The 71358-nt window shown below is 38.2% G+C and overlaps 7 protein-coding genes across 8 annotated transcripts in view; all 7 read left to right on the top strand.

Moving 5' to 3' along the window:
• Window positions 1–11929: 11929 nt before the first annotated feature.
• Window positions 11930–12670, top strand: LOC107796743 (uncharacterized). The gene has a single exon (XM_016619546.2). It carries the CDS (start codon window positions 11930–11932, stop codon window positions 12668–12670), a length of 741 nt encoding a protein of 246 aa, XP_016475032.2.
• A 25427-nt stretch (window positions 12671–38097) lies between these two features.
• On the top strand, window positions 38098–40201 carry LOC107796746 (CCG-binding protein 1-like). The gene is made up of 3 exons (XM_016619549.2): window positions 38098–38446; window positions 38841–38914; window positions 39645–40201. Exons 1-3 carry the CDS (start codon window positions 38206–38208, stop codon window positions 39948–39950), a joined length of 621 nt encoding a protein of 206 aa, XP_016475035.1. The 5' UTR covers window positions 38098–38205; the 3' UTR covers window positions 39951–40201.
• Window positions 40202–41668: 1467 nt separating this feature from the next.
• Window positions 41669–44059, top strand: LOC107796742 (leucine-rich repeat extensin-like protein 7). Its single transcript, XM_016619545.2, has one exon. It carries the CDS (start codon window positions 41872–41874, stop codon window positions 43750–43752), a length of 1881 nt encoding a protein of 626 aa, XP_016475031.2. The 5' UTR covers window positions 41669–41871; the 3' UTR covers window positions 43753–44059.
• Window positions 44060–44825: 766 nt separating this feature from the next.
• Window positions 44826–50112, top strand: LOC107796745 (uncharacterized). Its single transcript, XM_016619548.2, has 9 exons — window positions 44826–45169; window positions 45939–46130; window positions 46333–46430; window positions 47062–47152; window positions 47243–47446; window positions 47529–47785; window positions 48040–48130; window positions 48248–48464; window positions 49613–50112. Exons 1-9 carry the CDS (start codon window positions 44984–44986, stop codon window positions 49819–49821), a joined length of 1545 nt encoding a protein of 514 aa, XP_016475034.2. The 5' UTR covers window positions 44826–44983; the 3' UTR covers window positions 49822–50112.
• Window positions 50113–52996: 2884 nt separating this feature from the next.
• LOC107796747 (protein LATERAL BRANCHING OXIDOREDUCTASE 1-like) lies at window positions 52997–54833 on the top strand. Its single transcript, XM_016619550.2, has 3 exons — window positions 52997–53610; window positions 54043–54370; window positions 54456–54833. Exons 1-3 carry the CDS (start codon window positions 53132–53134, stop codon window positions 54708–54710), a joined length of 1062 nt encoding a protein of 353 aa, XP_016475036.1. The 5' UTR covers window positions 52997–53131; the 3' UTR covers window positions 54711–54833.
• A 13969-nt stretch (window positions 54834–68802) lies between these two features.
• LOC107822429 (methyl jasmonate esterase 1-like) lies at window positions 68803–70146 on the top strand. The gene is made up of 3 exons (XM_016648974.2): window positions 68803–69304; window positions 69403–69534; window positions 69710–70146. The coding sequence occupies exons 1-3, from the start codon at window positions 68813–68815 to the stop codon at window positions 69986–69988; spliced, it is 903 nt and encodes a 300-aa protein (XP_016504460.1). The 5' UTR covers window positions 68803–68812; the 3' UTR covers window positions 69989–70146.
• A 129-nt stretch (window positions 70147–70275) lies between these two features.
• The window catches only part of LOC107822430 (methyl jasmonate esterase 1-like), a 2014-nt gene continuing 931 nt past the window's right edge, over window positions 70276–71358 (top strand). For both annotated transcript variants that reach the window (XM_016648976.2, XM_016648975.2), the window contains exon 1: window positions 70276–71358. This exon is cut by the window's right edge and continues 1 nt beyond it. In XM_016648976.2, coding sequence (XP_016504462.1) covers window positions 70913–71358 — 446 coding nt within the window. In that variant the 5' untranslated portion in view covers window positions 70276–70912.

Genomic DNA, 71358 nt, shown 5'->3' with positions numbered 1-71358 from the left:
AAATAGCCCACTCGTACGGATTGTTTGATCATTTTGCATTCTTGTTGGGACTTTGTCCTTCTTGTGGTGGTGACTTTGTCACTCATCTTGGCATGCCTCTTGATTTGGATCTTTTGCCATCTTACTTTGGATTTGTAGTTCGTCTTAAATTATGGAACTTGTCCGTGTTAAGTATGAATTAGGAAGCCATTTTTAATATGGTTCTTGATTCTCTTGATTATTGAGTTTTAACCCTACTTGATTTGGGGCTTCGGTCTATACTGATATCTGATTTTGCTTAATGTGATGGCATGACGCACACATTGGGTGAAAAATGGATATTTGACAAGCTTTCTTGGATTGATAGTATACGCTTTCTCAACTCTTGAATCTTGAACATTGTTATTGATATTTGGAAACACTTCAAGGGTTGATATTTGATACTTTTGATATATTTGTTCACTTGTTTTAAATTATATTTCATGTGAGCTAACTATGACTGAAAATGAGAATTGGAGAAGTTAATGGCTCCAAGCCCAAAATTTATACGCCACTAAGCTTTATGCTTAGTGATATATGGGATGAAATTTGAAGACGGCCTTATGAAGTAGTCTTTTTGGGAGCACTTATGGAGATCACATTTTCATATGCACCATGGTTTTGTATAATTTTGGAACTTGTACATGATATATATGTCACACTTATGTATGTTATTTGGAGGCTTGGATATTAAGACCAAAATCTTGTAACTTGAATATGGTAACTTTTTTTGCTATTTTAAGGTATGTTAATAACTCATGTCTTGTAATATGTAGAATTTACACTTTGTCTTATATATATGTACAAAGGAGAAAATTAGTTTTCCTTTTTATACCCGATAGTTTAAAATTTATGTACAATACAAACATGCAGTGATGTTGATTATTCAAGAAGGGTTATATCACCTTATGTTGATATTTTGACATTGTATTTTATTTTTTAAAAAATAAAATAAAATTATGAAAAGAATTTTCAAAAATAAAATAAAAAGAAATATTGCACTTTGGACCTCATCGCATGGGCCTATTTCCGCTACTAAATTATTCTGAATATTTTTTTAATTAATGTCTTCTTAATGTTATAAGTAGTAAATTAGATTTGTTTCGTAAGTAGCACCCTCCCAAAGGGGTTGCTACAAGTTTTGATATCAGAGTCTACGTTTCTGATTCTAGAATTTTTGTTGTGATCGTACCTAATATTTTTGTAATTTTCTTTCTTGAAAATGACTTGGAGATTATAAATTTTTGCATACTTGTTTAATGTAATTTGATGTATTACTTGCGCATATGCATCATGTACATGTCCCTAATGCAGTGTGATCTTATCTTTTATAGGAATTTAATATGGTCTCTTCTTCGAATAGAGCTATTGAATCCGTTGATAAAAGTCAGGCCCATTATAATGCTCCACCTCACTTCCAAGAAGGAGATGAGGTACCCTTGCCTAACCTAAATCATCAATGTGTTAGTGAAAATGAAGTGGACAATAATCCAAGAGCAATGGGTCATAGTACTTCTATTATGACTCCTTCATTTCAGCAGATGGCTGAGTTCTTTCGTCACTTGGCTGGGACAATGTTAGAACCCAGTGAAATAAATTTTGAGAAGATGAGGAAAATGGGTGGAGTTGAATTTGAAGGTAATACTGATCCCACGGTAGCTGAACAATGGCTCGAGCGCATGGAGATGGAGAGGGTCTTTGAACAACTAGAGTGTACTAATGATGCCAAATTTAAGTATGTTATCTCTCTTTTATAAATAAATGCTTATGATTGGTGGGTAAGTGTGCCAAATGCAAAAGCAAAACCTCCGGTGCTGACTTGGGATGACTTTGTGAAAGCATTTCGTGTGAAATATGTCCCCCTGTCTATTGTGATGCAAAGAAAAAAGAGTTTCTGAATTTAAGATAAGGGAGTATGTCTATTGCAGAGTATCAATAAAAATTTCTCAGGCTTTCTCACTATGCTGGTGGTATTATTGATGGTGAAAGAGACAAGTGCAGAAGATTTGAAGAAGGTTTGAATGGTTACATTCGAAAATCTGTGACAATCTTGCAACTTGAGGATTTTTCCAAGCTAATTTCAGCTGCTCTTACTTGGGAAAGAATTGACAAGGAAGAAGCTAGTAGGAGAAAAAACATGTTTAGGAAGGGTAATTCAGATTATGGCGGTCCATCCAAGAAGGGAAAGTTTGACTATTCCAAGACTGAAAGTACACAGAAGTCATCATATCATAAGCAGAATAAGCCAAATTTCTCTACTGCTAGTACTCCAAGTTATGCAAGGCAAAACTTATATACCTACTTCTGCATAATGCAGAAAGAATCACTATGGTGCCTGCAGAAGAGTTTCTGGTACTTGTTTTAATTGTGGAAGTATGGATCATAAAGTGAAGGATTTTCCTAATCCTAATCCTCTTTCTTATACACATATAGAGGGCTCAGTTCAAAAGCCTATCATTACTCATTTCTCAAGCTAATAGTGGTGTAAGACCTAGAAATATGCAAGCGGCGGGTTCAGGTGGAGCTAATCAGGCTAGTGGGTCGAGATCTACTGCATGAGTCTATGCTATGAGACAAAAGAATGACCAAGATGGACCGGGCATGGTTGTTGGTAAATTTCACTTATTTGGCATACCTGTTGTTACATTATTTGATCATGGATCTTCGCACTCTTATATTTGCTCATCACTTACATTTCCTGATACTGTTAAATCTGTGAGACTTGACTTTGATGTGCTGGTCACGAGTCCTTTAGGTCATCAGGCTGTTGTTAACAGGATTTATCGAGATTGTCCATTCATGATTCAAAATCTGGTCTTCCCTGCAGACTAGCTTGAAATGCCCTTCCAAGACTATGATGTTATTGTTGGTATGGATTGGCTCCATAGGCACCATGCATTGGTTGATTGTAGGTTGAAGCAAGTGACTTTTAGAACTCCGGCATACTCACACATAGTAGTTCAAGGAGAAAGATCATTGACAACTAATATTATTTCTGCGGTCTTGGCAAGGAAGATGATTTGTCAAGGTTGTGATACCTATCTTGCTCATATAGTCGATACATGATTGGGGAGTCCAAGTCTTGAGGACATACCAATCGTGCGCGACTTTCCTGTTGTATTTCCTAATGATCTTCCTGGGTTGCCTCCAGAAAAGGGAGATTGAATTTCCTATAGAGCTTGTCCCTGGAACTACTCCTATTTCTATCGCTCCTTATAGAATGGCTCCAGCTGAATTAAAAAAGTTGAAGGCTCAATTGCAAGAACTTCTTGAGAAAGGTTTTATCCGTCCTTAGTATTTCGCCTTGGGGAGCTCCTGTTTTATTTGTGAAAAAGAAAGATGGCACTCTTAGGCTTTGCATTGATTACCGACAGCTGAACAAGGTAACAATCAAGAACAAATACCCACTGCCTAGAATCGATGACTTGTTTGACCAACTGAAGGGTGCCAGCTTATTCTCAAAAATTGACTTGAGGTCTGGATATTATCAGTTACATGTGAGGGAGCAAGATGTTCCTAAAACTGCTTTTAGGACCAGGTATGGCCATTATGAAATTTTGGTAATGCCATTTGTTTTGACAAATGTTCCTACTGCATTTATGGATCTAATGAACCGTGTATTCAAGCCATATCTTGATCAATTTGTGGTTGTGTTTATTGATGACATTTTAGTCTATTCCAAAAATAGAGAAGATCATGATAATCATCTCCAGATTGTCATACAAATTCTGAAAGAGAGGCAACTCTACGCGAAGCTTTCCAAATGTGAATTTTGGCTGAGTGAAGTGGCATTTTTGGGGCATATTGTATCAATTGAAGGTGTGCAGGTTGATCCTAGTAAGATTCAAGCTATTGTTGATTGAAAACCTCCTAAAAATCCAACTGAGATCAGAAGTTTCTTGGGTTTAGCAGGATACTATAAGAGGTTCGTGAAGGGCTTCTCTATTATAGATTCTTCTTTGACCAAACTTTTGGGGAAAGACGCCAAATTTATGAGGGAAGACAAGTGTCAAGAGAGCTTTGAAAAGCTCAAATCCTTGTTGATACAAGCTCCAATACTTTCTTTACCAGTTGAAGGGAAAGATTATGTGGTATTTAGTGATGCATCTCACTGTGGCTTGGGTTATGTTTTGATACAAGAAGGGAAAGTAATTTCTTATGCGTCTCGAAAGTTGAAATCGCATGAGTTGAATTATCCCACTCACGATCTTGAACTTGCTGCCAATGCTTTTGCCTTAAAAATTTGGAGGCATTACTTGTACGGGGAGAAATGTAACATATTTACTGATCATAAGAGTTTGAGGTACTTGGGTACACAAAAAGAGTTAAACTTGAGACAATGTAAATGGATTGAACTCATCAAAGATTATGATTGCACGATTGATTATCATCCTGGTAAAGCAAATGTGGTTGCAGATGCGTTGAGTCGTAATTCCTTTGCAAGTTTAACTCTAAGTCCTTTTGCCCTTGCTTCTTGAATTAAGAGCCATGAATGTTTGTCATTTATTTAATTCTAATGGTTCTATCATTGCTAATTTGCAAGTCAAGCCAGTCTTACTTGAGCAGGTCTAAGAAGCACAGAAGTTAGATGAGAAGCTTGTGAAACGGGTTGAAGAAGTCCAAAATGAAAGAGAATCAGATTTTCCATTGAAGAAAGATGATACCTTATTTTATAAAAATAGATTGTGTGTTCCTAATGATGATGAATTGAGGAAGCAGATCTTGATTGAAGCACATAGTTCGCCTTATGCAATGTATCCTGGAGGTACTAAAATGTACCGGACCATCAAGGAGCACTACTGGTGGAGTGGTATGAAGAAAGACATTGCAGAGTTCATTTCTAAATGCTTGGTATGTCAACAAATAAAAGCCGAACATCAAGTCCCAGCTGGTCTACTGCAACCTTTGTCAATACCTGAGTGGAAATGGGAAAGGATAACGATGGACTTTGTTTCTAGACTTCCACACACTCAAAGGAATTGTGATGCAATTTGGGTCATTGTAGATAGACTAACTAAGAGTGCTCATTTCTTGGCAATCAGAATGGACTACTCACTAGAACGTTTGGCAGAATTATACATTAATGAGATTGCGAGGCTGCATGGAATCCCTGTTTCTATTGTGTCTGATAGAGATCCAAGTTTACATCCAGATTTTGGTCTAGCTTGCAAGAAGCTTTGGGTTGTAGGTTAAATTTTAATACCGCTTTCCATCCACAAACAGACGGCCAGTCTGAGAGGGTAATACAAATCTTGGAGGATATGCTTCGAGCATGCATTATTGAGTTTGAGGGTAGTTGGGATAAACACTTAGCCCTGATAGAATTTGCTTAAAATAATAGCTACCAATCAATTATAGGTATGCCTCCTTATGAAGATTTGTATGGGAGAAAATGCAGAACGCCTCTTTGTTGGAACGAGGTTGGTGAAAGAAAATTGGTGAGTCCTAAGATTGTTCAACAAACTGAAGATAAGGTAAAAATCATCAAGGATCGCTTAAAAATTGCCTCAGACAGACAAGAGTCTTATGCTGATCTTAAGAGGCATGAAATTAAGTATAAAGCGGGTGATAAGCTATTTTTATGGTTTCTCCATGGAAGAACATTATGAGATTTGGCGAAAAAGGTAAACTTAGTCCACGATTTATTGGACCTTATGAAGTGCTTGATAGAGTTGGCCCAGTTGCTTATAAATTAGCTCTTCCACCAGAGTTAGACAAGATCCACAATGTCTTCCATGTTTATATGCTTAGAAGATACCGCTCAGATCCATCTCATGTTCTTCCTATTAAATCTACTTAGGTCAATCCTGATTTGACATATGGAGAAGAACCAATCCAAATCTTAGCGCGTGAGTTAAAGGAGCTTAGAAATAAGAGCATCCCCTTAGTGAAAGTTCTTTGGAAAAATTATTCTGGCGAAGAATCTACCTGGGAGCGAGAAGAGGATATGCGAGTTCAATATCCACATTTGTTTAGGGACTAGTACCAGGTAAATTTCGGGACGAAATTTATTTAAGGGGGAGAGAGTTGTAACACCCCAAATTATTACTAATATTTGCATTTTCGATTGAGCATCTTTATAATGAGGAGATAATTTTACTTCGCACTTCCTAAACATGAAATTGACAATACATGAAAATTTCTTACTCTAGGTTGTGTTAATATTGACAAAGAAATTTCATGGTGTTGCTATGTGTAATACTTAATATTATTTTGATAAATTATTGTTAAATATATTATAATCAAGTTTTTGGGCTGCCACCCTTTTGTATTTATCTAAGGATACTTAGTAGTTAGGCAGCCATTTTTATTTTATATTTATCCAAAATTCTTAAAGATAATTTTGATTGACTTAGTCTTCCATAAACTCCCCATTTTCATTCTTTCAAGAAAAAAAGAAAACCCCTACCCTCTCTCCTTATTATCACCTGAAAACTTCATGAAAACCACCATAAATTTCCACTAAACCAACCAGCAAAATTCGTTCTTGGTGAAGCTAAAGTTGCTCCTCTCTTTTGTGGTAAGTTACTAAACCCGTTTTTACACTAGACAGCTATTAGTGTTTTTTTCATATCATTTTGTATAGAGCTCCGTTTTAAGTTATCTAAGACTTTCTGGAAATCTATTTCATAGATCTATAACTCTTACGAAGGAACCAAAACTTGGTTTATCTTTTATTTACCAAAAAATAGGTGATGAAATACAAAGCAGGTGCTGCCCAGATTTTCTGTTTTACAAACCCTCCATGTACTACTGTTAGTAAGTTTAGCATAACCTTTTTGTACAAAATTGATATGGGGGTGATTCAAGATGTTCTGAAACGCTAATACACATATCTACAACTGTAAATAAGACCACACTGTCTAGTTTGTCCTTTTTTATCTTCAAATCTGAGTCACAACACGAGACTGTGATACTGTACAGAATTTCTGTTTCAAACACTTTGGGTAATTTTCACCAATATCATGTTTAGTTAGACATGTTAAATCATTGAACTTATATAGATATTTTATTATGTATTTAAGGTATATATATCCTTATAAAAGCTAATGGGAAGTGTTTAAGGATGTGGACGGATTTGGTTTGTCTAGGGCGTAGACGATTCGAACGTCCTCAAGTTGTGGTTAAACTATTTTGTGGTAAAACACCAAGGTTTGTGTATAAACTTTGTACTATTTTTACTTGCTGGAATATTTTGAAATAGCCTGATATTTTGTTTTTTTCTTGTCTTCAATTAATAGCATTGTATTCGTGTTATATCAAGTATTGTAAGATATTTGCTAAATCGCCCACTCGTACGGATTGTTTGATCATTTTGCATTCTTGTTGGGACTTTGTCCTTCTTGTGGTAGTGACTTTGTCACTCATCTTGGCATGCCTCTTGATTTGGATCTTTTGTCTTAAATTATGGAAATTGTCCGTGTTAAGTATGAACTAGGAAGCCATTTTTAATATGGTTCTTGATTCTGTTGACTATTGGGTTTTGACCCTACTTGATTTGGGGCTTCGGTCCATATTGATATCTGATTTTGCTTAGTGTGATGGCATGACGTACACATTGGGTGAAAAATGGATATTTGACAAGCTTTTTTGGATTGATAGTATGCGCTTTCTCAACTCTTGAATCTTGAACATTGTTATTGATATTTGAAAATACTTCAAGGGTTGATATTTGATACTTTTGATATATTTGTTCACTTGTTTTAAATTATATTTCATTTGAGCTACCTATGACTGAAAATAGGAATTTGAGAAGTTAATGGCTCCAAGCCCAAAGTTTATATGCCACTAAGCTTTATGCTTAGCGATAGTTGTTTTCTATCATAGGTAATGTACGGGATGAAATTTGAAGACGGCCTTATGAAGTAGTCTTTTTGGGAGCACTTATGGAGATCACATTTGCATATGCACCATGGTGTTGTACAGTTTTGGAACTTGTACATGATATATATGTCACACTTATGTATGTTATTTGGAGGCTTGGTGTTATATCTCGTGTTTTAGTACGTTAAAGTTTCATATTCAGTTAATCGACGTAGATTCGGGGATGAGATTATCTTGAGGTTATAAGCATTTATGCTATTTATAACAAGCGATAAGTAAGTGCCGTGAAGGGTAAAGGGTAAACGAATCAAAGAAAATGAGTTTCATCGAAGTTTGTCAATATGAGATAGAATACAGTCCGAGCTATAATACCCGGTATTTATGAACTAATGCCATACAAGGTACCCCATAACCACGATAGTAGGGTACATAAAGTGTGTTAAAAGTGAGTAGTATTTTAAGTAATTTGAGATAATTCTTAAATGTGTGGGTAATTGGTTAATTATTGGTAATGGGATATTACCTAATTAATTAAGGAATTATTGGATAAAGATTAAACCCCCCAACTAAGGAATTACGTGGCAGCACTCCATCCCATTTAAATGACTCATTAAGTCTTGCATAGATGTCATATTTTGAGGGATTAGGGTGGCTTAGTCATCCACCAAGTGGGCCACACCCACTAAAGGCTTTCTACAATTAGCAAGATACTACATGCCATCAAGTTACTTCACGTTTTTGCACTGTAAATTCATGAGTGTCTTACAAATCAAATTGAATCTCCTGTGTGAGTAGAGTGGGCTGGTCGTGAGTAAGTAATCAAAACAATTCCATACCAAATTCTAAGAGAATCGGTTGTTGGTTGTTCTGTAAAGCGTGAATTGCAAATTTTAAGAAAATCGGTTCAGATATATTAAGGCTATCCCTTCCTTATTTTTGGCATGATCCATACGACACAAACGAAACGAGCAAATGCACAACTTTCATAAATAACTCTATTCATAGAAGTATTAGAGGTACTTATATTCTTGAATTCCCATGTATCTTATTATTACATCTTCTATTCAGGGTCTCAGAAAAATATGTACTTGATAAAGTTTATCCGAAAGGTATATTGATCTTATTAACTTATTTTTATGCATTTCATTCATTTATATTTGTACATTGACCCATGACCAGATGGTATTATATACGCGTATATATATATATATATGGGATATGGAAAAAGGTTATGGCATTATATACGCACCACCACCTGATCTGCTGGTATACGTTGATGATTTTGCCCACAGTGGCCGAGATGATATGATGGGATACCCTCAAAGGCTTGATGATGTTATGAACATATATACTTATGCATGGTATGCCATTTATACGCATGTGCATGACATTATAATATTAAATGATTGACAGAGCTATTCAGACTTACATGTCGAGTCTTTTACTCCATGTTTCTCTCATGTCTATGATTTACTGATTTTCATTCCTTACATACTCGGTATATTATTTGTACTGACATCCCTTTTTCTTGGGAACACTGCATTTCATGTCCGCAGATCCCGATAGACAGGTTGAGAGTCCTCCAAGTAGGCTATCAGCTCAGCGAAAGATGTTGGTGCGCTCCATTTGCTCCGGAGTTGCTTGTTTGGTTAGTATGATTTGGACGTGTATTATTTGGTATGGCGGGGCTTTGTCCCAACCTTTATAATAAGTATTTACTCTTAGAGGCTTGTAGACAGATGTCATGTATACGGATACTTGTATGGCTTTGTCGGCATATGTTTTAAGTATATAATGGATCACATTGGCCTTATAGGCTTGTATGTCACATGTATGAGTTTCTATATCAAGTTGGGTCGTTCTATATCGGGGATTCCCTCATGTTTACTCTGTTTATCTTATAACACCGCTTCTAGCCCACTTACCTATGATGATGTAATAAGAAAGATACGTTATGTTGGTACTCGGTTAAGTAAGGCACCGGGTGCCCGTCGCGGTCTATCGGTTTGCGTCATGACAAAAGTGGTATCAGAGCAGTTCTGTCCTAGGGAGTCTATAAGTCGTGTCTAGTAGAGTCTTGTTTATGGGTGTGTTATGTACCACACTTATAAGAAGGAGGCTACAGGGCATTTAGGAGTGTCACTCTTTCTTCTTACTCTAGATCGTGTGGTAGAGCTCAATTGTAAGAACTCAATTTCCTAAGCTCTATCTTAGTCATAATACAATGATGCCTACATCCAGAAAAATAGTCGATAAGAAATTGAATGTAGCTGTGGAAGAATTGAGTCAGAGGAACTCGATGTCATCATTCTTATGATGGATAAATGTGAGGTCTTCAGCAGAACATGTGTGTACTAAGACGTGCAAGCTTCTTGATAAGGAACCTTAAGGCAATAATATCTATCCACCCCTATGGTGAAAGGCAATGAGAGATTCAGAACATAGATACAAATTTCAACAAGTAAAAGAATCAAGATGAAAAAGGGTATGAGGTACCCAGCTAATGAAGATTATTAGTATTTACAATTCAGGCAGAGAAATATAAGCCTTTTGAGTTACCTTCAACAATAACAGAGGTATGTACAATTGGCCACACCCATCTCATTTATGCCCTATGAGGCTAACACAAGTAGTATAAGAGAAGGCAGGATATCAGGATCTAGCTGGGGTTAGGGTAACCCAAAATGGTGGATGAATTGTTAGCGTTAGCTCACATTTCCGAAGGATATTGCAAATATTCTAATAGATCTCCTTGTGAGACACACAGATGGTGCACTCTAAAATAGTACAGCTAAATATGAGTACTATAAAGATAGGCACTGGAAGCCTTGAAGGGATAAATATTACCTTAGTATGGCTCCCGTCCCTAGTAGAGAGAGAATGTTAGGCAACCCGAAGAGCCAGTGGATGGAGCAAGGGGAGCTAAAAGCAAAAGAATGGCTTGTTGAAATTTTCAGAATAAAGTGATAGACAGAAATGTTAGCAGGGAAATAAGAAGAGAATTAATGAAGCATTATGAGTAAGATGTGATACATGGATGACAACGGTAGAAAAAATAATGACAGTATCACAGAGTCTATAGTCAAGTGAAGGAAAAGACGAGAGGTGACAGGCCTTGAGACAACAAAAGAGTATAGGCCATAAAGTCATATCCTCATTTCAAGAAATAAGTTTGTGACTCTAACGTGATTACCAAAAGGAAAAGTTATATCCCAGAGTAATACAAATCAGTATGGACTGGTGAACAAGATAAACTAAACATGAATTAGGGACTGAGTGATTTGATAATAGTCGGTATCATGAGAATTTCATATTGCATTCCAGCGATAATAGAATGGACAACAAAAGAATATTCATGAGAAATTCAAAGAAAGGTCATTCAGGAGGACGCTTCCCTAAATCAAGCAATATGAGCAAAGTTAAGCTTAATGGATTGTATGTGCTAGTTATACTAAGTGTCACCCTCGCGAGTAAGGAAATTTGTTATCCATGGTACAGAAGGATTATCGCAAGGCAAGTAAGGGTCATCGATGATGTGAGAAGACGCCAAATATGAATATATAAAACAACTATAAGTAGATCGTCGTAGCGCTAAATCTTAGTACTCCCATAAAGGGGGGAATATGGAGTGATGTGGCATTAAGTCAGAATTAAGTGGTTCTAGTAATTATGGATTGGTAAAGGAAGAATGCGATAAAAAATGAAAAAGGAATGAGCTTGCACTTATCCAAATCCTACAGATATGCTACGATTCCAGAACATTATGCAAGCATGATCTGAACTTGACAGAAACTAAAGGAGAAGGGGTGACAGTCATGTCTGATATGCAGAAGGCATAATTTCTAACACTTTGTCTAAAGTGTAATTTGTTTTCATTTATGTGTAAGTTGTAACAATATAATGTTGTTGATTGTAGGGTCTTCATATAGCAATAAATCAGTTATTGCCAAATGCTGAGATGAGGTGGTGTGCTAGACATATCTGGGCTAATTGGAAGCAAACTTGGCCTGGTGAGGAAAGAAGGAAAAAATATTGGTAGTGTGCAAGAGCTACATTTGAAGTTTACTTTAGCAAGAAGTTGGATGAAATGGACCAGTTGGGGGGAGATATTGCTCAAGACTTACTGAAATACAACAAGGAGACATGGTGTATGGCATACTTCAAAGAAAATAGTAAGTGTGATGTAGTGGAGAACAACATGTGTGAGACATTCAATAGTTGGATATTGGCAGCTAGGCACAAATCTATCATTACTATGCTAGAGGAAATTAGAATCAAGTGTATGGAGAGGATGAATAGCATGAGAGAGTTTTCTGAAAAATGGGTAGGTGATATATCACCCATGGCTATGGAAATACTTGGAGAGAATGCTCAAAGGGCAGCCAAATGTGAAGTCAAATTTAATGGTGAAATAGGGTATGAGATCCAGGGTGGGCCATATAAACATGTTGTTGACTTTAGGAGGTGTTCCTATACTTGTAGATCATGGCAACTCAAAGGAATTCCATGTGCACATGCAATTACAGCAATGCATTATAAGAACTATGAGGTTGAGCCATGTGTTGTCTATTGGTATAGGAAGGACACCTACCTTAAAGCATATAGTAGATTCATTCAACCTTTAACTAATATGAATTTGTGGCCAAAAAGCACAGTGCCAGCTATTGAGCCACCTGTTATAACTGCAATGCCAGGATGGCCAAAGAAAAAAAGGAGAAAATCTGCTGATGAACCAAAAAAGAAGTTTGGGAAGGGTACAAGGATAGGGAGACAAATGAGATGTTCTTTGTGCAAGAATCTTGGACATAACAAGAAAGGATGTCCATAAGCAGTAAGCATTAATGTTCTTTGTGCTCATTATCAGATGAATTCAATTACTAACGTTTTTTTTGTTATGTGTACGCAAAGAAAACAAGGGGGAAGGTCTATAACTAGTTCAGTTGGAGGTGAAACTGCTGAAAATGCTTCATCAACAACAGCAGGTGGAAGGGCTGGAACTAGGGGAAGTGCATCAACAGCAACAACAACTTCAACTATGGAAAGTGGCACCTTCACTCAACCAATCACTGGTCCAAGCACACAACAATCAACTAATGTTGTTGGAGGTCCAAAATGGAAGACCAATGAGCCTAGAAGAGGTGGTGCAAATGCAGAATCTAAGAGACCAAAGGCAGCAGGATATGGTGTGCTATTTGATTCAAGTGGCACTGTGATAAAGAGGGTAAATATTTTCACTTAATTACACAATCAACAGATATGGTTTACTAGATAATCCCTCACTCACAACCTTTTATCTTTGTGCAGTCTGGAACTACTGACAGAGTAGTACACAATCCTTCTACACTCATAAGTTCTGCCCCTACCAACATTGAACTTAGGTTCAAACCCCCTGGACTAAAGTGGAAGGTTCGAGCAGCAGTTACATAAAGGCAGGTGCAAGAACAGAGTTACAGAAGGGCAAACTCTCCTAAAACCACTCAAGCCACACCAAAGACACAATCAACACCAAGCAACCAAGCCACAACAGACATTAATTGAAGTGATCAACTAATAATTTGAAGACTTAATGATGGATGTTTTTGTTAACTGCCTATGGTAGACAATATTTTGTAAAGCTACTTCATTATGTACGTTTTTGTTGACTGCCTATCGTAGACAATATTTTGTAAAGCAACTTCCTTATTTTGGTTGTTTTATTAACTGCCTATATCAGGCTATGATATTAGTAGTTCCTGTACTTTTTGCTGTAATGGAACCTTTGTCAATATATTCCATGAACAAAATTTTACATCAACAAAAAATATATAGCCTAAACCCAGGAAATAAGAAAGTACGTTGTCAATCCTAAACACATAACATAAGAGCTAACATTATAACAACTACAACCGCAATTATAATAGCAGCAACTCTGAACTTCCACCTTCCTTGTCTTCTCTGACAATGGCATCGATCACTCTTCTTAATAAGACCCGCAAGAAGAGTCTTGTAGTGTTCTTCCTTAATCACTGGATTAACCCATCGAAAAAAGCCACAACCTTCACCAATCTCATATCTTCGGCAGCCTAGGAACCTTCTTCAAAGATTGGTGGGTGTTCGTGATATTTTAAGATCTGCAGCAAGTTCACAATAACACAAAGGCTCCTTATTCATTGTTGAAGGAGAAGACGCGGCAATAGCTTATTTCTTACCGGAGAAGAAGAAATAAATCGACTTTCACTGTTAAAGCTAACACGAGAAAGAAGAAGAGGCATCAGATTTGATAGAAATCAGCTTCTATAATGTTCAACAATGGAGAATAAGGTAGAAAGAAGAAGATGACTTTTAAATAGGCCACATTATTACCGTTAGGGCTTTTTCAACTTCACCCACGCCCCTTACAGGCGTGTGAATCACGCACTAAAGCCAAATATGACACATAGGATCAGCCTCGTGTCATAAGCATTTATTATACACTGTTTGAATGAGTGTAAGTGTTCAATTAGAAAATTGTTATGTTTGGGAACTGGTATGACAAAATGGTTATCTCCGAGAATTCTTGAGTGATCGAGCTAAGAATAATTACGATCGCAACAGAGACAACGCGGAATCCTCGAAACTAGGAGAGGAAACCCCACGCCAAATGATTAACATGATCTTTGGGGGGAACGAGATTAACGGGTTCACCTTTTCGGCGGCAAAGAAGACTAAACTATCGATAACTCACAGCAAAAGACTCCGGGAGGATGATATCACTTTCACAGAGGAAGACGCAGACGGATTGTTGTTACCACACAACGACGCACTGGTAATCTCTTTAAATGTGTTAGATTTTAAAATTAAGCGTGTTCTAGTGGATCTAGGAAGTTTGGCTAATATCATATAATGGAGAGTATTGGAACAAGCTAAACTTACTGGAAGCATTATTCCGGCGACAAAACTCCTCGCTGGATTCAACCTTGTGAGCGTGACGACCCGGGGGGAGATCTTGCTGCTCACAAATGCTGAATGAGTAATGAAATCAAATCTCTTCAAAGTAGTGGATGGTGATATGGGATCTAACATTATCTTAGGAAGGCCATAGTTACACGAGATGAAAATTGTACCTTCGACGTATCACCAACTGCAGAAGTTTCCAACGCCCGAAGGAATCAAGCAAATAAGAGGTGACCAACCGGCGTCAAGGGAGATGAATGCGATCTCAGTTTCCAGTAGCAAAGGGAATGAGTGCACGGCATAGCAATTACAAGAACCGGCGCCTGCTCCCGAGTTAGAAAAGGTTATTCCAGAGGCAGAATCGTTAGAACAATATTAGGTGCCGACATATTTCCATGTTCCGAAAGAAACGAATGCAACGAAATCCATGGCAGAGGAACTAGAGCAAGTGTCAGTATTCGAAGAATTTTTAGAAAGAAAATTTCACTTGGGAACAGGGCTGCACCCCGAGCTCAGGTATGGTTTTATTGAATTCCTTAAAATTAACGCTGATTATTTTGCATGGTCACACGAGGATATGACAGGTATCCCGACGGAAATAATCATGCACAAGCTAAGTCTGGATCCCAACATACCACCGGTACAACAAAAAAAGTGCCCTATTGCCGAGGCCAGGAATAAATTCATCAAAGAAGAGGTAACTCGCTTGCTTAAAATCGGTTCGGTCAGAGAGGTAAGATATCCAGACTGGCTAGACAATGTAGTAGTAGTTCCTAAGAAGAACAATAAATTTCGTATGTGTCTAGACTATAAAGATCTTAATAAGGCGTGCCCGAAAGATTTGTTTCCATTGCCAAATATCGATCAAATGATTGATGCCACGGCCGGGCACGAACTGATGAGTTTCCTTGATGCTTATTCCGGGTACAACCAAATTAAGATGAACCTAGAAGATCAGGAAAAGACTGTATTTATAACAAATTTCGGTACATATTGTTACAATGTAATGCCTTTCGGGTTGAAAAATGCCGGAGCCACTTATCAACGGCTCGTAAATAAGATGTTTGAAAAGCAAATAGGAAAAACCATGGAAGTTTATACAGACGATATGCTCGTTAAGTCTTTGAATGCAGGTGACCACCTTAAGCATTTTCAAGAAACATTCAATATCCTGACGAAGCATAACATGAAACTTAACCTCGAAAAGTGCGCGTGCGGTGTCAGCTCCGGTAAGTTCCTGGATTTCTGGTCTCATAAAGGGGAATTGAGGTAAACCCCAATAAAATCAAGGACATAGACGATATCCGGATCAATTATCAAACGTGAAAGAAGTCCAACGACTCATAGGAAGGTTAACAGCTTTGAGCGGGTTCATTTCCCGGTCGTCGAAAAAGTGTCATCGCTTCTTTGCATTGCTCAAAAAGAAGAACAATTTTGAATGGACGCTAGAGTGCCAGCAGGCTTTGAGGGACCTGAAGAAGTACTTATCAAGCCCTCCATTGCTCTCGAAACCAAAAGGAGGCGAAACATTGCTGGTCTACCTCGCGGTTTCAGAAGTTGCGGTAAGTGCGATTTTAGTAAGAGAGGACAAAGGTACGCAATTTCCTATTTATTATGTTAGCAAAATTTTAATGGGAGCAGAAACTCGCTACCCGCATTTAAAAAAACTGGCCTTAGCTCTCATAGTCAACGCTCGGAAGCAGAGGCCCTATTTCCAATGCCACCCAATATTTGTGGTGACTACTTTTCCTTTGTGGAACATACTTCATAAACCCGAACTCTCGGGCAGATTAGCCAAATGGGCCGTCGAAATGAATGAATTCGACATAGAATATAAACCGAGGACTGCAATTAAGTCACAAGTCTTGGCTAACTTTGTGGCTGATTTTAGTCCGGGACTGCTACCTTTGGCAACCAAGGAGGCAGTCATGGTGTCGAAATCGACATCAGGGGTTTGGACCTTATTTACGGATGGGGCCTCAAACGTAAAAAGGTTCAGGCTCGAAATAGTTTTAATCACGCCTTTGGGGGAAACCTTAAGGCAAGCTATCAGAACAATTCCTTTAACTATTAATGAAGCAGAGTATGAAGCTTTGATTACAGGGCTTGAATTGGCCCGGGGACTTGATTTCGAGGTTATCAAAATCAAATGCGACTCACAGCTAGTGGTAAATCAGGTTTACGGGATATTTGATACCAAAGAAGAACGTATGTAGCAATATGTGATAAAGGTCCAGGCTCTTTTGGCACGATTCCGTGAGTGGTCAACCACTCATATCCCGAGAGAGGATAATGTAGAAGCGAATGCATTAGCAAACTTAGGTTCATCGACGGAATTAAAGGGATCGGAGTCCATAACGATGGTTCAACTGATGAGTTCAGTCCTTGATACGGATGGTTACTATGAAGTGAATTCGGCTAGTCGGGAAAAATGAAATAATCAACTACCTCGGGCACAGAAAGTTACCCGTTGATCCCAAAGCGTCACGAGCGTTACGCACCAAAGCTGCACGTTATAGCTTCAGGAAAGGCCAATTGTATAGAAAATCTTTCCAAGGCCCGTTGGCCCTGTGTTTAGGAGTATCAGAAGCTCACTATGTCATGAGAGAAATCCACGAAGGGATATGCAGCAATCACTCAGGCGCAGAGGCTTTGGTGCTGAAATTGGTACGGGCAGGATATTATTGGCCTCGCATGGAACAAGACGCCAAAGACTTCATACGAAAATATGATAAGTGCCAACGCTATGCATCACTAGTACATCAAACGGCAGAACCCTTACATTCGGTTCTGTCCCCGTAGTCGTTCATGAAATAGGGGATGGATATCGTCTGACCGTTGTCACCAGCTCCCGGAAAGGTAAGGTTTCTTTTAATTTTGACTGATTATTTTTCTAAATGGGTAGAAACAGGTTCTTATCATATGATCGGAGAACGTGAAGTGGTCGATTTCCTATGGGAAAATATAATTTGCAGGTTCGAAATACCAAAAGAGATAGCATGCGACAATGGGCCACAGTTTATCACTGCAAAAGTTACAAAGTTCTTCAAAGACCTGAAAATAAAGAAAATCACATCCTCGCCTTATCATCCGAACACAAATGGTCAAGCGGAGTCAACAAACAAAGTGATCATTTAGAACCTCAAGAAAAGGCTAAAAGCAGTAAAAGGCAAATGGCCCAAAGAGTTGCCCGGAGTTCTATGGGCCTACCGAACAACAGCCAAATCAAGCACAGGAGAAACTCCTTTTTCCCTCGTGTACATTGCTGAAGCCTTAATCCCAGTAGAAGTGGGCGAAACCACTTTGAGATATTCTCAGACAAATGAAGAATAGAAGGACGAAGCAATGCTAATCAATTTGAAATTGCTCGAAGAACGCAGGGACTTAGCGCATGTAAGAATGGCATCTCAAAAGCAGAGGATGGAGTGATATTACAATCGAAGAACCAATTTCCGTTTTTTCAAAGTAGGAGACTTGGTTCTAAGGAAAGTAACACAAAATACCCGGGAGCTCAACACGGGAAAGCTAGGTCCAACGTGGGAATGTCCTTACCAGATTTCAGTTATCACTGGGAAATGTTCATACGAGTTGGAGAACCAGAATGAGGACTAGTTGCCCAACAATTGGAATGTGGCACACCTCAAAAGATATTATTGCTGATTAACAACACTTAAACAGAACGTATGTGCTGCACTTTTTTTCCCTAAGTTCAGTTTTTGTCTCAATTGGGTTTTTTGGTAAGGTTTTAAACGAGGCAGCGACGGAAAACATACTACGAAGACAGCAGCAATAAGACCTTTGATTGCAAGGCAAGCGAACAAACTTTCACCTGGGAACGATTAGGTGATCTTTGGTTCGATAGCAAATTCCCACCGGGAAGTTAAGTTTGCTACCGAACAGAGGTTACCCGACCGTTCACCGGTACAAACCGCCAGAGGACTGTTAGGTATTCTTTCGCTCGATAGCATGGATTCCTAAGGGGAAAAAGATATGTTGTCGAGTGAAGGATTACCTAGCAATTCATTGGTGAGACCTTTAAGATACAAGACTTCCAATGTTCCAATTCGCATTCTTCGCATTCAAACACAGGGGGAGAATGATATGATGATACGACAACATTGACTGCCACGTCAACCGGGAACGAAAATTCGAAAACAAAATGCATCATCGGGACCGGGGACTACGCAGCCAGCCCCGTAGAAACAAGTTGTACAAGATAGCCGTAAGTAATGGTAATTTCTTTTCTACATAGCAAAATGCTTATGTAATTTCTGAAAATAGAAAGAATAAAATGAAATCCTTTTGCTTTTATCTTGTTTCTTGTCTAAGCGATGAGCTGATTTTGTCATTTGAAAGTTAAACAAGTACTTCAAATGTTAGTACCGTAATGAAAATGAGACGTCCTCTTCAAGAGCACCGTAAACATAAGAGTGCCCTCTCTTATAAAAACCCTCACGTTAAAGGGTTGGTTCCGGAAGAATCAATGCCAGAATCTAAAATGCCATCGGGGAAAATACACCCGAAGTTGCATATGAAAAGGACGCAAAAAGAAAACTTGCGCAAATATTCATAGAAACCCTCACGTAAAAGGGATAATACTAGGAACCAAAATGCTTCGAAGAAAAGGCATCCGAGACTACACATAGTAAAGCGCGAATTGAACAACATGCGCAGAATACTTGAGCAAATGCAAAAGTTAAAAGCTTGCATGGATATTCAAACGAAAGTAAGACTCAAACGATATTTGAACAAAAAGTATGTCTTTATTCACAAGAACGGGCGAAAAAGTTACAAGTACAAAATGAGAAAAGAAAGGAAAAGCTAAACTGCAGTGCCTCCGGGACCAGGAGGAAGAGAAGTATCTGCATTGCCGGAAAGAGTAGGTGATCCCGCCGATGGCTCAACGCTTTTCCGAGTTTGGTCATCGGCCTCATCGCCTTCCGATCCTTCTTCAGTTTCCGAAAAATCGAAACAGGAATCAAAAGAATCTGGAGCATCAGACTGTACCGGGAGTCCTTTTTTTGCAGCCAACTCAAGCTCTCGGGCTTTAGCAATTTTGGCATCAACATCAATGATACCAGCTTTGGCCTCTTCCAAGGTTTTTCTCCTCATGCTATACATAGAATAAGTTTTTTCAATAATGAGGGAAGCCGCTCGGCACTTAAGTTCTTCTCTGAGTTGAGTAACCTCGGTGGAAAGATTTTCCCGAACGGATCTAGCAGATTGGAGGTTGACGTCGAGCTCGCGGACAGTTGAACTAAGAGCCTATTATGCTCAATAGTTTTCCTATACTTCTCTTCTAGCTGGGCATGTTTCACCTCCATGGCAGCAAGCTCTTCACTTTTGGAGTTCAAGGTTGCCTCCAAGTTAATCACTCTTTCAGCAGAGGCAGCCTTACGATCGACTGCAACAAGAATGGTGTTCTGGACTTCTGCCCATATGGCATTGGCCTCATCAAAATTAACCCTCAGCGGCCCAATTTCTTGGCTAAGGGCTACCACTTCTTGTTAGCTTTGCTGCAGAAGAGCCTCCAAGACAGTAGCCTCAGCAGCTTTGGTTTCCAGTTCTGAGAGGCAGAGAACAGTCTGGTCCCGTTCAGCCAAAACCTGATCCCGTTCAGAAGTAAGTTCTTCCTTCTTACGAATCAACCTTTGAAGGCCGTCAAAAGCAAGAAAGTTGGCCTACAAAACAAGAAGAAGTAAAACTTAGAATACATTCATACTAAAGTAGAAGAAGTGACGAAGGAAGAAAAGAACGTACCGTTGCGGCATTGTGCATGGCATTGTTCAACAAGCACTCTCCCGAGAATGCCTGAATCTTTTCCCAGTCCTTTTATGAAGCCAAAGGCTTGAGATAATTAGCTAGATCCACCGGCCGGGATAACAAGTTGTACCCGGTAGAGACCAAAAGAGTAATGTTCCTCCTCCTTTGTGGATCTTCAGAAGGGGCGGCATAATTTTTCCCCAAATTCCCATGAACTTAGGACTGTGGAAGAGTAACATATTTTTCACGGTCAGGTGCGGCCGATGGAGGTGATATAACAACTGCTGGTGGAAGAGTGGATGCAAATGGATGTGATGTAGCAGTTGCTGGTGTTGGCAAAGGTGGAGATGGAGCTAATGGAGTTGAAGAATGAGAAGCAGCTACATCAAATGCAGTGCCGGTTGTTGAATGCTCGCCAACCAAAGGCGGTAAGGACCCGGTACTCAGCCCCGCAGCACCGGTTACAACAATTGGGGCCCGAAAATAGGAGTTGGCATATTCCACTAAATCTGATTTTCCTAAAGTGTTGAGACATCGCCTTCAGTTGGTGCAATTAGCTCAACAGGTCGAGCATCATGTTGAGATGATAAGGATCGCAGCCTTTTCTGTAAAGAAGCTCCCTCATCACCAGCTTCTTCATCATCATCGATCATCACAGTGTCTATGACCAACCCAGAAGGAGGACCAGTCATCATCGCCATCGGATATGACTCGGGGATAGCAATCTTCGCCCTTTTATTCTTTTCCCCAACCGCGGAGGAACGTCTTCTCTTTATTTGTTTATACTTCGGCTGGGGACTCCGTAAAGAGATATTTGCACTCGAAACAAGCCTGGAGATACCTGTTCGAGTAAGTTATTCCTGAAGCAGCCTCGTTGCATCAGCAGGATCAGCCAGAACGTCCTCTTCAGGGACAACAACAGAGCCCGCAAGTAAACCTAATTCTGTGAACAAAGTCAGAAGGGTTCAACCAAGTTCTTCATATGCAAAAATGGAAACAAGGTATTAGAGTTACCATAACTTTTGTCCTTCCACCCGTATTTAAGGGCCAGTTTTTTTCACGAACAAGTTTCGGGCATTGTGATGTCCAAAATCTTCTGAACCCACCGGTTCAAACCTTCCACTATCGGTGGGAGCCATAGAATTACTGAAACATGCGAAGAGTGAAGAGATGATACGGCCATAGAAGAATATTTAATAAGAGGAATATTATACAAAGAACTTACGAGTGAGGTTCCAAGCAACCGGAAAGGGTGAAGCCGTTGTCGGAATGATGTCATTGGTGGCCACTGCAACGAACCGTTCTATCCACCCACGATCATTGTCATCATCCATGCTAGACAACAAAGCATGGTGGTCACGATTATAAAGGTTTATCATTCCTCCGCGGAAGATTTTGGGGGAATAGAGATTCTTCGCATGAGCTAAGGTTAGCTCTTCTCCAGTTTCTTGGCACAAGCGTCGGAGGCAGGAGATCGTCCTCCACACTGAAGGACTTACCTGTGACAAACATACCTGGTAACGAAGGCAAAACTCCGCAATCACGAAATCAAGATCTCCGCTCAAAGAAAACTCACCCAAAGTAAAGGGATACGTGAAAAAGTATATAAAATCTTCCTTGGGAAGGGTCACTCGCTCCGATAGATCAAGAGTCCTCAATTTTTTTCTTATTCTTTGAAGAACCACCATGTTTAGAAGAAGAAGCCATTGGAAAAGAAGAAGGTAAAGAGTTTATGTTTGAAGAAAATTAGAAAAAGAATGGAAAACAAGGATGCAAATCAGAAGCTCAAGCAATTGTGAAACGTAAAGGAAAAGAAAGTTGCGTATAAGTAAAATTTTGGCGGCTAAATTCATAGACATGATTACCTCGATAATCGGCAAAAGTTGTGCTGAATCATGGGATGACGCGTGTTCGGGGCATTAAATACGGAGAGACGTACGTCTAATCAACTGTCAGAGACCTCCAGAGGGAGTTATAGTAATTCTCGCCAAAAAGGTATTTCTACCAACTTTCCGGTAACACAAAGTTATGTTACCGGAAAGCAGGGGGACTATCTGTATATATGATATGACACGTGGATGACTAAAAGGAGGACACGTGGAATCCAAGATGGGATGGTTGAGGACAGAACGCAGCCATTACGCTTATCACCGAAACGGATAACGCTCATAAAAGTGTATTAAATGCTCTACGCCCGGTAATATTTACTAAGGAATATTCTACAACATTAAGAGCGACGGTCCGTTACAGAGAATTAGACATTTATACTCAACGTTACATCTTCATCAATGACCCTCATGATTGGCATTAAAGGAGGGCATGATCCTATTTTTTTTATGGAAGCCGAGACCCCTCCGTGACATGGTCTTAGACTGGTTAATCGCGATGGACCAGTATTTCGAACTAAAAGAGATTTCGGACCCGGAGCGGGTACGTTTCATTACCACGAAGTTGAATTAGGATCTTTTTCTCTAGGCATAGTTATAAATAGTGAGCTCAGTTACTATTGTAAAGGACACGAATTTTCGGACAAGAACATATACTATATTCTATACAAAGCTTTATACAATTATACTTTCTTACTTTTAGATCTTATCATTGCTGTGTTCGGAAACCTTGTTCACGAAATCATCATCTTTGCCATTTCATCTACATTCTAATACTAAGTATTGTGTATTTCTTCAATTATTATATTATTTCAGAATTAAATTAGTTCACTTGTCTAGAAACCACATATAAATTCAACTGTATCATTTTACAGGTAAACAATGATGTTGCGATTTGAATGAAAAAAAGAGAAAAAGGTTCCGGCGATTTATAGTGTTTAACTATCTTAAAATATGAAATCCAACATAGTAAGAGGCATAAATTCCTCTTAATTAGTATTGATATAGTTTCTTTTATATATATATATATATATATATATATTATGAATTTTGGACATATATGCAGATTCTCCACAGAATATTAGCAGACTACATAAATTTTCAGATTCTGTTCCAACTTAGTACATATGAACTTAAAAAATATAAGCAAGCAATAACTTAATAGACAAAAAATATTAAAAAATTTACGCTTAGATAGAATATTATAAATATTGAAAATTTACAGTTAGGTAGTTGAAAGGACTATTTAGTGTGAATAAATATTCGAAGATGTAATGTAATGACTAGCACTGTTTAGTACTGTAATTGAAAGGACTTTGGGTGCTACTCTGGTTGCTCTCATATTGCAAGTTAATGGTGATGCACTCATTGATACACTTGAAGTCCACACTTTATGAAGTTACAAAAGATTAAAAATCAAGACTGTGATGAGGGAAAAATAAGAGGTAACTGATTTAGCAAGCATGAAGATATAAGATTTTATGATTCCATACTAATAGCATGTTTAGCCAAACTTTTTCAAAGTCAAAAGTATTTTTTTTTTTCCAAAGTTATAGTGTTTGGCTAAGCTTTTAGAAGAAGAAAAAATGTATTTGAGTAGAAGTAGTTTTTGAGGAGCAAAAAAAATAGTTTCTCTCCTAAAGCACTTTTTAAAAAAAAAACTTTTGAGAAAATACACTTAGAAACACTTTTTAAAAGCTTGACCAAACACTAATTGCTACTGAAAAATATTTTTCAAATTAATTAGCGAAACACAAGCTGCTTCTCACCGAAAGTATTTTTTTGAAAAGTATTTCTCAAAATAAGCCGATTTTAAAAGATTGGTCAAACAAACTATAAGTAGTTTATCGTGAATGTAATAAACCAACATCCATACGTGATTGTGGTCACTGATCAGTACATAATCGATATGAATCTATCACGATAAGTGAAATGAGATCAAATAGCTAACCTTGCAAATGCAGTAGCTCCTACACAAAGTGTTTTGCTGGATTAGTCCATATTTTGAAATGAGTCCAATTGAATTATTCTTTTAAAAAATTTATATCCTACTCGATAAATAACTTTAATGCGTCTTTTGTTTGTTTTTTTTTTGTTTTTTTTTGGTTGTTGTTCATCTTCATAACAATTGGTTCAATAATTTTTGTTTTTCGCTAGTCTATAGTTTGTACTTTGTAGCATAACCTTTCGTCAAAATATAATTATAGTTAATTTCTTCTGTGTGACGAATATATGCAAATCAACACAACTCGCGATATGATTCAACAATGCACAAACGGTTTGAAGTAGATCTTTTGGATTACTAAAATAATTGATTAGAAATTTATAATATTGGACACGATGGTTTGGTGATTTGTGTAAGCAAAAGCATACTTTTAGGAACACATGGACTTGTATATATTTTGCGGAAAACTTTACGTATTATTCCTTTCATGTATACATTTTTCGTTTATGTATAATTTTTACTCAAAGTTTTGTTTTAATAATATTAATATTATTTACAAAAAGTATATACTACATGCCTCCAACGCACGTGCCGAGAAACTAGTAATTATAAAGATATAATACATAAATTATGCATATATTATACCTCCACCGATTATTTTTACTTTAAACGGTTGGGTGGACAGCTATTTGGGTTAATTCTTCTTTTTAATTTAAGTGATTATAGGGCGGCTATTTGAGTAAATTCATCTTCAATATTTTGTTAGGCCCAATAATTCCAACTGGATCAAACTCATTCACACTTCTAGCCCATAAGTCCTTACAAAGTCAGCTTGTTTCACAATAAAACCTAAAAGACTTGAATGCTTGACGAGTACATTATTACACCATTTAAATTTTTTTTAAAATCTTTTACTAAAGAGACACAGTGACATGTAAAGAAAGATTACTTAATCAATGACTTGTAAAGTAGTTATGATTATTCTTCAAGCAACGAAACTGCTATTTTTCATATGGTAGAATTAAGCCATTTGTGCATACAAAATTGTTCTCTTTTTATTTTTTATTTTTTTTCAAAACCTGTTTCGTTTTACGCTGGAGCTGGACTACTTTTTTGAAAGTTCTTTTGAAGATGAGTTTCCAAGTGTAAATTGAATTAAGGAGCAAGAGCAATAAATTATGTGTACCTTGTTATGCAGCGGAAATTGTTCCAATTGCTACCAAGATAATTGCCCCGAATAAGGTGCTAATGGCAGTGGGACTCCTGCAGGTAATAAGAAGCTTAAAAAATGAAGTCCATTTTTTTAAAATCTCACTATAGTAATACCAATAAAAATAGAAAATGAGAGACCCAAAGTAATGAGAAAATGACTTGTAACTGTGAAGCTATAAGGTATCATACCCTGGGGATTACAAAATAACGAAAAAGTAAAAGTGATCGAGATGCGAGGGAAAAACTTTTGTTTAACATTTTCGGAAAGACCACCTATTTATTTGTTTACCGGGTTCAGCATGTGAATCACTAGGAAACAAAGTTTATTTCACAAACTAAAGTCTTTCCTCTTTTGTACGTGTGTTATGTTGGGATAAGAATAGAAAATTTTCACACGCTTGAGAATTCTTCTGCATGAGAGATATATAGAGGAGGAATAGAGCAAAAACTACCGATGAAAACTGCATGTTCCCACATTTCTCAATAATGTGCGGTAGGTTTTAGGAGTTATAAAACCTTCGTTAGTAACCTCCTTAAATTTAATCTCTTCTAAAACGGGTCGGGTCAATCCAAATGAGCGACCCGCGACCCAAACCTAATATCCAACATCTCCCATTTCGCACAGGTGGACTAGATCCAAACTAGTAACTACTATGAAAATAACACACATAATTCATACTTGTAAATAGGTCGTGCGACATGCGGGCATTAAGAGTCGTAATATTCTTAAACCCTTTAAGGTTGTTTAACAGCTCTATGCATAAATCCAATCACATGCGGAAGGGGTTTACTACTAACATGAGGGTCTTATTACTCGCAATACCTGAGACATCATTAGCTATTTTAGTAGCTACTTATCCGATCCCTCATCCTCGAAAGAGGCAAACTCGAGTTCTCGTATAACATTGTATCCATAATTACACCCAATACTCTCATGGTAAGTGTATTGGTCGACCTATGAATACAAATCAAATTACTAAACTTTAGTCGTCTTCCCTGTCTACTCGAATATTTCCATTCCAAATCAACTGCTTTCCTAGACATGCACAGCATTGCCGAATCACTCATAGCTACTAGTGACATGCTAAACTAGCAACATTGATTGGCACTTCAAGAAATAGTAAAAGGTCAAAGGGTATTCCAATAAAAGTTAATATAACTTTTGGAGATCTCACACAATTAATAAGCAGGGATCAATTCTTCCATTATCCCATTAGTCGTTAGCACACATGGTATGAAATACGTGTTACGGTGTTCTTACCATATATTAGTGCGTGTGTGTCTTATTCTTTTACTCATTCAATACCGTATAGATCTTGGCCTAGATACCTACATATGTCTAACTCGAATTTCTCACTTCAATAATCCTTAATCCATCTTCTTAGAGAAACTCGCGTCTGGCTTACCAAACAAGTCATAATCAAATAGTGGAATTTGTAAGTCAGACTAGTTGTCAAGACCGACCTTTACAAGTAAAATATGACCTCGCACTATTCAAGGTTTTGTATGGTCTCATCTCTTTCATGATTCTCAACGTAAGAGGCGATTACTCGTGTGAGAGAGTCAATCTTGCGACTTGTTCGACACACTTTGTCAACAAAATATCATTACATGCATATTAGATATAAACATAAATTCAAAGTCAAATATTGATGAGCACATTATAATAATTGTCACACCTACTTTTTTCCGAAGGAATAGGAGATAGGGAGTTTTTTCAATTAAAGTAACATTATTCAAAATGGGATTATTTGTTTTATTCAGAGTCGCCACTTGGAATAATTTATGGTGTCTCAAGTCACCGATTTATTTTAGAATCGATCCCAAATCGAGAAAAATTGACTCTTATTTATGATTTGCGAACACAAAAGACCGGGTAAGGAATTTTGTTAACCCGAGAGAAGGTGTGAGGCACTCCCGAATTCCGTGATTTTAGCACGGTCGCTCAACTATTAATAATTGGTCTAGTTATCTGATTTAATACATGTTTTAAACCTATATGTGCATTTTTATTCCTTTTACCGCTTTTATTACATTACTGCATTTTAAACTTTTATGGAATTAATATGAGACGAGTTACGTTGTCGTACACTCGTTGTTTATACACATCGTAAATCGCGTCATGTGAAACGCACCCGCAATCTACAACGTGTTTAATTTTATTTATTATTGTTTGAAGTTGTAGTCGAGTCACGTGAAACGCACACTCGAATTGGGGATTATGTGTCGTGACCATGCCACGGGAACCGTACCCATAGTCACGATGATTTATTAAATGCGCCCAAAGCAAGCTACGAATGTATAATTAATTTATTTTTTCCTACAGTTTGAGATTATTATGAAGGTCATGGGTTATGAAAATTATTGTAGAAAAATGCGAGATTTGGCTTTTATGAATTACTAACAAAATCAATTGTATTGCTAAACGATTAGAGATATCTACAACTAAACAAATTACTAACATTCTATCTTGAAATCATTCAACGTTTTGGGCCTATTAGTAGAAATTACGTTTGGCCCATTTCTTTTACAAGACAATAACAACCAAGGCTCAATTATGGTGATAAGCTTCAGCCAAAGCTAACAATCCTTCTAACTCTTAATTTTCAACTTTACAAATTAGTTTAAGCTCAAATAAAGGGCAATCCAGTGAGATCAAAAATACCCTCCTACTTTTGTTAATCAACGATATTTGCTCAATTAATAATAAATTATCTTGCTCACTCTAAACAATTAACCTCAACATAATTACTAAGACAAGATGCATCCATCCAATAATCAAACAATCGACATATTCATAGAATACATGCCAAACAAAACCTCACATACATATAAAATTAAAAGGAACTAATAGATGGGAGAAGAATTTGGACCTTTATTGCTGCATATTTTTTGCCATGTACAGTGAAATAAGATCTCTAAAATAGCAAACTGGAGTGAATGAGCTATTGACCAGAACCTCAAATCGGAAAACTCGAACACTCCCTCACTTTGGCGATGATTTCGGAATTGATTTTGCACTTATTTTGAAGCTGTATTCTGGGGTATTTTGGAGTGAGTTTACAGCAGGTTTTGTTAAGTTTTTTTTTTGTTGAAAGGAGCTGATTTTCATCACTGTTTTCAGCTAGTTTTGGGTGAGGTTTTCGAAGCTAAAATGAGGTGTTTAGAAGGTGATTTTAATGGTGCTTTTTGAATGTGGTTCAGCTGGATTTCGTGGCTGTTTCTGAAGCTATTTTCGCAGTTGTTTGGGGTGAGATTTTAGGGCTGATTTAGAACTGAAATTTGGGTGGTGATTTGCAGCTGTGTTTGCTGCGTTTTCCAACTGATTTCAGCAACTTTTAGCTTGTGTTTGGGAGCAAGTTTAGGCCTGTTGTGAGGGTGCAAACTGGCAGCGTTTTGGTTGTTCTTGGGTACTGTTGTGGCTGTGTTTTAGCGTTGATTTTGAGATGTTTTCGTTGAGGAATAAAGACTGTTTTTGGAGCTGCATTTTGGTGGGGGTTTAATGGAGTTTTTTGATACAAGAAGATAGAGTGTGGTTAGGAAGAAGAAGACAATATCAGCCCCATCCTCTTCTTGTGTGCTATGCGTGAGTTGTTTATGTAAGAGAGAATGGGGGAGGTGAGTGGGGAGCATGAGAGGGGAGAGTGGGGGACATGAATGGGGAAAGTGGGGGAAGTGGAAAGTGAGTGGGAAAAGTGGGAGTGTTAGTGGGAAATGGGAAGTGAGGTATTGGTGAAAAGGTGATAAAAGTTCAAATATAGTCAAAAATTAGGTGCTCACAATAATAAGTCTTTTTACAATACATAAATATGTTTATATCCTTCGCAAAACTAGAGTCATAACATATTTCTCAAACAAGTCTCTAGATATCGCCTTTGTAAAAGGATCATCTATCATATTTCGCATAGGAATGTACTGTAAATTTATCTTTCCACTTGCAACCATGTTTCTCACAAAGTTATGCTTGATGTCAATGTGTTTGGTCTTGCTGTGATACTTAGGATCTTTTGTGCATGCAATAGTAGAGCAACAATAGCCAAAAATAAGCGAATTGAGGTAACTTTACAACTGTGAAAATATTTCCTCATAATCTATTCCAACTTCTTGAGTAGAGCCTTTTGCCTCTAATCATGTCTTGTATCTTTCTATTGACCCATCCACTTTGCGTTTAACTTTGAGAACCCACTTGTTCCCAATGGCTCTACGCCAAAGTGGAAGGTCAACTAGATCCCAGAAATTGTTAGTTTTCATGGACTCTAATTCTTCTTTCATTGCTTTCATCCACTCATCTTTTTCAGGGCTCGATAAAGCCTCAGTCACAGACTTTGGCTCATCCATTTCTGTGGGAGATACCAAGAAAATGTAATCTTCAATCCCATAAGTACGTTTGGGTATATTTTTCTTGGTACTCTTTCGTAGTTGAAATTCAGATTCGTTAGAAGGATTTTGGGATTGAGCAGTCTCACTCCCACTCGGATCAAGAACAAGATCTTTATCGATTTGATTATCAACTTGTGTCAGAAGACACTTGCTGACTATCTAAGTTCAACATTACATAAAGAGGCTCTCCATTCTTTACACCGCTCTTCTTTGAAAAATTATTTTCCAAAAATGTGACATCTCATGATTCAATCTCAGTAACACTTCCATCCTCTAACTCACAAATAAACACATACCCTTTGGAGTGTTCTGAATTTCTTATAAAGATACATTTCTTACCTTTTGGACCTAATTTACAAAATTTGTTAAAAGAATCTTTTACATATGCAGTACAACCTCAATGTCGTAAATCATTTAAGTTTGCTTTGTGACCAGTCCATAGCTCATAAGGAGTGAAAGAAATTGATTTAGAAGTTATTTTGATCAATATGTAGGTTGTAGTCAATAACTCATCCCCTAAAAGGAAATAAGTAATTTTTTCTGCGCCATCATGGACCTTATCATATCCAATAATATTCTATTCCTCCTTTCCGCTACACCATTTTGTTAAGGTGTGTAAGAAATAATTATCTGGTAATGCCTATTTTATTACACAATCCTTTAAATTCTTTTGATAGATATTCACGCTATCTATCGGTTCTTAAGGTCTTAATCCTTTTGTCTAATTGATTCTCAACTTCATTCAAATATTTCTTAAAGTATTCAAGTGCTTCAGATTTATGGAAAATCACATAGACATAACCAAAACGCGTGAAATCGTCAATGAACGTAATGAAATATAAAGCACCAGATAGCCCTCACATTCATTGGACCACAAATATCAGAATAGATTAATCGCAATGGAAAATCAGATCTCTTAGCCTTTCTAAATGGTTTACGTGTAATCTTTTCGGTAAGACTATTTTCACAAGTTGGCATTTCAATTTTAGAGAAAGAACCCAAATGTCCTTCCTTAGCCAATCTATTCATTCGATCCTGCCCTATGTGACCTAATCTTGCATGCCATGTAATAACATCAATATCAATATTGCTAGAATAACATGCCGTAACATAACGGTCAACATAATAGTTATATGTAGAAGGATCATAATCTAATACAATAAAACCATTATAATGATGTCCAAAACTATAAACAACATTGTCTAGAGTAATTCTAAGTCCATGGCGACTAAAGTTCAAATTGAAAGCTAAATCTTGAAGAACAGACACAAACACTAAGTTTCGTCGAATCTCTGAAACATATAGGACGTCATGCAACATCAAAGATCGGCCACCAAGTATGTCCATTCTACAAGTGCCTATCCCTTTGACTTCAAGCTTTGTATTATTTCCCACATATACATGCCTTGATCCAGGTGGAACTCGACAAAACTCTATAAATACTTTTGTATCACGGCACTTAGATATGCATTTTGAAATGCTACCTTTTTTGGCTCAGTGCACTCATGAGCAAAATGCCCCGGAACTTGGCAATTATAGTACGTCATCTTTGTAACGACCCAATCGGTTGTTTTGCCTTTTAGAAGTCTATTTTTCTAAATAAGACTCTCCGTATGTGCTTTTACTATTTTATAACTTCCGGGGATGGTTAGTTCAGGAATTTGAAGGGTTCGGGTTGAAAGCGGAATACTTGGTTTCTTAATTTGGCTTTAAAAGGGTAAGTTTGACTTCGGTCAATATTTTGAGTAAACCACCCCGGAATCGGGATTTGACGGTTCCAATATATTTTTATGATGATTTTGGACTCGGGCGTATGTTCGAATCAGGTTTTGGACGACCCGGGAGCGTTTCAGCGCTTAATAGTGAAAGTTGGCTATTTGAAGGTTTAAAGTTCTTCAAATTTGGTTTGGAGTAATCAAGATCCGTTTGGAATTCTAAGCATGGGAATAGTTCCGTATGGTGATTTAATACTTGCACGCAAAATTTGATGTCATTACGAGTTGTTTAAGTATGTTTCGGCACATTCGGAGTAAGCTTGAAGAACTTGAAGTTTCTAAGTTGAATCAATTTGGTTTGGGGTATGATTCTTAGTTTTGATGTTGTTTTATGCGTTCCAAGAGTTTGAGCAAGTCCGTGTTATGATTTCAAACTTGTTGGTATATTCGGGCGGGGCCCCGGGGGCCTCGGGTGTTAATCAGACGAGGCTCGGACCAAATTTGGACTTAGGAGCAATGGCTGAAGCTTCCAACTTCTGATGTAATCGCACATGCACATGGACAGCCACAGGTGCGAGCTCGCAGATGTGAGCAAGAAGCCGCAGAAGCGGTCCAGCGGGGGCAGCTCAAAAGCCGCAGGAGCGAAGCAATTGGGCGCACCTACGAGCGCGCAGGTGCGAGGGAGGGACCGCTTGTACCTCCGCAGGTGCGAAAATCACAGAAGGCAGAACCTTCATTTAAGTCGGGGTTTGAGTATTTTTGACTCATTTTCTTCATTTTTGGGGCGATTTTGGAGCTTCTTAAGAGGGGTATTCACCTAGCAACTTGGAGGTAAGTTAATTCTACCTATTGTGAGTTAAATACATAGATTATGGGTAGATTTTAACATGTAAATTAGTAAATATTATGGGTTTAGATAAAAAACCTAGGTTTTGATAAGAATGATATTTAACCACGAAAATGATTATGGAATGGGATGAAAATTGTATATTTGAGTTCTTAAGATTATGGGTGACGATTTGCTCCAAATATTTTCGGAATCCGGGGCCCGGGTGAATTTTAGGAATTCTACCAATTCGGGTTAGGTAATTAATCTAATAATTTAATTTCGAATTATTGAGCATGTATTGATTAAATTATATAATATTTGACTAGTTTCGGATTTTTTGGCACCAAATTGAGGCTTTAGCGTGAAATAGCGACCGGAAGTGAGCTTTGAGACGAGGTAAGTCTCTTGTCTAACTTTGTAAGAGGGAATTTACCCCATAGGTATCGTAAATAAATAATTGTTTCTAATTGTGGAGGCTACGTACGTACGAGGTGACGAGAGTCTGTGCGTAGCTACTAGTTATGCTTATGTACGGGTAGTTTTAGGACCCAATGCATGAACTATTTGGAATCCTTGCACCATATTTGTTAAATTAAAATGCCTAAATTATATTAGAACTTGTTAGAGAAATTATGGAAGGTAGTTAATGAAATTTTTATTACTTTCTATATAAATCTTTAATCATGTTAAGTCAAATGCTTATAAAGTATCCTTCTCTTCTTGTGGAGCGGGCCGAACGCCTCGGCAGTAGATAGATGCAACTATGGATCGTGCCGCACATCCCTCAGCAGTGCACACGTTACTCTGGATCGGGCCGTACGACCTCGGCATAAATCGTGCTTAATAATAATACTTGGTGTCTTGATATTTTGTTGTGGCTTGTAAGATTACAACCTTTAAAAAGGAATGATTTATTTGAAAATTATACAATTGTGAAAGAATCATTTGCTCCTGCTTGTTGAGAAGATTTGAATTTATTTACACATCCAGTATTTAATTAAGATTTTATCTGAATAATTATTGACCCATAGTGAGTGTCGAAGTCGACCTCTCGTCACTACTTTTTCGAGATTAGATTTGATACTTACTGGGTACACGTTGTTTACGTACTCATGCTACACTTGGTGCACTTTTGTGTAGGATCTGAGACAGGTGCATCAGGCGGTCCTACCGGTGCGCATCCCCGATATCCCGAGGCCTAGTGGTGAGCTACTTTTCCTGAGCCGTACCGCAACACCTAGTGTCTCTCTTCGTATTCGTATTCTATCTATTTTATGTTCAGACATTATTTAGAATTTTTTATAATCTACTAGATGCTCATACACTTGTGACACCAGGTCTTGGCACACACACTAGTAGAATTGTGGTATTGAATTATTACGTTGGTTTTATTTATTTAAACCTTTTATTTTCTTAAATCTTGCAAATAAGGAAGTTTAATTACTCGAAAATTTATTAAAAGAGGAAATATATGTTTAATTCACTAGTTGGTTTGCCTAGCGGTAATGTTGGGCGCCATCACGACCTATAGGCGAAATTGGGTCGTGACAATCTTGCTCTTATCTTTCTTCTTAAAGAACCGTTTTCGTTTCTTGGAATTTGGCTTGTTTCTTTTCTTTGAGGATCCTTCTCCGCTCTCCTTACCCTTTCCGTTGTTTTTCCAGTTATTCTTGTGCTTGAATCTTGAACTCTTTGTACCACTTGACTCTGCCACAAAGACACTAAATACAACTTTAGCATCACAAAGCCGCTCATCTTCAAGCTCTACATGACGGGCAACATCAGCAAAAGTTTTGATATTGTCATTGTGGGTCAAGTTAACCTTCAAATATTCCCGATTATTGGGAAGAGACCAGATCACTGCTTGAACCTACTGCTCATCGGAGAGAACATGACCAACACTTTTCAGTTGAGCAGTCATGTTTGACATCACCCTTAAGTGTTGCTTGACACTATGATCATGACGCTTCTTGTACGTATCAAACTTGATTGTCAGTTGTCTAACGCGAGTCACAGTTGTACCGACATATGCCTCTTTTAAATGTGCCCACATGGCTTGAGCACTAGGATATTGCTCACATTTATGGATGACATCATCAGTAATTGAACTTACAATAATTTCACATGCAGTGAAATCTTTCTTTTTCCAAATATTATAAGTTTCCAGATTCCTCGTGTGTTGGGCAGTGTTGCCCTCCTTTGGGTGACTCATAACATGGTTAATACTTTCAAGAGCATACTTACTCTTCGAGTACATACCACATCTTACGACTCCAGATGTCGTAATTTTCACCATTCAGTTTGTCACTCTTGTTCAAGTCAGCAATAATACTTTTCAATGCCATGTCTGTCATTAGAGACAATATTACAAGTTTAACTCATCATCATATACTTCAGTCAATTTATGCATGTGATTATACAGTCAAGCAAATTAATTATAATATTAATTCTACATTTAGTATAGAATCGAAATGTCACTATGTTTTCATTCATCATCTATATATAAATATTTTAACTAATATTAAAATCACTTCTTAGTGTGTATTTTATTTCAAGTCTCAATCCATTATAAAATAAAATAATAAATAATATATGTAACTAGTGAGATAAATAACATAATTTAAATTTTATTAAAATAAAATATATAATAACAATTTACATTTTTGCTAGGACATACATGAACCAATCGAACACTAACTCTTGCACATATACGCTAAAAGGTGCACGAGGCCAAATATCATGATAAATCTCAATTAAAACTTCATCTCAATGCTCTCAAAGAGAGTCCGCTAAAATATCTGACGCTTTCCAATCAATAATCTCTATGTAATTAGGTAATTTAGCTCTTTTTAACTAAAAAAGGTGTACATGTTCGGGAATGAATGTATCGGGGCCCATTTTAAATTTCTTAAACTCCTTAAATTTCGTTTCTCCTTCCCTTTGTTCAGCCCTTCTATCCTTTAACTCATTTTGCATCGCCCTCGGGACTATCTTGATGACTTCAGGCTCCGAGTCAGAATTATTGTGGAAACAAGTCATGCAACGATGCATCCTTCTACGTTGTCCCCTTACTCGACTTCGAGAACTCCCACTTGAAGTAATTCGAACTTGTCCTTGTTCAGCCATATCTGAAATATGACCAAGGAAACAATAAGAATGACTACAATTATTCAATGTGACAACATATGTCATAATAACTCGTACAAGTATATCAATCTAAGGGATAGGGGCTAAACTAATTTTCTACTTTAAGTAGACAGTGAGTTCAATTAAGACCAATTCTCATAACACATAAATTCATTGTCTTAGCAAAGTACTTTGACAGATCAGTGTAAAGATATCGCATGAATCTTTTCTACTAGATTATTTTACTTAGAGTCAAGGAAGCACTGCATCAAATTCGGTTAAGAATCAAACAGCAACAAAAATTTATATATATAATGATGCAATATCATAACCATTCACGTTGGGGAAATATTAGAGAAACAATCTCTTTTGGATTATCCATTATCAAGTAGTTATTCTTTAAACCAAGTGCAGAAAGACAAATTTATATATATGGATTTACCGGACTTTAAAGTTATTTTCTGAAAATTTACATTTCAAGAATCAATAAATCCAAAACATAATAATTGCACTGTAAAGTCCCATTATCATGGACCCCAAACTTCATCACTTATTATATCCACGAAGAGAATAAACGATCCCTCCTAATTAAAAGAGGCCTCTTGTCTTTTTCGAAAAAATAAATAAATAAATTGATGATTCAATTATTGTAAAGATATTATGTCCCACTCATGGACTAGCAATAAGACATTATAAGTTTATAGTCAAAGAAAATTTTCTTTCTACTCTTATATTATTAGTATAAAACGATAAGATGAATCTTTCAGAAACATTGTACCTTCCAAATACTTGTCCATCAGATTCTTATCTTGTCATACAATTAATATCAAGCCATGATATATTACTACGAAAAAATTTATAGTTGTTACAAAAATAAAATTAATTCATGGCAGTAGCAAAATTCTTCACAAAATTTTATGAACACACATATATCTACTTGGTGGTAGACAGAAGAAAATAGCAAATTACTCTCCTTGAATTGAAGATGAATCCTTTCCGTGTTCAATTAAAGTCAAGTAAAAAGAAGTCATCTAATCAGGAAACACTATTAGGATAAGGAAAATTTTTCACATAAATTACAAACATCGAATTCATTCAAACTCTCTTTAATCAACGGTGTAATAAAATTAATACTGATTTAAATTCAATTGTGTATTAATCTCAATAGAACATACTTCAAAGGCTCTGATACCATTGTAAATTGAATTAAGGAGCACGAACAATAAATTGTGTGTATACGTTGTTATGTAGCGAAAATTGTTGCAATTGCTATCAAGATAATTGCCCCAAATCTACTTTGAATAACTAGAAAACACAGTTTATTTCACAAACTAAATCCTTCTCTCTTTTGTGCATGTCTTATGTTGGGAAAAGAAAAAAAATATTTCACACACTTAGAATTCTTCTGCAGGAGAGATATACAGAAGAGGAATAGAGGAAAAACTACCAATGAAAACCACCGTTGCACGTTCCCGCATTTCTCAATAATATGTGGTAGTTTTTAGGAGTTATAAAACCTCAGTTAGTATCCTTAAATTTAATCTCTTCTAAAATGGATCGAGTCAGTCCACATAGGCGACCCGCGACCCAAACCTAATATCCAACACCAAGTTTGAAAATATTTCATGCAAAATTTTATTTCTTCTCGTAAATTGTAACTATTTTTCAAGTAAAATGCTTGTAAATTTTAAATACTTTTTTTAAAAACTTTAATTCTAAAAATTACTTTTAAAAAGAATTATATTTTTATGTTTGAACGCTTACTTATTGTCTATTTGGTCAAGCTTCTAAAATCAGATCATTTTGAAAAGTGTTTTTCAAAGAAATGCTTTTGCTGAAATAATTTGTGTTTAGCTAATTAATTTAAAAGTATTTCTGAACATCAATTAATATTTAACCAAGTTTTTAAAAAGTGCTTTAACTGTATTTTTATCAAAAGTATTTTTTTTAGAAAAATGCTTAGGAAAAAATTACTTTTTTTTTTCTTCTCAAAAACTATTTATGCTTCTACTCAAAAATATTTTTTCTTTTAAAATCTTTAATTATGAAAAAAATATTTTTGACAAAAAACTTTTTGACCAAATATGCTATTATTATCGAGAAACTTTCGAGGGACCAAATGCGAAAGACTGGCAATAACAATTTCTTTCTTTTGCTTCACGACAAATTACAAAGTTGAAAAAGCAAAAAGTTCAAAGCAAAGAAAAAACTGTGGGCTCATAATAAAATATCTTTAAAATTTCCACATACGCTATTGTCATTAAAATATCCCAGGAAAAAAAAGCCCCACTGTATAACAGGGCCGCCGCATCCTACGTTTCCATTTTTACGACCGTCATTTGATCACGATGACATATAGACACAAATCTACGGCCATAATTTGATTGTCACAAATCTAATCAACACCAACAAGTAATACTATCTATCTTCTAGTGGAAAAATATTAAAAAATATCTCATCCTTATCCATTCCCAATTCCTTCTGACTCCTCCTTTCTCTTTATATCTAACTCATCCTCTATTTATATCCTTAAATTTCTTCAACAATTATTCAGCATTTTGATGATATCTTCTTATCTTGGTTCTAAAAATATCAATGGTGTTACAAGCAGTGACTTTAAATTCATTATCTTCTTCTCTTGTTGGAGCTAATGAGCTTCAATATTCTTCAAAAAGATCATCTTCTTCAAGATTTAATGTAATTAATTCGTCGACAATACGTTGTTGTTCAAGGAGCCATGCTTATATACCAAAGCTGGAGCCTTTTAGCAGAACCAAGTTCGATAGGGTTGTAAAAGACCCTCCTTTGATTGAAAAATCCGAAAACGAACTTTCAGGTATTGTCCAGATCTTAATCTCCTGTACCTGTATTTTCTTAATTTTACGTTTCCTTTGCCTGTAAGTTATTGATTAGATTGCTCGCTCGTTTAATGTTATAACAAATTCTTCAAAATTTCTCTTTCCTGAATGGTTGATGAAAAAAAAAAGAATTGCTTTATATAAAAATAGTGGTTCCAGGGAAATTTCTCGTTTCCTTTTTAAGAAGTTAATGTACGAGCCAGCTTGCGCACACCACCTTCAGTTGTCTATTACGAACTACGTTCGTATTCACACAACATAAAAATAAAAATTGGGGATCTAGTAACTGGACATCTTTTTTTGTTGTCTAAAGTAAGTATTATCTGCTTGTTAAAATTACTAATGGAGTACTCTGTAAATGGTAATGTGCAGATTATTGTTCTGTTCTAGAAGGGGATGATTCCTATAGCTGCTGGCAGGCCTATTTTGAACTCAAAGATCTTGAAGTAAGTTCTCAATCAGCACTGTTATAGGTTCTTGAAATAAAATTTTGTAGCCTTTTTATTTGATGGAGTCTTGCTACTGTATTGATTCTGTGTTGTCAGATAGTAGGCTTTTGTTTCTGTCGATTAAGTAACCTGTCTAGAAAGTTGGTTCTTAGTGGGTAATAAAAATGAGATTGGCTTTGTATTAATTGTGGAGTGTTTTTTGACAAATTAATTGTGGAGTGTTTGTCAGCAATTCCATTCTTGGGACGATTGTGGAGATTGTTTTAGCTGCTTATCTGTTTAGGCATTTGGTAGAATGGGACTTGACAAATTTATATGACGTTGTGTGCGTATATGGACTTGACCGTGCCTTTTGAGTTGCCTCATTGGGGAGGAGAGTTTTTAATACTTTTTATTTTGTATAATATTGGACTGAGATGGGCTTAAATTGAAGATTCATTTATTCAAGTCCAACTTGGTTTTGGGTTGAGCCGAAGTAGTAGTTGTGTGTATATGACTACCAGATAGTGTGAGAGAACAATTCCATATAAATTGGATTCTTAGCTGTACTAAATACTGATCATATAAATGAAAAGTAGCCCCATATCACAGATACTCTTATAATATCCGTTGAAGATATCAATCAAGCCAATTACTTGAGCTTTTTGTAAATCCAAACAGAACAATTGGCCAGATATTTAATGTATAGCACCTTCACACTTGTTTTTGCTTTTGTTTTTCTTTCCAGAAAGAAGCTCCTAAGGAGGAGGTAGAGAGGCTAATACTTCAAGCAGGTGGAGTAAAAACTCTCATTGGTTGTTTACATGGAGTTTCAGACATGCACAAAGCAAAACGAGCAAGCAAAGAATCAGCCAAGATTGCGAATCTTGAGGAAAAAGTGGCAAGACCTTGCCCTGTCCCTGATGGATTACCAAAGACAAGAGAAGAGCTTGAAGAAGAGGAGAAGGCTAGAATGCCAGATTCACCCTTTACTAGACTTCTCAGAGCCAAAGGAACACACCCTGTTTGGTACTCGTCTGCACTTGATTATTGACATGGAATCCATAAAAAGCATGCTTTTGGAGCTTTAGTGAACCAAGTAATAAGGTCAAGAAATGGAGTTGAAGGGTGTTTCTTGGCCAATGTGGTAAAATTTGTGGGATGTTATCACGTATTTTTGTTAGTGTAGCATAAAATAGTTACTTAAAATAGTTACTCTATTGTTTAGTTAAGAATTTCCATTTGTTTTGAATGTAAATATGGTTTGGTTTTTGGGAAGTTTTAATTGCAGTAAAGTTAAGTTTCTACGTGCTCTTTGAGGTCTTTTCTAGATGGTGTTAAACTAATGTCGCTTTCCCCCTTTTAACAGTTTGCTATTCCTACTAGTTAAAAGCAAAGGTATGTTAATGGCCTGGTCTGGCGATTAAGCACTTTAGTGGTTTCTAAGCACCTAACCTCGGTATCCCCCCCCCCCCCCACCCCCCCCCCCCCAAAAAAAAAAAAAAAAAAAAAACAAAGAACAGCTGTTTCACAAAAATGAAACCATTTGGAGTAATCTTCAGTTATTAACATATTCGTTCCCAAGTTAAGGGGTTCAACTTATTGTAAATATGCATAAAACAAAAAAATTTACCCAGCAAGCAATGTAATTTCCGACGAGACACTCCTTGGTTAAACGTGACTCCGCCATCGCGTCCTATCCTATTTTTGATCTATAGATCCCAGCGATTATGGAGAGGTTGTAATCCATCCTAGAAATAATTTCAATTTTTATCAAATTAGCAATCTTGGCCTGTTAGGTCCATGGTGCTGTAGCGGATTAATATGTAACCCCGTCGGATTAGTACCACTAGTGACTAGAATCTTTAAGTCTTGGTGATGCATAACATAAGCCTAATTTTTCTTAGTGCACTTAAAATTTTAAAATGGCCAGGGTGAATCAGTATTATGTTTACTTAGAAATTCCCTGATGTGAATAGAGCTACTTCCCTTGTCATTTGCATCAGACTCTGCCCGCTTCATAGAAGTATTGGGTAAAACATTTGTGTCCCTCCCTTTGTCCTGGCGAGAGAATTTTGATGGTGGTGGTGGTTTTGGGTGGGTAAAGGGGCTGTGTTGAAGGGAAAATACCAAATGGAAATAGGCAGTCCATGGTTAAATTTCAGCATCTGCCAATTATTCCTAAAGTCTAAGACATTGAAGACAGTAAAGGCAAGTCTCCTATCTAATTGTTGAATAGAAGTAGTTTTTTTCTCTCCACGTACTCCTATGATCAAGGAGCACGTGTTTGATGTTTCACATCATCTATTTTTGCTTTTAATTGGAAGGTAAAATTTCATTAAGCCTTGAAAGCCACTTAGTCAGTAGTTTGTGTCACTAAACTGTGGGTTTAGGAACTAACAAGAGACCATAAATAAAGATTATTTTCTTGAGGGATTTATTGTCATCTAAATGGAATCTGCCAAGGAGAGTGGAAGAATTATCAAAGGAAGAATAAAAGCACCGGTTTTAGAGCTTTGGCGGAGGAGTAGAGCAATCCAGTGAAAAACTGAAATCCAGTAGAAAAGCCAATGCATTGTGAAAATTTCAAACTTTAATGAAAAAATGTGGCAATTATTTGCTAGCACAAAGAAATAAAACCTGTTTATGAATTAATGTCCATTTGTTAATAGACAGTAAAAGAAACTCGTGTAATTGGTGATTTTCCATGCTAGTAGGTAAATGATGGATCAAATATTACCCCTATTCATTCATTTCTTAAATTTTTCTCTGAGTTTATTTTGACCTTCCAAATTCCATGGTGCTCAAACAAGTTTCCGCAAAATATGGTTCCAAATTCAAACACCTTCAGTAATAACCTATCAACCACGAATATTCCTTCCTCTGCCTACATATAAAACCCTCCATTTTCATTTGCAAGATAGATTGCTATAAGCAGCCTTGGGCCTAACCCAAGTGGACTTAATCCAAGCATTATGGCCTCGGGTTTTTTTCTTCTCTTCTTCCTTGTATCATTCTGTTCTCTTTCTTCATCTTCTTTTGCAATAACTGATGTTGAGGCTGCTTCCATTGCTCGTCGCCAGCTTTTGGGTGACAAAGGCGAGTATGATATGACCATTAACATGGCATTCGCGAATTCCAGGTTGAAAAAAGCTTATGTTGCTCTTCAGGCATGGAAGAAAGCTATTTACTCCGACCCAACAAACTTCACGGCTAACTGGGAAGGTCCTAATGTTTGTGCCTATAATGGTGTCTTTTGTGACAATGCTCTCGACAATCCCAATATCTCTGTTGTTGCTGGCATTGATCTTAACCATGCAGACATAGCTGGACACCTCCCTGTCGAGCTTGGCCTTTTATCTGATGTTAGTCTTATCCACATTAACTCTAATCGGTTTTGTGGAATCATTCCTAAGAGCATTAAAAATCTTACGCTTTTAGATGAGATTGATTTCAGCAACAATCGTTTTGTGGGGCCATTCCCAGAAGTTGTGCTGGAATTGCCTAAGCTTAAATATCTTGATCTTAGGTACAACAATTTTGAAGGTTCAGTGCCTTCTGCACTATTTGAGAAGAATCTTGATGCCATATTTCTTAACAATAACCGATTCCATTCTACCATCCCTGAAAATTTGGGTAATTCTAATGCTTCAGTGGTGGTATTGGCGAATAACAAATTCTTTGGTTGCATTCCAAGCAGCATTGGCAAAATGAGTAGCACAATAGATGAGCTTGTTTTCACAAACAATGATCTCTCTGGTTGTTTACCTGAAGAAATTACCAAGCTGACGAGCCTAACGACGTTCGACATTAGCGGAAACAAGTTCGTTGGATCCTTACCAAAGGATTTGAAGTACATGCAGCAAGTTGAAGTCTTTGACATTGCATCCAACAAGTTCATGGGAAATGTTCCAGAAAACCTTTGTACCTTGCCCAACTTGGCCAATTTGACATTCTCCAACAACTATTTTGAGAGCTTGGACCAAAAATGTACGCCGTCGCGCTCCCATGATCTTGAAATTGAAGGCAAAGAAAATTGTTTGCAGGAACAACCAGATCAAAAGACAGAGAAGGAATGTTTACCAGTTTTGAGCAACCCTGTTGATTGTAGTAAAGGTCATTGTGGATTTTCTCCACAAGGGCAGAGTCCAAAGGATCCACCTAAAGAAAACACCCCTTCAACCCCCAAAAAGTCTCCACCAAAACCTACGAGTCCAAAACCAAAGCCACCTCATGTATCTACTCCAACCCTATCGCCACCACCGACTCCCAAATCACCTCCACCAAAAACCACCATTCCACCCCCGGTCACATCTCCACCACCGCCAGTTGCCTCACCTCCCCCACCACCAAATACTTTACCACCCATCCCCACCTCCAGTTGCCTCACCTCCCCCACCACCAAATACTTTACCACCACCATCACCGCCACCACCTCTAGTCCAATCTCCACCACCACCGGTGGCATCACCTCCACCTCCAGTCCACTCACCACCACCACCACTGGCTTCACCTCCATCCCCAGTGGCTTCACCACCACCTCCAGCTCGATCTCCACCACCACCAGTGGCCTCACCTCCACCTCCCGTCCACTCACCACCGCCTCCAGTGGCGTCACCTCCACCTCCCGTCCACTCACCACCACCACCAACAATAGCATCACCTCCACCTCCCGTTCACTCACCACCGCCACCAGTGGCCTCACCTCCACCTCCAGTCCACTCACCACCGCCTCCGGTAGCGTCACCTCCACCTCCCGTTCACTCACCACCGCCTCCGGTAGCGTCACCTCCACCGCCACTTATCCACTCACCACCCCCACCTGTAGCCTTACCTCCACCTCCACCCACTTTTGAGGATGTTGCTCTTCCTCCATCATTGGGCTCGCTATACGCATCACCACCGCCACCAATTTTCCAAGGTTATTAAGGGGTTCCACCATTCTTATTTTCAGTGGCACGATAACTAGTTCGAAGAATGTGTACAAATCGATCTGTGTAACATATATAATCGTTGAAAAGTTGGTTTACATTGTCAATTTTAACGATTCATTGAGCTTTGTCATTGCACCCTAATGGACTGTACACAGAAAGATATAGGAAATTTTTTCTTGGATGTGTTGATTGAACATAACATTATGCAATTTCAACATACTTTTGTCTACTTTTATTTTTATTTTTATTTTTGTACGTTTCCTGCATTTTAATCGTATCAATTACCTTGAATGAGAATGAGCTAGAAGTTTGTCACTGCCGCAAGAAGTGCGCTGCATTTCATCTCTTGGTCACAAAACTTATTATAGGATCGTTTGATCCTTGCTGTATCGTGTTTATTAAAAAATAGTCACGATTTTTGCTCAATTTGGTAGAATATTGGAATAACCATCAGGTAGTTCTGAAATAACCGAAGCAGAGAGATATATGATGTAACTGTACCATCAGTTTATTTATCCTAGAAAATGTACTCGCTAGAGTTAATTTATACTAGTAGCTTTTTAATTCTAACGTTTTTAGGACGCGGTGACAATAATTGGAAACTTGCCCTTCCAAAGGATATGCAAATTTGTCCTTGCTTAAATATTTTTTACTATGTCTCAACGTGTCATGTCGATATGCAAATTTTAATTAAAATAATTTAGTCAAAATACCTATTTTAATTCTAGAAGTTACTATTTTATTAAAAGGCACGCCAAAGACCAAAAATTTACTATGCACTAGTGGAAGTACAGTTCTTTTTTGTTTTTGTTGTACAATCAGAATTTTTGAAAAGATTTGAAAGAAATTTCACTAGACCAGCTATAACTTGTAAACTACTACAAAAATAGCTTATTTCTAGCCTTCTTTTTTTGTTTTTTTTTTTAAAAAAGCACGTGCCAGAAAAGCCCTAATTTTTTGTGCACAAAACCAACGTCGGGTCAGCGGTGCACGGTAATACAAAACGACATCGTCCTGACTCCTTTACCTGTTTTGCCGTAAGATTCACGTTTTGCCTTTAACAAACAAGATCGCAAAGACTATCAATTGATTCAATTTGGTTACCAGTTCCCGGCGGTGAAAACCAATAAAGTTGCATCGACGATCTTCTCAAATGGCGGAAAACACGACGAAGCCTTCGAATGAAGAGATAGTGGAAAAGCAGGAGGAAGCTCAGCAACCTCCACCGCAAGGAGGCGGCGGCGGTGGAGGATGGGGAGGCTGGGGATTTTCTGCGTTTTCTTATATTTCGGACATTCAGAAAGCTGCTACTACCGCTGCCGAAGAGATCTCCCGCAATGTACTCATCTTCCCTTACATTTCATAACTCTATTTTTTTTTTTTTTTTGCATTTGTAACGTAGCTGCTTTTATCTGGTTGATCTTGCTGTTTGTTTTACCTCAATGAGATTTTATCATTGTTAGCCGAGTTGTGTGAGTGAACTGTGAGTAACTTCATTTATATTTCAAATTTTTGACAAAATGAGCTTTTGCTAGATTTATCATCTGATCTAGGAATTAGACAATTAGTGGGTTTAGGACTCTTCCTTTCAGTAATTGGTAACTATTACAATTTTCGCAATGCCTCAACTGAAAGGTGCCGAAGATTGCTGGATGATGTCGGTTATATTTGAGAACTTAGAGTATTTTGTACCAAGGCTGATATCAGATAGACTCCCAAGTGGGAGCATGTGTGATCATTAACATTTCCTTCTGCTATAATTATCAGTAACATAATAGTTAACATATCAGGAACATAATAGTTGGCATTAGGTCAATTTGAATTGAGCTAGTTCTCCCCCCCCCCCCTCCTTCACCTTCAGTTTTTCTGTAGGACTACACTTTGTAGGGCACCAGATCAACAAAATGAGTTGAAGCCTTCAGATTAATAAACTTTTCAGAACTCAACTTTCGTTGATATAATTCCTGTTCTCACCCTTCTAATGTCTCGACTTTCTTTTGACAAGTGCAGGTTACTTGTTCTTTTGTGGTTATGGCAGGGAAACACACTTAAACATAAACCTTCATTGCCTCCATCAGCTATATTTATATACGTTTTCACTTATGCAGGCTGTTGAAGCGGCTAAAATAGCTGCAAAAAGCCTTGCAGATGTGCAGGATGCTTCAGAAGACTCCAAATCCTCGAAAGAGGATGAGCGAGAAGTAATGATCGAAGAGGAAAGTGAAGACGAGAATGACAAAAAACGCAAGGCTGCTCTAGAAAAATTAGAGAAAGCTAGTGAAGATTCAATTCTTGGCCAGGCAAGTGCTACCAAACTAGTTGTTGTGCTGCTTAGTTGACTCAGTAGGTGCTCCAACTGTTAACGGAAGTTCTTCTTGAGCATTGATAAACATTCCACCCCTATTTTTGCTAAATCTCTACAGAAGTATCTTAAGGTTAGAAGTAGATATACTAAAATTGTTTGGTATGGTCATGCTTTTAACCTTCCAAAACTATGTGCAGGGTTTGAAAGTTATTGACCATTCAGTCGAGAATTTCGCTTCAGGAGCTTGGCAAGCTTTAGGAAACGCCTTCAAAGGAGGTTCCGATTTAGTCCACAAGTATGTATATCTGCTTGTATACGATTGCAACATGATTCTTTTTCTAGTTGTGCTCTTGGAAACCTTCACCTCAGAGAGGTGTTTATCCAGCTATTTCGGAGCCAAGTTTTTAGATTTTGTTTAAGCAGTTGCTCATCTTGTGCTTGAGAAACAATGCTGTACTTTATGAAGCTGATTGTCAGGGGATAATTAGGGAGTTCTTTTTGGTTGGACATCTGTTGAATTATATATTACATTGTGCTTTAATTTTATGCTGCATAGTATAAACTTCTATGATTTTGACACATTAATTTGGTGAAATTTCCACCTTAATCCCACACAGTGGGGTCTAGGGAGGTTAGTGTGTACGCAGACCCTATCTTGTGGAGATAAAGAGGTTGTTTCCCTCCGGCAAATTAAGGTGGAAAAATGACTGGAATAAAACAAATTTTGTGCTTACATATTTCTGGACTAAGAAAAGCAGTTGCAAACTCCAACTGTTAGGAAACATGGAAAAATAAGCACCTCCTGGTTAAGCATGAGAACGCTGTGATCCTGCAAAGTTAACCAGTTTTGAGTCATTACCTGGTTATTCCTTCGTTTAGTAATGCCAAAATTGCCAAAGAAGTGATATTTTGTTTTATATTTTCAGGCTTGAGGAATCGGCTTTAAGTATTGCTGAATCAGTTCAGCATGGTGGCTTACCTGCCACAACTGGTTCTGCAGCACCATCCATACTAGAGGTTTGCCATTTGCACAAATTTGATTTTCTATCTTTTTGGGCAGGGGGAGTGTGCCTTAGTGTGCAGTTTATATTGGGCAATTTCTTGCAGACTGGAAAAGCTTTTACTGCCAAAGGGATGCATGCGCTTGAGCTACTTGGAAAAGAAACTATGGATCTTCTGATCTCAGAAACTGGTATTGGAGTTGACCCAAACACCAAAGAAGGGGGAGGAAAAACAGACAAGGATCAGTTTTATGAGGAAGTTACTTTTGATAGATGCTTTTATATTTATGGAGGTCCGGAGCAGTTGGAGGTCACTTCCTACTCATACTGATCCAATACCTAGTTGAGTTCATCCCGTAAATCCCTTGTCTTATCATATGAATTACACGCAGGAGCTGGAGGCATTGTCCAACCATTATGCTTTGTTGTTCAACAGAAGAAAAGCTAAGCTTCCATCTGATCAAAGGTCTTCATATGATGGAAAACTTAAAGAGGTTCACCAGATTTTTGACTTGAGTTCTGAAGTATATGGAAGTAATACAGAGTCAGGAAAAGGGAAGAAAGTTGAGACTGGCATTGCAGACAGTACTGATGAGGTGAAGAATTTGCATGATTCTAGCGTGAACAAGGCTGCAGAATTGGCAGCAGGGTAAAGATTGAACTTTAATATGCTTTACCTGTTTTTGATTTTTTTTTCTGCTTTTCCTTCTACTTTAATATGCTTTACCAAGCATCCAGTTCTTGAAAAATATATGGGAGCAGGGCAGGGAGTATGTGACTGTAATGTGGACGGTTCGTGAATCCAGATAGAATTCTTGTGCCTTAGTAGTGTGATTATCTAAAGTGTCTAGTTGCTAAGAACTGGGATAGTGGTGTTAAGTTTTGGATTTCATTGAAGTGCAGATTTACAAATGTTTTGGTTGGACTAGCTTCCGATGACATGATTCAAAGGACTGCTCGGAGACTGGATACACTTCATTCAGAGGGTGTCCATGTATGTATAATATATTTAGTTTGTCTGCGAGTTTCTTTTGAATCAAAGAAACATGCAGCTTCTGTTTTGGGAGTAAAGGATCTACTTACTTCTCACAGATTATTCTTATATACACAGAGACTTTCAGAGTTGTGCTGTTTTGCTGCGAGTCAACTTGTAATGCTTGGGAAATCAATCGTCTCAACTGCAAATAAAGTTGTGGACCAAGATGCCGATGCGGAAATTGTGAAAACGGATTGGCCTGAGGATTCAATTGAAAGGGCTAAGATAATCCGAGCGAAGGCATGTTCAATGACTGGATGTGTTGAAGCTGTTTCTTCCAGCTTTATTACAGGTAGATTTGTGTCAAACATATTATTGCATGCTTTTGTGACTTTTATCTTGTTTCTTTTTTTCCCTTCGTTGTGTTTCATCTGCCGTCCATTTTTTCCTTGCTAATATTTATGGATGACCTACCTTTTGTTTGATCTCTGGTATTGCATATAAAAACTTTAAAAAAGTCATCAAACGAAGCACATGGGTAGGGTTATGCACAAATAAAAGAATTTTTGTGATTTATGATTGTGCGCTTTGTGTTTGTTATTATTTATTTCTTCCTGTGGCTTGGTCAAATATCTATTCATGCATTTTGCTGTGCTCATTGAATGTAATATTCTGAAGAACAAGTTGACATTTGATTTCCTTTTCTATCAATATTAAGAAGATAGCCTAATAGTTCCCTTTTGGATCAGAATGATCAAACTTGAAATTGCCATTTCTGAAAGTTCTATGAGCAAATCGTTCGTGTAAATAGTGTGATGCTCACTGTCTCTTTACGAGTGTATCGCTTGTTCTTTGTGGGTGTATATTGTTTCTCTGCCAAAAGTATGTGTGTGTATACTTTTATTTTTAGAATGGATCTGGAGTGCAATAATTTTAAAGCTAAAATATTGCAATACTGTAGGATACTAGTCTTTTATCTTGAAAAAAGAGTACTTTGGGGAATTGGTAAAATCAAGTAATCTTCTGGTTGAGTGACTTCTGCCCTCAAGCTGTATAAAGTTTCATTGTAGTTGAATTGGTTTTCCAGATCCTCGTAAATGCTTTGGCCCGTTACGGATAACTGCTTTACTAAGTGATTGTTATTTCAACTGTTTGATGTCTTTCTCTGCCCCTGGTTATGAACAATTTAATTTTACTGGTCTAGTAATGTTGAAATGAGGTCATTGAGCTTGGAGAAAGTGTGAAGGTTTGCCTCCCTTAAGACATTTTTGTCTGCCCTTGGCATGAAGAATAAAGGAACATTATCAAAATAATAATAATAGTAATAATAAATAAATAAATAAATAAAAGAACCCCTATAAAGGAACAGTTCGATCTAGCTTTTTCTAGGGAAGAACACATTTGCTCTTGGTATGTCCCCTTTCCTTTGGTGTTAAAAGTTCAGGGGAACTGTAATAGTGGTGTCTATCCCTCTTGATTAGCTTCATTATGCTTTTGCAGGAATATCGGAAGTTGCTGAAGCATATTTAGCAGCAGTGAAAGGTGTTTCTGCTGATTCACAAGAAGTTCCGCAGAAATCAATACAGGAAAAAGCTAATGCATATGCGGATAATCTTCGTGCAGATCATAGCACAGCCATGGGCAAAATTCAGGATGGCCTTCAGTATTTGTCTTACGTGGTCATCTCAACCTCAATGCCTGCTGCTTGAAGAATTTCTTGATGTATTTTTTCACACTTGGTGCTCCTTTTAGCTTCTTTCCTTTTCTCTTATCCCCACCCCCTCTCTCCTTCGTGTAAATAATTGCATTAGATTAGTTCTCTGTATACCTTTATCCCTTCAGACTTGTACAATCGTAGAGTGTTGGCTTCTATAATTGGAGGAGAAGTCTTCATATGGTGAACGTGTATGATATCTCCATAAACTCTTAGCTGCAGAGAAGTCCACTTTCCTTTCTGTTTTTATCTGAAGGAAAGAATTATATTTTCTGTTGATTGACAATTCAAGTCTTTGCCTTTGGCCCATGGATGTTCTTGTCTCGTTTAAGATAAGTCTAAGGCAAACAAGTACCTGTATTTGGGCTCCATTTTGTGCAGACAGTTCTGGGGTTGTGAATCGGTCGGATCGGAGGATTTAGCACATTTCGGATTGTAAATTCGGATTTCGGATTTTATTAAATGCAATCCGAATTAAATTGGATCGGATCGGAGGATTTTGCACATTTCGGATTGTAAATTCGGATTTCGGATTTTATTAAATGCAATTCGAATCCAATCCGAATTTAATTGGATCGGATCGGATTTTAAAGTTTGGATCGGGTAAATATTTTGGATTTTCGGATCGGATTGTACGCCTTATTAAGGCGACTAACAATCTACTCGGCTACTACACTTTTTAAGAGTATTGCTATTTACCATTCTATTAAATTGAAAGGCAACAAATGTCTTTCATAGCAATAGACAAAACAAAATTTTCATAGCAAAATAAAATAAACTGAAATTCCAAACAAATGTATAATAAGGAAGAGGCGTCGTTGTTTGCCGGTAGGAGAGACTGAGAATGAGAATGAGAGATACAAAGGTAAGAGTTAGAGAAGCGGATAGAGCAATCTGAAGAGAGGTTAGAGAAAGACTTCGATATAATGAGAGGCGAATGAAAAGAGAGGCGAAGCAACTCTCAGATTTTTTTCTCAGTCTCACTTGTAACAAAAGTGAAGTACTATAATGGGAGAGGCAGGGGTGGATTTAGAGGGGCGGAAGGGGTTCACCCGAATCCCCTTCGCCGGAAAATTACACTGTATTTAGAGGGGCGGAAGGGTTCACCCGAATCCCCTTCGCCGGAAAATTACACTGTATTTATATATACATATATCTATCTATCTATCTATCTATCTATATATATATATATATATATATATATATATATATATATATATATATATTATATTTTGAATACTCTTGACACAGACCAGAAGCATAATTTAGTAGTCAAGAAGCTTCAAAACCTTTGTAAGGTTATAAGTTCAATTCCCGCCGGCCGGGGAGAGATTGATGAATCATTTTTTCAAGAAACTGAACACAGGCCAAAACTGAGCACAATTGAAGCAGAAAGCATACTCTTAATTGATCTCTCTCCAGTTCTAACCTCTGACACCTCCAACACTTCTTTAGCAATTACAAATCTTGTAGCAGAGGAACTGGTTTTTTTTTTCAAGTGATAAACCATGGAGTTCCATCAACATGCCGTGAAATTATTGAGAAAGCATCAAGGGGGTTTTTCTTGCAGCCTACTGAGGAGAAGAGGAAAGTGAGCAGAGATGAAGATAATCCTATGGGTTTTATGATACAGTGCATTCTAAAAATGTTAGGGATTGGGAACAAGTGTTTGATTTTGTTGTGGAGAATACTTGGTAGCCAATGAGAGTCTGTCATGATAGTTTTGTTATTAGCCTTTGAAGTCTTTAACTTTGCCTGACAAAAATGGCAGTATACCAGTAGTCAGGGGAGCCTGCCCAATACCTTACTTAGGTTATGAAAAACACAAAGTTTGTCACCGTAAAAAAAGGAGAAAGTTTGTTTTGATGATTGACAAAGGAACTCAAGCATGAACCGGGTCCATATACAGCATACACAGATATTGGCAGATTCGAGCATAAGGGATGCATGCGGAGGAGATAAGCTTAAGTTGTTATATCTGATATCTCCTGATCGAAAATGTTCCATAAATGAGGAGAATGACTCCTTACTCGAAGAGAACTTTATCCAAGATAAGGGAGGAGTTAAAAGTTGAAGATAAGGGAGTATAGCATTGGAACTCTAGTTATTTCTTATTCTACTAACTCTATAAATTATAGGATGTTCTCATTTTACAGGCACGCACAAACGGTGAAGTTAAACTTGAGTTGAGAGCAAAATAGCAAGGCATTTTGCAAGCAATTCTTGTGTGATTCAAGTGTGCGAACCTAAAGCTACATGAACATGATAGAAGAACCAGTTCCAAGTGTCTGTCTTTTATTCTAGTTTCATTGTAGTAGGTGTTTTCAAATTGAACCTTTCAGCTTTATCTAGAGGCAATTGTATTAGGTACTCTGAGCATTCAAGTTAGAGTTAACTTGAAGTTGTCGCAACAGTTAGAGGTTGGTTGCCACAACGGGATTAGAGGTAATCCTTAGGTTTACAAAGAGTTTTGTAAATGTTGTTTTGGCTCAGTGATTTAGTGAAGTGTTGGGAAAAATCCTACTGAGTAGTAGGTCGTGAGTTTTTCACCTTTTGAGCCGGGTATTTTCTACGTAAAAATACTTGTGTTTTTTACTTTCCGTATTTACTATTTCTGCAACAGTAGTATAAGGAACACATAGAAGAACCGGGTCCTTCTATAATCAGTGCACGCGAAAATTGGACACGACACAAATCATCCGTGTGACATTGAAGTATAAAACATCAAGAACATTCAAACATATCATTTTAGAATTGGTGACCTGTAATGACAAATATAGTCTATGACAAGTTTTGTATACTATATTAAGCTGTCGTTCTCAGCTGGAAAGAAATAAAGTGGTATGTCTTGGCTCTTGTAAATAGTTTTCTTAATTTACCATCCTTGAGTCATTAATGAGAATTACAAGTTAATTGATTTGCCTACACCTGTGAAAGGTACAATTACCTACTTTCATTATTTATTAATCTGAAGTTATTGTTATCATTTTCTCCATCATGTCCCACTTTAGAAATGTAGTATCCATAATAGTGAGAACAGAAGCAGTGCTAAAATTAGCATCAATGATTCAACAACAATGAAAACAAAACTAAACCAACCTTCCAATAAAAAAAATGTAGCAGGTAAGAAATTATATTTAGGACGCGACCCTTCAAGATATAGGCTTCAGTCATTGTTACAACTATAAAACCTCAGCAACCTCAATCTATTGTATGACAAAGTGCTTTCCAGTGTCCAAAATCTATTACACTTCTCTGATTGTGATCCTCAAAGAAAAACTCAGTACCAACCAAATAATTCAGCCATGGGAGAAGTTGACTCAGCTTTCATCCAAGATGTTGAACACAGGCCTAAATTGACCATAACTGAAGCAGAGGGCATTCCAGTGATTGATCTCTTAATACTCAACTCTTCAGATATCTCCACTGAGAAAAATTGCAAGGAATTATCAAGTCTAGTAGCTGAGGTGAAAGATGCATGCAAGAAATGGGGATTCTTCCAAGTGATCAATCATGGGGTGTCCTTAGAGTACAGGGAAAAGATTGAGTTGGGATCAAGAAAGTTCTTTGCTTTGTCTAAAGAGGAAAAGAGAAAAGTGAAGAGAGATGAGCTGAACTCAATGGGATATTATGATACTGAGCTCACCAAAAATGTTAGGGACTGGAAAGAAGTCTTTGATTTTACTGTGGAGAATCCAACTGTTGTACCACTTTCTCATGACCCTGATGACAAGGAGCTCAAGGAGTTGCACAATCAATGGCCTGAGTACCCTCCAGAATTAAGGTACTCAATATTCTTTTTTTAAACGCACAATTTAGTAAAGAGAAAATTTCCAAATTTACCTCTCTAATATACAAAATATCTTAATTTTATCCTTGCTATACTTTGAGGTCATCATATTCTTGCAGTTAGTAAATCGTGTGGTATTTGCCGTTGACTCTTACAGAGCTCCAACATGAAGTATTAAACCATAGTCAAACTTAGAGGGGTAAAATTGTACCTTTTCCCTAAGTATTTTGACCCGTAGAATCTACCCAATCCATGTTGGAGTTTTGTTAGTGTTAAGGGCAAAAACAAGACGATATGAAACGCCAAAAGGTAGGAAGAAGAATAAAATTAAGATATTTCGTATGGTAGAGGGACAAAATTGGAGCATTTTTCTTTAATAAAGCACGAAGCTGAGCAAGATTGATTAATAATTGTCTTTTTTTTCAGGGATGTTTGTGAAAAGTATGTTCAAGAAATGCAAAAGCTGTCTTACAAGTTACTGGAACTGATTTCTCTCAGCTTAGACTTGCCAGCAAAAAGGTTGAATGGGTTCTTTAAAGACCAAACTAGTTTCGTGAGGCTGAATCATTATCCTCCTTGCCCTATCCCTCATTTGGCTTTAGGAGTTGGTAGGCACAAAGATGCTGGTTCACTAACTATTCTGGCTCAAGATGATATAGGAGGGCTTGAAGTGAAGAGAAAAACTGATGGAGAATGGATTAGAGTTAAACCTACTCCTGATGCTTACATTATAAATGTTGGTGACACTATCCAGGTATTCTTATCAAAGAATTCAGTAGGTAAATTGTAGTATTAGTACGTATATATATAATTGGTGTATGATCACAATGCTTGTTCAGGTTTGGAGCAACGATGAATATGAGAGTGTGGAACACCGGGTGGTGGTGAACTCAGAGAGGGAAAGGTTTTCAATTCCATTCTTTCTCAATCCATCACACTATACATGGATAGAACCCTTGGAGAAGCTTGTCAATGCGGAAAACCCTGCAAAGTATAAGGCTTATAACTGGGGAATGTTTTTCACTCATCGGAAGAACAGCAATTTCACCAAGCGTGATGATGAAAACCTTCAAATTCACCATTTTAAGGCTTGAAAAAAAATCAATCTTGTGTATGTCTTATCAAGTAAACGTGTCATGTGATATAAATAACAAAATAATGCAAAGGTCTTTTTTATTTTCTAAGATTGGGGTAACTAATAGATTACCTGTTTTTCATCTGTCTATTTGTAATGAAAACACTGAATCTCCCTCCTATAAGAGTACCCCCAGCTATAACTGATATTAGAGCAACTCTGAGAGAGAGAATTAGAGTAAAATACAAATGTATTTATTTTCATCTCATCTTAGATTCTAAAGGTTGATGTGCATATATCATGGGCAGATGCACTTCTGCAGCCCAAGCCCCATTATCTTTGGCTTAATAATGTCGCGTGAAAGAGAAGAATTGAAGTAAAAACACATTGTGGGTATTTTCATCACACTTTCAAGCTTAATGTGTATATATCATGGCTTCACTTTGGCACAAAATGGACCAACTGGATCAGATATTTTATAAGCACAGCCAGATTTTCAGTGTTTTAATGCGTCACCTGAAGATTTCTTTCCTTCACATAGGGGATTGAGGCAGGGAGACCCGTTATCCCCTTTTTTATTCATCATCGCTGTGCAGAGTTTGAACAACATACGCATTATAGCCCAGCAAAATAATTGAATAAAAAGCTTGTACCAAATGTTGTCTAATCCTAGAGGACCCTTATCCTCTGTCGCTGCTGAGTTGGATCAAATGAGGATGCTAAGTGTAGCACCCCGAAAAATTTCGAAATACTTAAGCGTTATTAAGAAAGTTGATGTGCGCTAATTATATTATTTTGTGTGCAGACGAGGACTATTAATATGATGGATATCAATTGGATATGATAATAAGTGTACGAGTCATATTATAAGTGATGTGGGGTCTAAGGAGAGCCCTAAGTCTAAGTCAAGTTGGAAATTACATGATAGACTAAAGTTCCAAATGAGTACGCACAAGACCAAACTTTGGACGAGCATATCTACATATATATATATGGAGTTATGTGATGGACAACCTATCAAATGAAAGATCTTCGAGTCTAGTTTCTAACACCTATCAAATGAAAGATCGTCGAGTCTAGTTTCTAACGCTTCAAACCGTTTGTCATTTGGACATTCCTACAAGAAGTTATGACCAAATTACCAAAGGCTGGCAGAGGAGTCTGCAGATGCGAAGCATCCGGGGCCGCGTCCAAAAGAATGGCTGGCAGTGAAGTGGTGCCATAGCATCCAAGGCCGCGTCCGAAACCCAGAAATCTGGGCCTATAAATACAAATTCGGGGGAGGAGAGTATTTTGAGTGTTGGAGGTTAGGGTTCCTGAGGTAAAGGGACGATTTTAAGCTCAAATCAAGTCCAATCAACCAAGGTAAGTTGTTAAGGTTGTTTTGGGTTGATTCTTACTCAATATACATGAGTTCTAATATCATTCTTGCATCCAAATGCTAGATTTCATCATCAAATCCTCAAGAACACTAAAATCACCAAAGTTGCAATTTTTCAAGATTGAGCTACTATAGTTAATGTCAATGCTTCAAACTCGTTTATTATGAGTAGTTAAAAGTATTTGAAGCATTTGTTACAAGTTTTAATGGTCGAAAGATTGGATTATAAAACTCTAGTTCATGGCATGAATAATACTTTTGAGAAAATAAGAGAGAAGATGAATGGTAATCTTGGCAATGAAATTTATGAATACAATGAACCTATGGAATTATTTGTTAGCAAAAGATGGAAGTGATCAACTAAGTAATCACCAGAATTGTATATTTTGCAAGTGTTGATTATGGAAGACGATGAATAGCAACTTAGCGGCAATGGACAATTGATGTAGTATCATTAATGACTTCGAATGGGTATTAAAACATAAGAATGAAGTTGAAAGGTCTATCATGTAAAACTATTTGGCGATTTGAGTTGTTAGAGGCTTGTAGCCAACTTATGAGCCATATATGGATGTTGATCAATATCTTAGGTCATATTTTGATATAATTAGGATATCTAATTGTAGATATCGACTTGTTGGTGATGTTGAGCATTTTAATCAATATTGGAATGATGGATGAAGATTGAAAGCTTGTGAATGTTAATAAAGCGAAAGCGAGGTAAGTTGATTAAAATTTATTCTTCTTAAGGGACTTTCTCTAAGAGCAATGTTTCAAGTTAATACTTAAGTTGTTTGCAAATGTACTTTCGTGCTTGTGGGGACAAACAAGTACGAATGTCTTCATGTATTAAAATATTATGTTGCATATGTAGTGTCATGCTGTATTATAAAATTGTATTTTAAATCTTGTTGGCAAAATGACACTCAAGGTAAATGTTATAAGTTTTATGACAACGAGCACGATATATTCGAAGCCAATCTCGGTGAACACAAGTAACTCCCAAAATATTTGATACTTCAAAAATAGATTCGCAAAATAATACTTGTGGTATCTTTTAAAGATTGATGTTAAATTGCTAAACGCTTTAGCGTGTAAAAGGTTATTTATTTAAATTTTGTTCAAATGATTTAAATTTTCGGTAAATGCCATAATTTGATAAAAATAGATCATTTGAGGCTACAATACTATGAATCTATTTTTGAAGTATCAAATATTTTGGGAGTTACTTGTGTTTACTGAGATTAGATTCAGATATATCGTGCTCGTTGTCATGAAACTACACGTGCCGGTGTAGGCGTAGATGGCTACTTTGTGGTATAGACTACGACAGAGTGCTTTCCCTTGAGAGGGTACTATTTTGTGCTATTATTAACATGGCTGAGTCGATTCGTACAGCACTACGATGAGACGACCTGAGCAAGTAGGGTATATGATACTTACCGCTAGGTACATAACCTAGTTGACCTTCTTATGTCGGTGATAGTATAGTACTCCCAGTGAAAGGTAATGATGATTTTCTTATGTTTATGCCTAAGAAGCCGAAAGTGATTTCGATGACTTAAAGCAAATGAAATGATTTTGCATGATTTTTATCCAAAATCTTGGATTGATGTAAATGTTTTAAAGGTTTATATTGTGGGTTATATTTCACTTGGTTGTTATTTAAAATAACAAGGGTCATGAATTAATGAAATTTCTTATTATTTTATATCAAATATTAGTGTATTATTTTTATTAAGTTTGTCCCAAGAACTTAAGTTAGAGATAGTCTATGACACTTATTGAGTACCGCTGTGGTGTATTCAGCCCTTAGGGCCTCCCTCTAGGGCCCTGCTTACTTTACATGTTTCAGGATGATGTATGATACGTGACATGTGGTCAGGCTAGGATGACTCTCTTTTCGAGGTATTATGAAGCACCACATTTATTTTGTGGTAGCTATCATGTTCTTTCTTATTTTATTTTGTTGGAATTACTCCAACCGTTGGTTCTATTCTTTGGTATAGAGGCTCCATAGATAGCTGTGAAAGGTTGTAGTAACGGGGTTGTACACGTCATACATGAAAGTATATTTATTTTACTTAGTCTCATTGTTATTATCATGAAATACATCATGTGTGATTTTGAATTGGAAAAATATTTTTATCATTTAACTTGAAAATGTATATGATTTTCAAGGAGCTTCTGCAGTTAAATCGGTTTTCCTGCATATGATTTGGGTGCATCACATGGTTTGATTCGCTCGGGTCGGGTAGTGTACCGGGTGCCAGTCACGTGGTTTTGGATCGTGACACTAAGAGCTATCTTAACAATCTTTGAAGGGATATCAGAGCTTCATATTAACTGGACGAAGAGTCTTATTTACCCAAATAATGACATTTCAATCTTCCTTTAGGAGAATTTCAATCTTTATGAGAACAAACATCAACCTTTGGGTTGGGATAACGTTTTGAAGAGACTTCAAATGATGAGTTGGGATGATAAAATCTATCATCCACGTGAATTATAGCCTGTTTGGCCAAGCTTCGCTTTTCTCAAAAGTGCAATTTGTGTTTGATCAATTAATTTGAAAAATATTTTTCTGATCGGGAGTTGACTTTGATGATATCGAGTTTGGATTATTGTAATTGGGATAGGTTCATTTTATCATTTCGGACAGCCCGTTCTGAAAGCTCTACGGTGAAGAAGACATTGTAAAGGAACTAACTTTGTCACACAAGAATTTTGGATCGGTTACTTCTTACTTGAGTGTTCATTGTAGTATAAGATGAAGACGAGGTGTTATGACCCAGAATAACTCAAAGAGTCATAACGGAACTGATCAGTGGAGGAGTGTCTTTTGTGCCATATCCAATGTTGAAAACTGGTAAAACCTTATCTTTCAAATTCGGCAGGTTATTGGGTTTCCAGATCAGTGACGGATTCTCATCGGAGGATGACGGCGGAGAGGAAGCAACAGGATAAGCTAAGGGAGAGATGGAAGTGATGGAGATTGAGAGTGAAGATAGAGGAGAAGAAATTGAGGGGTTTTACATATTTTTGTCAGAGAAACGACGGAAGGAATTGAGGAAAATTGTACTAGTTTTATTTAACTAAAGTCTTTTTTTTGGTTCAATTTATTTAAAAAGAATTTTTAGAAACCATTATTGTTTAGTGACTATTAACTTCCTATAACTATCATATACTTAATTACTTCCTGTAGCTACCTTTCGGTTATTATGGTAATGTATTGATGTATTCGCGCTACTGTATTCATGAATACAGTAGCAAAAATTGGCTAAAAAATAGGGTAGTCCAGTTGTCAGCCGCTGTATTCATATGTATCCGTGCCATGTATTCATGAATACAGTAACGATAATCAACGTAATAGCTGCTAATTTAACGTGATACACTCCTAATATAACTCAACTAAATCAATTATAACACGTAACATTATCAATTCAATTAGTGAGAAGATTTATCTCACACTAAACACAAAAAAATAGAGCATTCTTCAGAGTGTCAGTCGCTTTTTTTTTTCTAATATAGTTTGTGTTTTTTTTTTCCTGATATTGTTCGAGGTTCTGTTCGGAATTGATACAAGTATCTACAGAAATATTTTGAAATTCGATTTTCTAGATGGCGAGTTTAACAATGCTAATTCGTCATTCTGGTAAGTGGAACATTGGAAATTGTTATGTCGATTATTCGATTGATGAGATATTGATAAAGGAGTAAGCGTCCTACAATGATTTGGTTGCTTCAATTTCGAAGCAACTTGGCATAGATTTGAGCTCCAAGTCAATTAAAATTGAATACAAAGTAGAAGGAAATTGCACGCGTATAGAAATACACAACGACATGGGTTATCGGGTGTATGTAGAGTTAAAAAAGGAGAACAGAGAATTCGGGATGTATCCATTGTGTATAACTACATTGGATAAAGAAATTGTATATGGAGGAAGTTTATTTCAAAGAGACCTAATGCAACTTGACGCAACCAGTGGGGTGAGTAAATTTGATACAGTTGATACACTTGCACTTGCGTCTTTAAACTTAGGTGAACCGATTGAGATTTTCGAACCGGAAAGGGATTTGATTATTTCAAATGCTAATCAAAAAGAGGTGATAGCTGGACAAGTATTTAAGGATAGGGCCACATTGAAGGCGGTGATGGAGCAATATGCAATTGCTGCAAGGTTTCAATTCCGTATTGATAGGTCAAATGCTATCAGGTTTGAGTATTATTACTTACAACTTCTTCACCAATATGTTGTATTCAACCGTGTGTATATGTATTCGTAATAGTTTTATAGTGTATTCATGGTAGTATATTATTATATAACATATATTATGTTGTATTCATAATATATGCTTTCTTTCATGGTATGTTTCTATATCCGTGTTTTTAATTGAATGTGCTGAAATAGTTATAGGTTCGTGAATTATTTATATTAACGTGTTCATAATACATTGTTGTATACAAATGTATTCAATATTTTTTATGGTGTATTCATGTAACATACGTTGTATTTCATTGCATGTTTCTTTCAAAACTTTGTTGAAAAATGAAATTGTTGTGTGTCTTAGGTTAGAAGACACTTAGCCGAACCAACTATAGGTGTACTTCATTTCCTGTTTCTAAAATATTCATAATGTCACGTTTATACAACGATATTTAACATTAATCTGCCGTGATCTGTATATATTTTATCCATACATAACCAATTGTATTTATTACACAAATGTATTTGCAGCTATACCTTGTTATGTATTTTCGAGGATTGTGAATGGAAATTTAAGGCTTCTAGTATTAACAAATCACAAATGTTCAAAGTAAGGGAGTTCAATGATAAGCATACATGTCCGTTGAAGGATAAAAAGTATGAGCAACGTTAAGCAACCAGTAGGTTGACTGGGGGAATGATTAGGTCCAAGTTTACTAATCATAAGAGGAAATACACGCCAAAGGATATAATTGATGATGTGAAATCGGACTTTGGTGTAGATGTTAGTTACATGTTGGCGTGGCGCGCTAGAAAAAAGGCAGTGAATTTTCTAAGGGATAAACCAACCGATTCATACAATAAATTACCAGGGTACTTATATACACTGGATATGACTTACCCTGGTTCACATATTAGAATGGAAAAATTTCCTAAAAATGAGTTCATATATTTGTATATATCATTGTATGCTTTTATAAAGGGGTTCGATTACTGTAGACCCATCGTCGTTGTGGATGACAGCCACCTAAAATCAGCATACACAGGGACATTCGTCTCGACTAGCACGTTGGATGGTGCAGGTTTGAGTAAGTGTGTTTTTTTGCCAATTAAGGAGTGGATGAAAGGGATTTTACTTTTGTATTACAATTGTATGATTTTTGTATGTTATTTGTATTTCATCAATTTTATTGTTTGATTTCTTAGCTACTGCGTCGAGTGCCTCAGCGAGCATTGTGCATGGAAATTTAGGTCTACAAGCCTGAAAAAATTGATCATGTTCAAGGTAAGGGAATTCAACAGTGTACATACATGCTCGTTGATGAATAATATTTATGCTCGTCGGCAAGCATCTGCCAAGGTTGTTGCTACCTGCTACATCGTTTTAGTCCCCCCCCCACTCTCTTGCTAATTTTGAACCATAATCAGTTTTTGTTAAGGAATAATTCTTGTGTTTTTTCCCGTGTTTTAAAAGGCGAGATGCAATACCAATACGAGCCTCACATATGGGTAAGCACCACGAATGTTTAAAAGTTTATTATTACTAAATTTACAAAATGGTATAAAATGGAAAAAAATATGAAAACTATATTATCATAAAAAATAAAATACAATAAAGCGTTGAAATATTTAACATAAATTGTAAACATTCTAGCATAACTATCTAAAGATTGATTGCGTGAGTTATGTTACGCGGCGCCTTCCTGAAGTTCCTTGGAAGGGCGACGTAAGGCTAGGCAACCGATGTCAGTACGGTTGCTGTCCGCCAACTGAGGTCCCCTCCGTACGCTAGACTAGATTGTCAGTGCCGTACGGGAAAACCAATGTCATGAGCAATTGAAAGAGAGCAGAAAAGAGAATTGAGAATGAAAGAAAGCTTGATTGCATTGAATGAAAGCTATTACAGAAAACAAGACGGTGTCGGGGGGAGAGACACCAGTACAGAGAATTGTTTGCTTGCTTGAAAGTTTTGATTTGCTTGGTTCCCCTTAATAATGCTTAAAAAAAATAAACCAAAGTTACATGACTAGACCTATGAAAGCTGGAAAATCACACTTAAAGAAAATGCAGCAAAACTACTCTATATTTACAATGAAAAGGACTTAGTCTTCTACAAAGCAGCAGCAAGTCCGTTGGCAGCAACTTTGTCTTTAGCATCAGGGTCTGCGCGCGCGGCGCTGTTGGCTTTTGCCTGTGGCTGGGCGCTGGCGATGGCTATCGGTGGGGCGACAGAGGCACATGCGCGCTTGTCACTTGGAGCTGCCGAGACCACGGGGCCGACCGTGGCGACGGGCGTTGGGAGGCTGGCCAGGACGCCACGGGGCGCGTCCAAGGGATCATGGGGCATGGCTGGAAAGCCGCCCATGACATTCTCCCCCACCTGAGTTGGCGACGTCCTCGGCGCCTTCCTTGCAAGGTAATCATCAATCAGGCTCTTGTAGGCTTTGAGGTTTGTTCCCCTCTCCCAAGTATTCTCCTCTGCATCACATCCCTGCCATTTCACCAAGAACTCCTGGTGATCTTTTCTTGAGGCGTGAATCACTCGATCATCAAGAATAGCTTCAGCACGCCTTTTTCCGGTTGAATTGGGGCCTCGAATACTTGGTATTGTGAGTTGGCTTCGTGAAGGATCCTCCACATCTTCCCGAAAAGGTTTCAGGAGACTGACATGGAAAACAGGATGGATTTTCCACCAAGCTGGGGTATCCACCCGGTATGCAACTTTCCCAATGCGCCTTTCAATGGACAAGGGTCCAATATATTTTTGCAATAGGCGAGGGTCATGGACCCCTGCAAACAAGTACCGCTTTGGGATTTTGACCATCACTTTGTCTCCCACCTGGTATTCCACAAAGCGGCGATTCTGATCAGCATGCCTCTTCATCCGCTTTTGGGCTTTGACAAGATAGCTCCGCACTATCTCCAAATTTTGCTTCCATTCTTTTGAGAAGCTGGCAGCCCGAGGAGATTTTGACATGTTTGGTGCGTTCACTGTGTGTGGGAGTAGCGGTTGCTGTCCGGTAACAATTTCAAAAGCGCTTTTGTTGGTACTTGAGCTCTTTTGTGAATTGAAACACAGTTGAGCAGCATCCAGAAGCTTCACCCAATTCTTCTGCGATCCGGTCACAAAGTGCCGGAGATATTCCCCTAGCATGCCATTGAATCGCTCCGTCTGGCCATCAGATTGCGGATGAAAACTTGAGCTATGACTCAATTTTGACCCGAGGCACTTAAAGAGTTGGGTCCAAAAATTGCTAGTGAAGCGTGAGTCGCGATCACTAACAATGTCTTTAGGTAAGCCCCAATACTTGACGACATGAGAGAAGAATAGTCGAGCTGTATCTTCTGCTGATATATATTGTGGGGCTGCTATAAAGGTAGCATACTTGGAAAACCGATCCACCACAACCAAGATAGTTGTGAGATCTCCGACCTTGGGCAATCCGGTGATGAAGTCCAGGGAAACGCTTTCCCAAGGTCTTTTTGGTACAGCTAGTGGTTCCAAGAGCCCTGCCTGCGTCAAGCGGTCTGACTTATCTTTCTGGCATACTAGACAAGTCTTCACATACTGAGCGACGTCATCGACCATTTGAGGCCAATAATATGCACAGCGAAGCAATGCCATGGTGCGTTCCTCGCCGGGATGACCGGCCCACAAAGTATCGTGGCATTCTGCAAGAAGAGTCCGTCGCAGATCTCCTCCTTTAGGAACATAAAGTCGGTTCCCTTTCACCTTCAGGAACCCATCTTCGGTGTAGAACTGGCGAGTCTTGCCCTGTCCTACCAAATCAACCAAATACTGTGCAGCAGGATCCTTGATGAGTAGATCCTGTATCTGGTCTTTTATGGTGGTGGTTACTTCGCTTCCCTTTAGGGCGGCGAGAACACACATCGATGCTAGATCAGCTCTCCGACTGAGTGCATCAGCAACATGATTGGTCTTTCCACTTCGGTACTCCAGGTTGAAGTGAAATTCCGCTAGGAGTTCCTGCCACCTAGCCTGTCGTCCATTCAGCTTTGGCTGGGTCATGAAATGGCTAACGGCTGTATTGTCTGTCTTGACCACGAATGGGGCTCCCAGTAGATAATGCCTCCAAAGGCGTAAGCAATGAACGACAACCAATAATTCTTTCTCATGGGCGGCATAGCGTCGCTCTGCATCCTTCAGTTTCCGGCTCTCGTACGCTACGGGATGCCCTTCTTGTAGCAATACTCCACCAAGTGCATAGTCGGAGGCATCCGTTTGCACTTCGAATGGCTTGGCCAAGTCAGGGAGGGCCAAGACTGGGCTACTGGACATAGCCATCTTCAATGCGTCGAAGGCCTTTGCCCGCTTGGGGCCCCAATCCCACGGGGTGGCCTTCTTGAGAAGTTCTGTCAGCGGCACTGCAATGAGGGAGTAACTTTTCACAAACCGCCGATAGAAGTTGCATAGGCCAAGGAACGACCTCAAGGCATGTATATCCTTAGGAGGCGGCCATTCTGTAATGGCCTGAATCTTCTGCTGGTCCATCTTGATCCTCCCTTCCTCGATGACATGTCCGAGGAAGTCAATTTGTTTCTGAGCAAAGGAGCACTTGGATAGCTTCGCATATAGTTCGTGCTCCCGCAATCGGGCTAGGACCTTCCGCAAATGCTCCAGGTGTTCTTCTAGTGTCTGGCTATATACCACAATGTCATCCAAATAAACCACGACGAATTCATCAATGTATTCTCGGAAGACTTGGTTCATCAAGGTGCAAAATGTGGCTGGCGCGTTAGTCAAGCCAAAGGGCATAACCAGGAAGTCGTACGACCCATATCTTGTCACACAGGTCGTCTTGTGCTCATCACCATCGGCAATCCGAACTTGCCAATAACCTGTCCTCAGGTCTATTTTGGTGAATACCGTCGCACCACCCAGTCTATCAAACAAGTCTGCCATTAGCGGAATAGGGTACTTGTTTTTCACGGTGATTTTGTTTAGAGCCCGGTAATCCACGCAGAGTCGCAAACTACCATCATGTTTCTTTTGGAATAGCACAGGGGACCCGTATGGGGACTTAGAGGGCACAATGATCCCTGTGTCTAGCATTTCCGTCAATTGTCTCCGAAGCTCGGCGAGTTCGGGTTGTGACATTCTGTATGGCGCCCGGGCAGGTGGCTTCGCACCCGGCACCAACTCAATCTCATGGTCCATAGTTCGCCTAGGCGGAAGACGCTTTGGCATGTCTTGTGGCATGATGTCTTCAAATTCCAGAAGTAACTCCTTCACGGGTGCAGGAATGGGACCCGAGGAGCGTTCTATATCTTCCATGCAGAGGGTAGCCAGGAACGTGGGTTCATGTCTTTTTACCCCCTTCTTCAACTGCAAGGCCGAGATGTTCTCGGCTGCCATCTTCATGGGAATGCACGGAATAATGCAGGGCTTGGCCCCATTTGCCCCCATCATCAGCAGCATGTCTGCATACGGTGCGGGCATGGTATTGGTCTGTCTCAGGAATTCCAACCCCACGATTAACTCAAAGTCATCTATGATCACTACGCGCAGGTTGAACTTTCCTTCATAAGGGCCAAGCTTCACTGGTACTTCTTTGGCTATTCCACCCACTGGTTGAGGTGGTGAGTTGATAGCCTTCACACGACCTTTGCCCTTTCCTACGACTAGTCCAAGACGCTCCACCTGAGTCGAGGCTAAGTAGTTGTGGGTGGCACCTGTGTCTATCATTGCCCGAATGGGCTTGCCATTTACCTTCATGTCAACGAACATTAGGGTCCTCTCTTGATGAGGAGGAGTCCTCAAATTCGCCTTCTTATTTCCTTTCCTGGCAATTGGACAGGGGTCCTTCTTCTTGCGGATACCGGCACTGGTACCCGCTAAGGGCTCAGAAATGGAGCCAACAATTGCATTGAATGCACCTACTGGCTCGGTCTGGTCCGCATCATCGGCGTCGTCATCCGTCCCATCCTCAAAAGCTTGATGGGCATTCATCTGTGCATGTGGACATTCATTATTCCAATGTGGTCCGCCGCAATGGCGACATCCTGAGGGGGGCTTCCTCCCCCGATCATTGTTGTTAGATGCAGCACTAGTACTGCCGGAAGAGGGAGTCTTGGATTTGGGTGCACTCCGGTCTCCTCCACTTCTGCTAGGGCCACTAGTGTTTGGTTGGCCCCCTTTGTATCCTCCTCGGACAGGCTGTTGAGGCCTATCCTTCCGGGCTTCCACTTGGTAATCCCCAAGGCACTCTGCTGCTTGGATTGCCTTAGGCAACGTGTCTACCCTTTGTCTCTGCAACTCCATCCGGGCATAAGGTTTCAACCCTTCCAGGAAGGTGAAGAGTTTGTCTTTGTCCCCCATGTCACGGATGTTCAGCATGAGCGCGGAGAATTCCCGCACGTAATCTCGCACTGATTTGGTCTGGCGGAGCTCCCGCAACTTTCTCCTGGCATTGTACTCAACATTTTCGGGGAAGAACTGTAGGCGTATGGCTGCCTTCAGTTCCGCCCATGTGTCGAGGGCATCTTCACCTGCCTTGATGGCTTCGTACTTCACCCGCCACCAGAGTTTGGCATCACCCTGAAGATACATGGCAGCAGTTGCTACCTTCTTAGCTTCTTCCAGGCTTCCCACGGCATCGAAGTATTGCTCGATGTCGAAAATGAAATTTTCCACTTCTTTGGCATTCCGAGCTCCACCGTATGGCTTTGGCTCAGGAATTTTCAGCTTTTGTGCCATGGGGGCGAGGTTCACACCACCCCCAAATTGGTTTCCGCCTCCTCGAAGTAGGCCTTGTAAAGCAGCATTGACAACATTGAGCTGGCCTGTCAAGTTGTCAATGGTTTGTTGCATGGCAGTCACCCTGTCTGCCTCTTGTTCCCTGTTGGCTAAATCCTCGGCACGCTCCTGCTGGAGGACCTCAAATTTACCAAAAATTTCAGCTGCCTCTGTGGCTGCTGTTTGCCGGTCTCCTTCAGAGTCGCGGCTGATGTTTTCTATGTCAACTTCGGCCTGGATGAGTCTGCGGTCCAGGTCGTCCAACCTTTGCACTAGGCTGGTTTTTAGATCGGGCACCATTTCCACGATGGGCCGTAATGCGTCAACCGTTCCCTCAAGGGTCGCGATGCGATCCCCATAATTCACCATGGTCAGAAATGGTGGTAATTGCAATGTGATCCCTCGTCCGATGTCGAGCCTAGGCTCTGATACCAACTGTTACGCGGCGCCTTCCTAAAGTTCCTTGGAAGGGCGACGTAAGGCTAGGCAACCGATGTCAGTACGGTTGCTGTCCGCCAACTGAGGTCCCCTCCGTACGCTAGACTAGATTGTCAGTGCCATACGGGAAAACCAATGTCATGAGCAATTGAAAGAGAGCAGAAAAGAGAATTGAGAATGAAAGAAAGCTTGATTGCATTGAATGAAAGCTATTACAGAAAACAAGACGGTGTCGGGGGGAGAGACACTAGTACAGAGAATTGTTTGCTTGCTTGAAAGTTTTGATTGCTTGGTCCCCCTTAATAATGCTTAAAAAAAATAAACCAAAGTTACATGACTAGACCTATGAAAGCTGGAAAATCACACTTAAAGAAAATGCAGCAAAACTACTCTATATTTACAATGAAAAGGACTTAGTCTTCTACAAAGCAGCAGCAAGTCCGTTGGCAGCAATCAGGGTCTGCGCGCGCGGCGCTGTTGGCTTTTGCCTGTGGCTGGGCGCTGGCGATGGCTATCGGTGGGGCGACAGAGGCACATGCGCGCTTGTCACTTGGAGCTGCCGAGACCACGGGGCCGACCGTGGCGACGGGCGTTGGGAGGCTGGCCAGGACGCCACGGGGCGCGTCCAAGGGATCATGGGGCATGGCTGGAAAGCCGCCCATGACAGATATCATGATATGGGATTTACCTACAATGTCCTAACAGCTCAAATATCAAAAGTGAAAGAAGTATTCTCTTCGATGGAAAATGTCAAGTGTACGGTGTACCTCTTGAAAAGTTAATGAATCAAACGGAATTAGTTGTGTCATAAAGTCCGCCAAATGAAGTGGAAGAAATTGAAGGAAAAGATGACATGGTCATGATGTCAAGTCTGGTGATATTTTTGTTCATTTTCTGCACATTGCCCAGAAATATGTTTAATTATAGGATGGAGCTTTTCCATCTTCTGTAAACCATAGAATTAATAACTCTGATAATAGTTGGCACTTCAATATTGCCCTGAACTTTGATGCTAAATGGTTGTACTTTGACTGAAAAATCTCCTTTTTATCCTGCAAACTGCATCATTAACCTTTTCAAAGACTTCTATCTTTATTTGATATTTTGTTAAATTTTCAGTGGAACAGATAATTAGTCTATTTCTATAATCTCTAGCCCGATTAATTTAATTCCTTATTTTCTTCCTCTAGATGATTTGGTGAATGCTTAGACTTGCAAGAAAACACATCCAATATAAAAATGAAATGCCCAATATAGCACCTATAACATGGGGTTACTTCAGCATGAAAGTAAGTTACCAAAAGTCAAACTCCACAAATTATAATATCCCCTTTGTAATGGTTCGTACTATGTGCTCATTTTTCAAAAGAAAGGAAATAAAGATGGAGAAAAGCAAGTTTCTAACAAGTCTAGTTCTAGTACTTGTGTTGTCATATGTGAATGCAACAATATCAGGGCCTAAATGGCCTAAAACGAGCAAGCATTTCGTGCTAGTTCACGGGGCTTGCCATGGAGCCTGGTCTTGGTACAAGATTATGGCGTCGTTAAAAACTTCAGGACATAATGTAACAGCTCTGGACTTAGGTGCTTCAGGGGTCAACCCGAAGCAGGTCCTTGAAATCCCACATTTATCGGATTATTTTAGTCCGCTAATGGAGTTCATGGCTTCTCTTCCCGCAGATGAAAAAGTAATTCTTGTCGGTCATAGCCTTGGTGGATTTGCCATTTCTAAAGCCATGGAAAATTTTCCAGAAAAGATTTCAGTTGCTGTATTTGTCACTGCTCTAATGCCTGGTCCAACTCTCAATGCAACCACCATCTTTACTGAGGTACCATTCCTCCATATTGCCAACTTTATCCATGAGATGATCATCTATTATGTTAGCTTACACTTTCTCATGTTTGAAAATTTTATACTTCATTACAGTCATCCAAGGCAGCAATATCTGCACTTGATAATCGTGTTACATTCGATAATGGACCTATGAATCCTCCAACCACCTTCAGCTTTGGTCCGAAGTACTTGGCGAGTTATCTTTATCCCCTGAGCCCAATTCAGGTAATTAAGCATAACAAAAACAATAAACTGAAATAGCTCAATACTGGTATTCTGATAATGAGAATGGCCCTGAAGTGACTTGTTTCACAACATTAATGTGGAACCTTTTTTTCTTTAATTTTATATTGTGGAACTTATAACTGTGTTTCATTTTTTCCCCCTTTCTTGGTATTAGGACTGGGCACTGGCTACTACAGTAGTAAGGCCATTATATTTATACAGTTCGGATGACATATCAAAGGAGATAGTTCTTTCAAGCAAAAAGTATGGATCAGTTAAGCGAGTGTTCATTGTTTCTGCTGAAGATAAAGTTCTAACGAAAGAATTTCAACAGTTGATGATTGAAAAGAATCCACCAGATGAAGTGGAAGAGATTTCAGGCTCTGATCACATGGCTATGATGTCTAAGCCCCTTCAACTTTTTACTCTTCTTATGCGTATCGCCAACAAATGACAAGCTACCTTGATTACATCTTCATGAATAATGCATAATTGAAATAAAATCAGATTACCCTTGTTCTCACGTGTTAAAATGATGAATCAGTCTTTTGCTCATTGTGTAAAGATTGTGGACACTGTTGTACATAAGCAAGTTCTTAATTCTTGGGCTTATCACTTGGCATCGGGGGTTCTGTGAAATGGTTCCTTCCTAATTACATCTCCATTACATGACATTGACAAAATAATAAAACTTCTAATAATTCCATCACAAGTTGCAATTGTTTTCATCAGATCATAGATTCCAAAAGTTAATGTACATATATGTCGTGTTTGGGAATACAACTGGAGCCCCAACTTAGTACTTACCTTTGACTTGCCGAGATGTCTAAGGAACAACATGGGATAAATAACCATGTACTCAAGATTATAACACGACCCTTTTTAATGTCAAAATCTTACTTAAATTGGCGGGTCATGGAAAGCTTTGCAGAAAAGATTTCAGTTTTGCTTTTGTTACTGAAATGATGCCTGGTCCAACTCTGAACATTTCATACCCTCACGAAAGTGGTTAAAGTGTCTTTTCTTGAGTCATTCTATTTGCTGAACACACTTGGTTCTAATTTTATTCAAAGAAGGACATTGGAATGATTTGATGAGATTTAGTCAGCAGTTGACTTTGATATTTGTTAACTAACTGTTATTTTATGCAGCTAGAGCCTGAATAACTTACTTGTCTAATTTCTTCCTCTAGTTGACTTGATGAATTATCAAAAGTACAGAAAAGATATTCAATATAAAATGCTCAACAAACAGTACTTGACGTGGGGTTGCTTAAGCAGGGAAGTAAGTTAGAAGGTCAAACACCTCGAGTATCAAGATTGCCTTATAATGGGTCATATATTGTGCTCAGAGTTCAAAAGAAGAGAACAAAAGTTAAATGGAGAAAATCAAGTTTCTAATAAGTTTAGTACTGATACTTTTGTTTCCATGTGTAAATTCAACAACATCAAGGCATAAATGGCCTAAAACTAGCAAGCACTTTGTTCTAGTTCATGGCGCGTGTCATGGAGCCTGGTCTTGGTACAAGATTATGGCGTCGATAAAAACTTCAGGGCATAATGTAACAGCTCTGGACTTGGGTGCTTCAGGGGTCAATCCAAAACAGGTTCTTGAAATCCCACATTTGTCGGATTACTTCAGTCCGCTAATGGAGTTCATGGCTTCTCTTCCTGCACATCAGAAAGTGATTCTCGTAGGACATAGCTACGGTGGGTTGGCCATATCTAAAGCCATGGAAAGCTTTCCAGAAAAGATTTTAGTTGCTGTATTTGTCACTGCTCATATGCCTGGCCTAACTCTAAATGCAACCACTCTCTTTACCAA

Source organism: Nicotiana tabacum, chromosome 19 (genome assembly GCF_000715075.1).
Source record: "Nicotiana tabacum cultivar K326 chromosome 19, ASM71507v2, whole genome shotgun sequence".
NCBI classification, from domain to species: domain Eukaryota; kingdom Viridiplantae; phylum Streptophyta; class Magnoliopsida; order Solanales; family Solanaceae; genus Nicotiana; species Nicotiana tabacum.
Note: the sequence above shows the minus strand (reverse complement) of the source record. Positions and strands in the feature narration are given on the sequence as shown.

What these genes read in the sequence shown, in the direction of transcription:
- LOC107796743 (XM_016619546.2), top strand. Translation starts at nt 11,930, where the DNA reads ATGGACCAGTTGGGGGGAGATATTGCTCAAGACTTACTGAAATACAAC.
- LOC107796746 (XM_016619549.2), top strand. Translation starts at nt 38,206, where the DNA reads ATGGTGTTACAAGCAGTGACTTTAAATTCATTATCTTCTTCTCTTGTT. An exon ending in ATCCGAAAACGAACTTTCAG is followed by an intron (nt 38,447 to 38,840) that starts GTATTGTCCAGA and finishes GGTAATGTGCAG; the next exon opens with ATTATTGTTCTGTTCTAGAA. An exon ending in TTGAACTCAAAGATCTTGAA is followed by an intron (nt 38,915 to 39,644) that starts GTAAGTTCTCAA and finishes TTTTCTTTCCAG; the next exon opens with AAAGAAGCTCCTAAGGAGGA.
- LOC107796742 (XM_016619545.2), top strand. Translation starts at nt 41,872, where the DNA reads ATGGCCTCGGGTTTTTTTCTTCTCTTCTTCCTTGTATCATTCTGTTCT.
- LOC107796745 (XM_016619548.2), top strand. Translation starts at nt 44,984, where the DNA reads ATGGCGGAAAACACGACGAAGCCTTCGAATGAAGAGATAGTGGAAAAG. An exon ending in CCGAAGAGATCTCCCGCAAT is followed by an intron (nt 45,170 to 45,938) that starts GTACTCATCTTC and finishes TCACTTATGCAG; the next exon opens with GCTGTTGAAGCGGCTAAAAT. An exon ending in AAGATTCAATTCTTGGCCAG is followed by an intron (nt 46,131 to 46,332) that starts GCAAGTGCTACC and finishes AACTATGTGCAG; the next exon opens with GGTTTGAAAGTTATTGACCA.
- LOC107796747 (XM_016619550.2), top strand. Translation starts at nt 53,132, where the DNA reads ATGGGAGAAGTTGACTCAGCTTTCATCCAAGATGTTGAACACAGGCCT. An exon ending in GAGTACCCTCCAGAATTAAG is followed by an intron (nt 53,611 to 54,042) that starts GTACTCAATATT and finishes CTTTTTTTTCAG; the next exon opens with GGATGTTTGTGAAAAGTATG. An exon ending in ATGTTGGTGACACTATCCAG is followed by an intron (nt 54,371 to 54,455) that starts GTATTCTTATCA and finishes ATGCTTGTTCAG; the next exon opens with GTTTGGAGCAACGATGAATA.
- LOC107822429 (XM_016648974.2), top strand. Translation starts at nt 68,813, where the DNA reads ATGGTTCGTACTATGTGCTCATTTTTCAAAAGAAAGGAAATAAAGATG. An exon ending in CAACCACCATCTTTACTGAG is followed by an intron (nt 69,305 to 69,402) that starts GTACCATTCCTC and finishes ACTTCATTACAG; the next exon opens with TCATCCAAGGCAGCAATATC. An exon ending in ATCCCCTGAGCCCAATTCAG is followed by an intron (nt 69,535 to 69,709) that starts GTAATTAAGCAT and finishes TCTTGGTATTAG; the next exon opens with GACTGGGCACTGGCTACTAC.